The following is a 72089-nucleotide window of genomic DNA, read 5'->3' on the forward strand; positions in this document are numbered from 1 at the left end:
TGAGTTTTAGTTTATTTACAGATTAGTACTGGTCCCACTTGTTAGTGACTGCTCGAGTTGTTAATACATCCCTGGGAGTCTTTAAATTTCAAAAGCCATGCCCTTGCTCTGGACAGAGCAGAGCAGCAGCACAGCCGCGAGCTTCACAGCGGCGATTCAGCTCAAGCTCCCAAAACGAAAAGTGTAGAGAACAACCGTGCAAACCTATTGGTGGCTTTCTTGCAAGCTTTTGTGCTCTATAGCGGCTGTTAGGTTGTTAGAGGCGGTGGCTAAGCTCGGCTTGCACATGCATGTGGCCATGTGGGTTTTGAGGCTCGATCTAATCGTGCATGCGTATGATAAGGACTCTAGGGACTACTATGAGGCTCACCAAGAAGCAAACGCGGCTCGGCGAAGTCTTGGCGACGGTGTACTGGTTCGGCGATGGCGCAACTGCTACGTCGTCGTCGACGGTGTACTCCCGGGCTTCTACTGCATAGAGAGGGTGCATGCTTCGGTTTAGTTCAGCACAAGGTAGCTCTAGGAGAAAAAGATTGCGCCGAAGCTCACCAGAGAAGGAGAAAGAAAGGAATGGCGTCGGCGGCCGGAGTTGGGGAAGAAGAAGAGGATCTCTCACCGTGGTCCACCTCGCGTCGATTCCTTCGGGATTCTTGATCTGCAGAGGTTGATGAAGCTTGTGGCAAAGTGGATCAGCTTGTCACGAACTATGGAAGCCGGGCGACGAGCAAAGGCGAAACAGCGGCGTCCAGAGCGCGACGGTGTTCCGAGTTGACGCGGTCGCGTTCCCGGAGATTGCCTGCACCAAATGAGGCGTTCTTGGTGGTGTTAGAGATGGCATTGAGAGGGGATTACAGAACGCATATTGAACGGAAATGGAGCTCACCGGATTGCGACGGCGTCGAGGACTTCTCTCGCCGGCGCTGGAGTTGGCACCTCTGTTCCTGGCGAATCCGAGGCGGGGTACCTCAGTTCTTCCGCGAAACGAGACAAGGGCGAGAGAGAGAGAGAATGTTGGTCGGCCGGTCGGGTTAAGTACGGTCGCCGGCGGAGATGGAGAGGAGGAGCTCGCCCTCTTCCGCGCTCGACGCGTGCTCACACGCGTGGCGCGCGGGTTCTGAGCTGTGGGCCCGTGTGGAGAGGGATGCGAGGCTGACAATGGGGTCCCACCATGCAAGAGAGAAGTGTCGGAGGAGTAGACTAGAAGCTCTAAATTTTCTGTGTGTTGGCACTTTCATTTTACTAGATTACTCTCATCCTCTCATCCATTTAAGTTTAGAATTAAGGGGAGACAAGGTTGCTGCAAGGTGGACAAAGATTTGATGGTTCAATTTGCCAAGTTCTAAGATTTAATTACTTTTTGAGTTACTATGGTAATTTAGTAAAGTTGACTAGTTAATATATTGACTGCAGTCAAAATACTGTTTATCTAACTTGTGGCTCTCATTTCTTATGGTTTCTTTTCGAATTAAATTAGGCTATTGCACCAGGTGGTAGAGTAATGTGTGTTTAACATTTTGACCAAGGGGATTTGATAGATGAGTTATGGTTAAATTTTGGTGATGGTGCAAATTAGGCTAATTGGTATGCTGTTTTCAGATTTATAGCTGAGTTGAAGAATTTATTTGTGGTATCAATTGATGTGATGAACTCAAACTAAAATTACTGGGAGATTAGGGTGTTGTGTAATATTTATGAGAATTTTGGTGCAATTTATTGTTGCTTAATTTATTTTTAGGAATTTTCTTTCTACATGACATGCATATGAAACCTATTACGAGATGCACCAAAAATATCCAAAAACAAATCTAGAATAATAAAATGCACATACAACCAAGTGTATTTATTTCCATTTATGTTTTGCTTATTTTAAAACTTATAGTTCCATCTATTTGCTTTTAGTTCAAATATTTTGATTAGGTTAAAATGCGAAACCAAAAGGGTTAAATTTCTATTTTAAGATTAAACCAACTTATTTGAATTGAAGTTTATTAACTCAAGATTTTATAAAATCAAATTTTGGATTAGCTATAATCTTTGTCCCAACAAAACTTTGTGTTTTATTTTATTTATAGGATTTTAACTCTAAGTTCAAATTTTTCTGAAAAAATTTTGCTAGGTGAAATTCCTAGTATGCTACACACGGTGAATCCGGTCAATTGCCCATAACTGTGGCCACGGCTATTCGAATAGTTTTACTCTGGCCAGAGGTGCGGAACTGTACCCACAAGACACAATCCACCGACATGTTACAGCGCCCGGCTGGACACGTCACCATGTCGAGTGATTGTGACAAGCCCCTTCATATAACCCCCTCTGACCGCAGGTTTCGTCCCCGCCCCCAGCAGGCAGCGGGCACCCCCTCCCCCCCTCATGCCATGGTAAATCCGGAAGCAGCAAAGGCCATCGCAGGGCCCATCCATACTCCATTACGCCCACCCTAGACTAAGAACGTTAGCCAGGGGAAAGCTATACTTCAAGTCAGGCAGCTACCCATTCCCGCTTGTGGCAAGCGTTGTATGTCTTCTAGGGTTTTCTACGAACCGGCCCTTAATTGCCATGGGCAAGACCTGCAAAACAATGCACCCACTACCCACCATTCAGTCGTGTTATAGTTTGGTAATTACTACCAATGCAACATGGTCGGATGTCTCGAGCACGCAGCTCGTTATGATACTAAAATGGTCTAATACTGCAATTATCCCATCAACTGAGCTAGTGGTAATTAAGCATGGCTAAGCATATAGTTCTAGCTAGATCAACGTGACACAAGCTAGTTGAATTATCACCCAAGGTTGACAAGGGACAGACATCAAGTAATATGGCACAAGCAAGCAGATAGGTAAACCCTGATCCCATGTAATTCGCAAAACGTGCATATTTATTTGCAAACGATAAAACATTTGTAAATTAGGATCAAAATGCTCAAGGGTAATGTATGACTTTCCTTGCTTCTTCAAACAATCTTCCGAACACTTTTCCTCACGACCTCCAAAACGGCGGAATCTACGTGCTGGCACGCAAAACGAGGAAAAAATCTCTAATAAAAACCAAGGAAGAGTACATAAAATTAAACAAACATGTAGAGCTCAATTTTAGATGAATTTTTCAAGTTGAATGGCTTAATTTGGAGTTCGTATGAATTAGATATGAATTTTATACGCTTTTGAGCCATTAAATAAATTTCTATAATTAAACCGAATTATTACGCAATTAAAATTATTTATGACGCCCGAAAATTCACTAGTAATTTCCGAACTAATTTGTGCATAAAATCCTCGTCCAAGAATCAGCCGAGGTACACAAACTGACAATTTAATATACAGATTCATCAAAATAACTAAAACGATAAATACTTACATAAGAGGCACTTAGTCCTCACCATGAAGAAAACTGCAGCGGAAAATAAAATCTAGCGAAGCCTCAGCTCCACTCCCACTGGCAGCTCAACTGGGATCTAAGCCAAAGGTCTTCTCCTTCTAGATCCTTTTTCTTCAACTGAGGTTTGATGATTATTGCAAGAATAAGCATATGACATACTCAACAAGCCACACAACAAATATGCAAGTGTACAAGGATACCAAAGGATGGCATAATATAGGCTCATTTGCAAAAGCAGCATTTAGCAAAGATTTAAGAATAGTAAAACAGTAGAGTAATTTATCATCCATATTAATCAACACTGAACAGCACCCCAATGCTGCACAACCCCAACCAAACCTGAACAACCAACCCCGGTCGTACAGATCAAACCTCCAAACCAGGAATTAACCATTTCAAACCAGGAGTCAAATTAATTATCACATTACTACCATTAATGAGTAGTGTGGGACTAATCACGAAAAACATTGCTCAACCCGCCCATAACCGCGGCACGGCTATTCGAATAGTTTTACTCTAGCTAGAGATGTACCACTGTACCCACAAGACACGATTCCACACATGTTGCCATGCCCCGAAGTACTACCACGGCACTGCAAAGGGGGAAATCGTGACAATACCCTTCGCACAAAACAACTCACCACAGTGCACCATTCCTGGATCATAATCACCCCCTCAAAAACCAGAGGCATGGACTCCCCAGCGACCCCCACGGACTTCTCGCCGCTTCTCAGTCTGGTGCCCCGTAATGAATCATGCTATACAAAAGGTAAAGCCGTTGCCCACGCTGGCTTGTGGTTGGCATGGTTATTGTCTCACAACAGTAGCTCGCGAACCAGTCCTTATTTGTCATGAGCACGACCTTCAAAACCCTGTGCTCACAACCCACCATTGACAAGTTTTAATTATCAATCAATTATAATAACACGATTAACCATCGTGAGCTACCATTAAATATAACCATAAATAATAATGTAGTATGATTCATCCCATTTGTGAGCTAATGTTTCTAAGCATGGCTAAGCAACTATAAATAACATCTAGCTGAACCAATCCAATATATAAGGTCCATGCTAGTCAAATTATAACCCATAGGAAAATAAAGTCATCTTTGGCCATAATTAAATGGGAAAGGCTCACCACCCGATGACATTCTAAAATAATGCATAAGTTGAAATAAAACAATAGCTTTAAACAGGTTCAACATGCTCAAAGGGTTGTTCGGGATCTGTGTGACTTGCCTTGCAAACAAGCGTCTTCAATTCGTCTTCAGGAACTTCTCCAACGAACGAACGATCCTCCGAAACAACGGAAAACTAAACCTAGAACGCAAAACAAGAAAAACACTAATAAAAACCAAATAAACAGTACAATTAAAGTTCATAAATAGATAGAGCTTGAATTATGAGACTTGAACGACCTCATTCCGAGTTCGTATGAATTAGATATGTATTTTACAAGATTTAATTCCAATTAAACCTATTAAAGAAAAGACTATTCCAAATTGATTAAACAATTTACAAATGATTTATAGCTGAGACAAAAGATTAAAACATTCTCCGGAAAAGAGTAGATCATATTTGGTAGATGACATATATTAAAAAGGAATAATATGTCATTGAAAAGAGATGAAAAATTTATATTAATTTTGGATGGCCAAGATGGCGCTGATGTCAGCGATGACATGGCTGCCATGCAGGATCGACGCCGGCGAGCACGGGAACGGCGGTTACCAGAGAACCACGATACAATGACGCAGACGGAGGGCACCGGGAGAGAGAGGAGATCAAGGCGACCCTTACCATCACTTACGCGACGACAGACGGCGAGGGAGATGGCCGGCGACGAGCTCCAAAGGGCGGCAACCTTGGGTTGACAATGGCGACGCTTTCCGGCGACGGGCGGCGGCAACGGAGGGGTGGACGAGCTTCTCCTCACAGCTACGAATCCAATGGAAGCAACGGCGACCGAAGGCGACGATAGACAATGACGAACAGCGCGGCCGGAGATAGATTAGATCGGCTTCACGGTGACGACGACGCTCCGATGACTTGCGGCTTCGTGGAGGTGGCTACCGGGCTTGCTCTTATCGCTGCGATGCCAACGGAGGAGACGGCGGGGTTCGGCGACCACGGAGTCGACGGCAAAGCTTCGCCGGAGATCAAAACATGGCGATGGTTCGGCCTTCACGGTGACGGCGAATTCCGGCGGGGTTTGGCACAAAGGAACGGGTGGCTGGGGTAGCTCTCAACCTTGCGAAGCCGAGGGAAGCGACGGCGCAGGTCGGGGACGACCGAAGAGGCGGCGCGACGTGGCTGGAGCGGCAGCCGGCAAAGGAGAGAGAAGCCGAGCGTGGCGGCGGCTCTAGGGCTAGGGAAAAATTCGGGAAAAAGGAGGAAACGGAAGAGGAGACACGGGGCATGCTATTTATAGCCAAAGGAGGAGGAGGTCGGCTGGGATACAAGGGGAAACGGCGGCGGATTAGTTAGGGTTCGCCGGAAAAACGGAGCTCGAAACCGCGTCGAATTCACGCAATATACCACGGGATTGAAGGGGGTTTCTTGGGGATAAGATAGAGGAGATCGAGGGGAATCCGTTCCCACAACTAATTTGAGAAGAGGAGCAACGGAGAGGACGAATTTGGTGGGGAGGTGGCGCTGCACACGGGCATGGCAAGGAGGAGATCGACCTGCTGGAGGTTAGGGGCGACACTGTAGCAGAGGGAGGCAAAACACACCCTAAAAATCCTAAATATATAAATTGTTGTTTAATTGGAATTATTAGAAATGATTTTAAAAGCCTAGAAGAGAAGATCTAATTTTAAATAATAAATTCCAATATAAAATGGGGCCAGATAAAATTTCATTAAATACTTTGCTTAATTCTATAATTCCTAGATTTTTCTAGGATTTATTTGAGCTAAGGAAGTATTTTTAATAAATGCAATTGCATTTCATGAATAATTTAAATTGGAAAAAGTTTTAAAAAGTCTCTTTTGGCTTTGGGCCGAAAGTCGGCCCAAAACCTTCTCTCTCTCTAGCCCAAGCCGGCCCAGTCCGCAGCCGAGCCGCCGCTCGCGCGCGCGCTCCCGCTTGCTGACAGGTGGGGCCCACCTGTCAGACTCTTCGTCTTCCTCGCGCCGCCGCCGCCCGAAACCCTAGCGCCGCGCTGCCCCCGTCTCCTTCCAAATCCGGCCGATCCTTTCTGTTTCCGATGAAATCGATACAGGGGAAATGATCTTCTCGATCTCCTCTATCTTTTCTCTTTTGGAATCATCGGTTAAAATCGTTTGGAAATTCGTGGATTTGAGGTCGAATCGGATCGGTCTCTCTCCTCCGAACCCTAGACTTTCCTTCTCGTCGCCGGCCGCCATGGGCCTTCGCCGCCGTGTCCTTGCCCCTATAAAAGGATCCCCGGTGTCTCCGCTACCCGTCGCCACCCTCGCCTTCGCCTCTCGTCGCCGGTAGAGCTCTAGCACCGTGTAGCTTAGCACCGCCGTCGCCGCCGTCGCTCCAGCCGTGCGCCGCCGTCGCTCCGATCGTCGCCGTCGCTCGGGAAGGCCGCCGTCGTGGTCGCCGTCGCGTCGCCGTCCTCGTCTGCCCCTCCGCCGTCGCTGTCGACCGCCGGAACATCGTCGTCGTCGTCAAGCCGGAGGTCGCCGCCGCTTCTTCTTCGCCGCTGTCGCCGTCCGTTGTTCTTCCGCCGCTTCTTTGGTCACCGGTGAGTTCGCCGTGCCGTCCGCTACCTGTAGGTGCTCTCCGTTCGCGCCGCCGCGCCGTCGTTCGCCGGCGAGCTCGCGCGGTTCGGTCGCCGCCAGAGGTGACGTCACCGCTGACGCCATCGGTGCCGACCGCCGTGGTCTGGCTGTGGACCGATCGATCTCGGCCGTTCGTTTTGGATGGATCGATCTCGGCCGTCCGTTCTCGTGAACCGTCGCCGTGCACCCGGTCCACCGCAAACCCTAGCCGCTGACGCAATAAATCCTGTTTTCCTTTTCAAAAATAATTCATTATTGCGTCATAATTCAATTAAAATCCATATAAGGGTTTTAATCCGATTTAATCTTTAAAAATTCATAACTAATTCATCTTAGCTCGGATTTAGTTGGTTCAAGTCTCTAAATTTTTCTAAAATTGAGATCTACATGTTAAAAATATCCACATGTACTGGTCATGCTTGTTTATGTGCTGTTTTGGTGTTTTGCTCTTTTCTGTTTAGATTCCGATGTATCCGGAGAGTCCGTTTTCGCAGGAGAAGAATTTGAGGAGTTCCGAGGCCAGCAAGGCAAGTCACACAGATCCCAAATAACCCTTTGAACATGTTGATCCCGTTTAAAGCTATTGTTTCTATTCAACTATTGCATTTATTTTCGAATGTCATTGGGTGGAATTAACCTATTGTTTGTTATAGCCCTTTTGTTCTTGATTACTTTATTCCTTGGTACCTTGGGTTATTACAACTTGACTAGTTGAGCTTTATATATCGGTTCAGCTAGATATTAGATGTGATTGCTTAGCCATGCTTAAGAAACTTTAGCACATTATTGGGATAACTTATGACTCCCTATTATTTAATGATGGCTTAATGATAGTTCATGATGGTTAATCATAATTGGTTAATTAATTAATTTGCCAACTAAAACCTGATAATGGTGGGTTGTGAGCACATGGTTTTGATGGTCATGCTCATGACAATTAAGGACCGGTTCACGAGTTTCGGTTGTGAAACATTAACCGTGCCAACCACAAGCCAGCGTGGGCAACGGCTTTACCTTTTGTGTAGCATGGTTCATTGCGGGGCACCAGACTGAGAAGTGGCGGAGATAAGCCCATGGGGGTCGCTGGGGAGTCCATGCCTTGTTTATAAGGGGGTGATTATGATCCAGGAACGGTGCGCTGTGGTGGATTGTGTTGTGCGAGGGGTACTGTCACAGCTCCTTTCTGAGGTACCGTGGTGGTATCAAGGCGCATGGTAACATGTCGTGGGGCTGTGTCTTGTGGGTACAGTGGTACACCTCTGGCCAGAGTAAAACTATTCGAATAGCCGTGCCCGCGGTTATGGGCAGGTCTAACAATGTCTTTCGTGATTAGTCTCACACCTCTCATCATAATAAAAGATACTATGACTGGTAATAATTTGATTAGCTCCTGGTTTGGAATGGTATATTCCTGGTTTGGAGATAGAACTGTGCAACCGGGATTGGTTGTTCAGAATGGTTGGGCCTATGCAACAGGGTATGTTGTATAGCGTTGGATTAATATTGTTTAATTATTACTCAACTGTTTTATTAAATTCTGAAATGTTTATTAAATGTTGTTTATGCAAATGAAACCCTACTATGCCATCCTTTGTTATCCTGTGCACTTGCATATTTGCTGCGTGGCTTGCTGAGTATGTCATATACTCACCTTACAATCATTCATCAGAGGAGGAGTTCTACAGTGATGCTGATGGTGTGGAGGATTAGGTGTAGCCCTGGTCAAGCTGCCTGTGGAGTGGAATCGTCTGCGCCGTTTATCTTTTTTTTTCCGCTGCTTAGATCTTTATTGGTTGAGAGGAACTATCTACCTCTGTAATGACATTTTATTCGCTTATTAATTAGAGTAATAATTGTACTCTATTATCAATTTGTTATTGTGTGCCTCGGCTGATTCCTGGACGAGGGTTCACACACATGTAAGCGTTTGGAATTTTGGATAGAAATTCCGGGCGTGACAGTTTGGCACAAAGGAACGGGTGGCTGGGGTAGCTCTCAACCTTGCGAAGCCGAGGGAAGCGACGGCGCAGGTCGGGGACGACCGAAGAGGCGGCGCGACGTGGCTGGAGCGGCAGCCGGCAAAGGAGAGAGAAGCCGAGCGTGGCGGCGGCTCTAGGGCTAGGGAAAAATTCGGGAAAAAGGAGGAAACGGAAGAGGAGACACGGGGCATGCTATTTATAGCCAAAGGAGGAGGAGATCGGCTGGGATACGAGGGGAAACGGCGGCGGATTAGTTAGGGTTCGCCGGAAAAACGGAGCTCGAAACCGCGTCGAATTCACGCAATATACCACGGGATTCAAGGGGGTTTCTTGGGGATAAGATAGAGGACATCGAGGGGAATCCGTTCCCACAACTAATTTGAGAAGAGGAGCAACGGAGAGGACGAATTTGGTGGGGAGGTGGCGCTGCACACGGGCACGGCAGGGAGGAGATCGACCTGCTGGAGGTTAGGGGCGACACTGTAGCAAAGGGAGGCAAAACAGACTTCTTGCCGGGCTTCATTTCCTCGGCCCGATTGAAGGAGGGAGGCAAATAGAACTTCGACAGAGAGAGAAAGAGAGGATGCAGGCTCGGGCGAAGGAAGGGAGAGAGGAGAGGAGTGGGCCGGATTCAGCCCAAAACAAGAGAGGGAATTTAATTAACTTTTTAATTTAAATAATTGCTGAGATGATCTCTCATTTATTAAAAAATACTTCCAATGCTCAAATAATTCTGGGAAATATCCAGAAAATACTTGGGCATACAAAGTATTTAATAAAATTTTATCTAGCTCAAGTTTATGTTCAAATTTTTCATAGATTTTATTCACACACTTGCTTTAATTATTAAATAAATTCTAAAAATTCCTTTTTCACAACAATTTATAATTTAGTGATTTTCAGGGTGTGACAAATCCACCCCCCTTGCAGAAATCTCGTCCCGAGATTTGGAATAGCTAGCAAGAAATCGGGTAGGGCAATCCTTCACTGACCTCTCTGTTGAACTGATTAGCCAATCTGACATACCTTTATCTGACCCCTTTTTTTTTTGTCCTTCTTCCAATAGAACTAACACCTAACATAATCCTCTTGTAGACATTGTCAGGTCTGCCTTTCGTAAACATTATTCCTGCAACCTTGAGAATGTTGATTACAAGATCTCCAAACATTGTTGTATTCGACCAAAGGTCCGCTTTAGCTTTTCCTTGGAATACTTTGAAGTGTATCAAGTCCATAGAAATTTTGCCTATAACTGGAGTCAAATTGATTCCCATGATTCCACTTTAGTCCAATCGCACCTTCCATGGTAAAATGATTTCCTATTTCCTTATGGGAAAAAAAAATTTCTTATCCATAAAGTATATTAAGGAAATATTTGTGCCTTCTCAATCCGGGCTTACAAATACTTTAACTAACAGCTGATCTTGAAGTATCTTCTTTGATCCGCCGTTCATCTTTTTGCAGTGAAAACAATTATTGTTTCTATCTCAAATATTATTGAATTATTTCCTGTAACGGTGACCCCTTAACCTTTCTGATTTTAGTTTCCAATGTAGCCTCTTGAATAGCTTGACTATCAACCATCTAGACAGACTACCAAGACTTTACTTCCGACATTGATGTAAACCACTTTGCAACCGTGTTTTATGGCCTCTGCAGTTCCAAAATACCTTGAATTAGAGAACTCCACACTTGATCTGACTATCCTAGTGATTATTGTTCCATTTCAATTGACTCTTTATTTATCACCTTTCTATGTATCCTTGTCCTTATTATCATCTCCATACTTCAGATTGACGTAGTGGTGATGTCCATTGTCCTCTTTTTACCATAGGTGTACGTGTAACTGATAGAACGATCCATCTACCGTCTCATAGAAACTTTGTAGTGATTCGTCAAAACTTGTACTTAGTGATGTGTCGGCAAGCAAACCATTCTTGTCCTTGTACCATATTAGTAGAGTATAAACTTTCTTAAGTGCTTCCAAGTAGACTCTAGTGTAGGTTCCACTACAACTTTATATATCCTTGATTAGTCCTAACTTCGTCTTTATTCTCATTTTCCTGAGTTGCCATAAACATCTGTTTGACATGAGTATACCTCTGACCATCGATAAATATTAAGGTTCATGCATCAACTATATTATCCCAATACAACACCATAGAATCCATAGTCTCACTTTCTTCGATTACATACTTATTCAACACAGTGATGATTCTATTTAGTTGAATCCATAACCTTTAGACAGACTGGCATTCCTTAAAACGACTTTGAATCTCATATATATCTTTGACAAACTGGAATACATGAATAAATTGATTGCTTGGTTCCACATCTTATCCTCTGTCTAATTATTATTGCACCTGCCGGAGCCATATATTTTTTACTCATGAAAACACGAACCATTTAACTCTCTTTAACTATTATAGATTCTTTGCAATATAGACATTGGCTAGCCTTTCATTCATTTGGGTAATAGTAACGTAGTTAACTCGTCCTTTTAGTTATAACCAGACAAAGATGCAATAGAGAATATTGTTGTTACTGACATCTTGCATCAATTATTATTGCACTTCAAACTTGCTCCAGTTCTCATGGCATTTACTGCAACCATCCAGATAGAATCATATGTGCAACCATCTATTGATAATATCCACCTTACTTGATTGACTATTAATGCTAGAACTTCAACTATCGACCTTTAGAAATTGTCTCACATTGAATAGACCGTCATGAACACATTTTCCATATATATCTCTCTAGAACTGTTGATTCTTAGCGGCGATTAGCATAGTTTCTACAAAAATATCTTGACTCAAACAATTATCACATACCAATCCCTCAACATGCAAGGGGCATTCCTTTTCATTCGTTACCTTCCTACTCAAACCAAAACATATACAAACTTGAACCTTTGTTGATGATACTTTTGCTGATCACATATGACGATATTATTTGGTTACTATTAACAGAAATAATGTCATGATTACCGCCATTCTTCATGATCCTGACTATCACTGATTTGAGCTAGCAATCATTTTCCACTAATCCATTCCTTTAATCGAGAGGCAAATCTTTTATGATCAATGCCTTCACTTGCTATTCCTTTAGCATAGTAATATGAAAAATGGGTCCAGTTAATGTGTTTTGCTTTTCCAGAATAATGCAGGCTTCAACTTCCATTGACTTCTCCTTGAAGGCAATAATATTGCAATCCTCATGCCATTTTTTCTTCTAAATCAACATCTCTTTATATTTCTCATTGTTGAGTGTCTTGGTCTTACTGACACTATTTTCTTGACTTAAAAATAGTACAAAAAGAATTGTCCTTTTAGACACCTTGATATAATCGCCCCTTCTTTAAACCACATTGTAGTGATAATGATCATCTTGATGACATAGATGTAAGCTTTTATCTTTCTTATTCCATAACTGTGGGCACGGCTATTCGAATAGATTTACTCTAGCCAGAGGTGCGGAACTGTACCCACAAGACACAATCCACCGACATGTTACAGCGCCCGGCCAGACACGTCACCATGTCGAGTGATTGTGACAAGACCCTTCATATAACCCCCTCTGACCAATCGCACAACACCGCAGGTTTCGTCCCCGCCCCCAGCAGGCAGTGGGCAGCCCCTTCCCCCCTCGTGCCATGGTAAATCCAGAAGCAGCAAAGGCCATCGCAGGGCCCATCCATACTCCATTACGCCCACCCTAGACTAAGAACGTTAGCCAGGGGAAAGCTATACTTCAAGTCAGGCAGCTACCTATTCCCGCTTGTGGCAAGCGTTGTATGTCTTCTAGGGTTTCCTACGAACCGGCCCTTAATTGCCATGGCCGAGACCTGCAAAACAATGCACCCACTACCCACCATTCAGTCGTGTTATAGTTTGGTAATTACGACCAATGCAACATGGTCGGATGTCTCGAGCACGTAGCTCGTTATGATACTAAAATGGTCTAATACTGCAATTATCCCATCAACTGAGCTAGTGGTAATTAAGCATGGCTAAGCATACAGTTCTAGCTAGATCAACGTGACACAAGCTAGTCGAATTATCACCCAAGGTTGACAAGGGATAGACATCAAGTAATATGGCACAAGCAAGCAGATAGGTAAACCCTGATCCCATGTAATTCGCAAAACGTGCATATTTATTTGCAAACGATAAAACATTTGTAAATTAGGATCAAAATGCTCAAGGGTAATGTATGACTTTCCTTGCTTCTTCAAACAATCTTCCGAACACTTTTCCTCGCGACCTCCAAAACGGCGGAATCTACGTGCTGGCACGCAAAACGAGGAAAAAATCTCTAATAAAAACCAAGGAAAAGTACATAAAAGTAAACAAACATGTAGAGCTCAATTTTAGATGAATTTTTCAAGTTGAATGGCTTAATTTGGAGTTCGTATGAATTAGATATGAATTTTAGACGCTTTTGAGCCATTAAATACATTTCTATAATTAAACCGAATTATTACGCAATTAAAATTATTTATGACGTCATCCGACGGGGGAAAGGTGGCGCCGACAAGTGGGCCCCACCTGTCGGTGACTCAAGGGAGACGGATGTACGGTGGACCGGGTCCACGCGTGCACTGGCCCTCGGGCGCACCATGTGGCAGACACGTGGCGGCCATGGCGGATGGGCAAGCGGAGGTGGCGCCGATGTGGCGCCACAGGGGCACCGATGCAGGCGGCATTAGAAAGGCCATGTGGACAGCCCAGATCGCCCAGAAAAGGGATCGGGCAGCCACGGGCGAGCAGGAGCCGGCTCACCAACCGGCCGGCCGGGGAGCGGCAGCGCACGGCCCGATGGTCACCGGCGACGACCACCGGCGCGGTGCCACGCGCGGGAGGTAGCGGAGAGAGGGGAAAGGGAGAGGAGACAAAGGGAGTACTCACCGAGGGGCGACGGGATGACGATCGGAGGCGGCTGGCGGAGCTCAGGCGGAGGGAGGCGGCGCTCGGGAAGACGAGGACGAGGGCGGCCATGAGTTGGGGAACCAGATGAGTGGTTAGGGAGAAGGGGAGGTCCACGGTGAGCGGGGACATGGGCCGAGGGCGGCAGTAATGGAGATACTCACCGACGCGCGAGGGAAATCTTGTTCCGCTGACGATTGGAGAAGGAGGAGGGGTGGCCGGGCTGCGGACGACGGCTGCGGTGTCGAGAAAGCCGACGACGCAGTGCGGGGCCGACCGGACAGGTGGCTCGGTGCGGCTGGAGCGCGATGGAGGAGGTGGTGGTTCGGGTTGGCGGTGGGATGGTGGAGGCGGCGCAGCACGGCGCCAGCGGAAGCGGTGGTGGCGCGCTACTGGAGGTGGTAGAGGCGGCGGTAGCTCAGCCTCGTGATGGGAATGGTACTGCGGGGGTAGAACGGGACAACGGAGTAGATGCCGGGGCGCGGCACGATGTGGTGCAGCTTTTGGTGGCGGCGATGCCGCACGGCAGTGGCAGGAGCGGCGATGGCAGGTGGCCGGAGCTCACCGGAGGGCGGCTGAAATGGCGGACGGCGTGGGGAGAGCGGTAGGGAGTGCGGCGGGCTTGGAAAAATTGTGGAAAAGGGAGAGGATGGCACGGGGATCATTTTTATAGCTTGAGGGAGCGAGGAGCGGGCCGGGAAGTGGCGGATTTGGAGGGGGAGTGGGGCGGCGGCGTGGGTGGTGGCGACCAGGCCGGTGCTGAATAGCGCGGGGCGAGTGGGGGAGGAGGTAAAGGCAATGGGTGGCGTGGTCCGGGCCTGCACGGGCGAGGGTGCGGGGAAGCCGGGGGAGGCGGCGACGTGGGCGGCTCGGGTGGCCATGGCGGTTCTCGGCCCGGGCTGGAGGTTGAAGGAGAGGCCGACAGGTGGGGCCCACCTGTCGGCGGCTCGGAGAGAGGAGGGGGCAAAGCAGACTTCGCAAGCGGGCTGAGGGAGAGAGACAAGGGAGGCCAGCCTGAGGGGAGGGAAGACTGGCCGAGCCCACAAAGGGAGGGGAGGGAGAGATTTTATTTGTTTTTCTTTTTATCTAGATTGAGTTAATGAACTTTGTGCTATTTAAAATATTTCTTGAGCTCCAAAAATTCACAGGAAAAATTCTTAGCCATGATTTTTAAAGGAAATTTTTAATTCCCTCACTAATTCAATTGATTAAATTGCTTCAACTTTTAATATAATTTCTAGAAATGATTTATTAATTGATTTATCGTCACTGGGTTCGTTTAGGTTATAAGAAATTAAACTAATTTCAAATAACTCTGCAACATTTATATATTCCAAATGAAAAATATAAACATTCATAGGCTATTGTTAAGTGGTGCGCCAAAGGCGCGTCCATTTTCTAGTTAAGGAACGGTTCTCAGGAAACCCTGGAAGAATTACCTGTACTTACAATAATCCAGCATGGGCAACGAATGGGCTTATAGTGTAGCTTTACCTAGCAGACGTACCCGGGATAGGCTGGGCGTGATGGAGTATGGATGGGCCATGTGACAGTCTATGCTGCTTCCAGATTCACCTTGGCATAAGAAGGGGCTGCCCACTGCCGGTTTAGGGGTAGGGGCGAAACCTGAAGTGTGGTGCGATTGGTTAGGGAGGACTATGCAAAGGGTCCTATCACAGTTTCTTTTCAGTATGTTGTGTTGGTACGTTGGCGCACGGCAACATGTTTTGAGATTGTGTCCTGTGGATACAGTTGTACACCTCTGATCAGAGTAAAACTATTAGAATAGCCATGCCCGCAGTTATGGGCGGTCGACGAAATTCACCGTGATTAGTCTCACTATAATAATTGGACTTAATGATCTGGGTTAGTTCAGGTGGTTTGGTTAGGCCTTTTCCAACATGGTTTAGCGTTGAGGAGTGATGTTTAATATTGCTTAATTTCTATCTACTATTTTACTATATTCAATTTGTGATTTGTAAATGCTGCCTTATGCAAATAGTAGATAGCTCTCCTTTGGAATTATCCTGCATCATATTTTCCTTTGGTATGGCTTGTTGAGTACAGTGGGTAGTACTTAGTCTTGCTTTATTTTATCCCCCAACCTCTCAGAAGCATAGTACTATTCGGATGGATATTATTCAGAGGAATAGGCTTGTTGCTGCCGTTGAGGTTACCCGTGGACTTGGGAAGACGCTACGCTTAATCGAGAAGATCAGTGTTATAGATAGTTTGATTATTTAATTACGCTGCATGTGTAAACTTAATTATATTTTTGTAAGACGTGGATCCATGTATCAACTTTATTGTTTGCGTACCCTGGCTGGTCCTGGATAGAGATTTAATATACACATTTTGCTTGAAATTCGAATTAGTGAATTTCTGGGCGTGACAGTTACCAACTAAGTATATAGTGCTGCCACATATGTTAGTATGGGATGACCTTAGCTTAACAAGTTGTAGTAGAGATAGCGGTCACGGTTTAACCTTGCATTCAGGAGGCTGTTGTAGTAGAGATAGCGGTCACTGTTTATGGAGCTATCTTTAGGAACTACCCATGTATGTGTGTTTGTTTGTAGGACAATTAATTCCATATGTGTGTGTGTTCTGCGAGGGGACGGATGTTAAGCCTCACAGTTTGGATGTCTAAGTCTATCCAATACAACGATAACGTGCCTTGTGGGGGAACAGTTGTGTTCACCGCCACGACGTTAGGTTAAGCGTGGGCCCGCCACCTAACGGCTCTAGGACATAAGCCTAGGGTGGATTTACACTTATCTTTCTCATGCAAGCTTAAACAATAAGCAATGTAACGACTACATAACCTCTATACCACAGTCAACATGAAGAGTGGTGGAGCCTTGCAAACTCAAAACAAATTAGAGAGTTCATATCATGTGGATTTGTATGAACTCTAGAGAGTTAAAACTAATCGGTTATCCGTGCTCACGGTCATGAGCAACTTGGGGAATTAGCATTAGTATAATTTTATTCTTTCCAAAAACAGTTCATAAAAATGGTTGGGAATGGAAGCTTGATGATGATTTTGATTTATGACGATGACTTGTTACCATGGAAGGTGCAAGTGTGATGTTTTATGATTTATGATGAAGTTAATGAGAAGAAAAATATGATTTTGTTTGCTTTATGTTACATACATGTTCTACAAATGCTTTACAAAGTTACCGTTTGTGAAATATTGTGAAACAACTTAGCTTTGTACAAATTAACCTACAAATAGCTTTTCTTTGATATTTAGAGCTTGCATGTTTGTGAAATATTGTGACACTTGTCTCTTTGTGGTATATTTAAATTGTTTTGTAGGATTAGTTGTGTTTTTGTTGTTCTTCTCAGGATGGTTCAATAAGGGTCTACCCTTAGTCGGATTGCTTAAGGGTCTTGGGTAGTTAAGCTTCTATGCGAACCTCTGTTTATTTGGCTGATTGGTCTACGTATATCTAATTTAGGTTGTAATATATAGTTAAATATTTGAGTGCCTTATTACTGTATGCCGATTCTTTGATGAAAGTGTTTTGTTATTCTTTTGTTATGGACTAGCTAGACATGAGTATGGGTGTTGAACAAATGAGATGTTGTAGAGCTTAGCAATTTATCAAGTCTCATAGAATGTGTAGCACGTTTGATCGCCACCTTCATGTGGTTTGACGGGCATGTCTTACACTAAAGTTGACTGGCACGCTAAGTCCCAAAATATCTCTTTTGTTCCCCATGATCATCTGCCATCAAAATTAGGTATGACAAAGTGAGAAGGCTCTTACAGAACAACCCGCATTAACATAGCTGTTGCTGGTTTGCAAACAATGATCGAGGATACAACACTTCATCTCGGTGAGTTCGCATCCTTGCCCATTCAATTTTGAGTCTCCTACGGTTCGACGCACAAGGCGAGTCCTCTACGATTCGATGCAGAAGGCATGAGAGTGATCGCAATTGTGCCGACGCCGCCACACACCGTGCCTCATGTGGCTACGCTGATGGCCTATGCCACACCACCACACGTCCATACTGGTCAGCCGTCTATCATTTCCTTTTGTTGGAGCCCGTGTTGTGGCCTGTTGTCTGCTTGATCAGCTCCGGTTGGTCAGCTGCTGCAGCTGATAGCCGGCTAGGGCTAAGGCTAGGCGAGGTGCAAGAAAGGCGAGGCCCTTATCAGGTCCCCGTGACTTTGGCCCTGTCCACTCTTTGTGAACTTTGGCCTTGTCCACTCCCCGTGACGCTGTTGCTGTTGGGTTTCTCATTTGAATTTTAATTTTGTGGATTTAGGCATCTTCTAAACTATCTTTCGTAAATTGACAAGTTTAGTATTATCTTTTGATGTATTATGAATAATATGTGGTGCAAAGATTATTGCTTTAATTGGAAATAGTATGCACAATCTAAAATGTTTTTTTTCCTTATGTACTGTAGTTTTTATACGATAGCACTATAAATACGGTATGTGTTACATTTGGTTGTCCTTATTGAACAAACATCTATCTTTGCCCCGTCTGCATTTTAAATCTGCATCCATTACTGCTGACCAGGGCGACTTGTCAAATCTAATACAGTACACAGCTTCACACGCAGCATAGGGTAGCAGCTAGAGCATGTAGTTGGGCACTTTGAGTGCAGTTTATATGCAGCAGAAGCTTGAACATGCAAAGACTGAGTCACAGAGTTCTATTCCGAGAAATACTCCAATAAAAGCTGGCCCAAAAGTTTAGGATTTTTCTGTTTTGCGTGGTTCCTACCGGATCAGCTACTGTATGTTGTCAAGGTGTTCGATCTAATGTTTGTTGCTAGCATACTTTCCCAGATCGACATTGCCTTTCTATCTCGAACACCTCTACAGCTAAACAATCTATAGAGATTTAGTTAAAAAATCACCTATTGTTCCATATGCCATACAATTGCATCGCTCTCCCCATTTAGTCACTCTATCCCTTTAAATAAGTGTATCGGTTCTTTATACCTCTCAACATCATATGCGGTAAGGATGCACACAACCATTATATCACCATGTACAGTACGTGCAATTATTACAAGGTAAACAATAACACAAAACCAAAAGAAATATAACAAAACAAATTCTCAATGTAAATCTCACTGTATTCTATGAAACGACTGAAAGGTGGATGTCAACAAACTAACATTGAGATTCACGAACATGCGACATATATGTATACATGAATATAACCTGATATTTATACAACATATATAATTATAGATGGGTCAAGAGTTCATATGCATAAAAGGAATACACTTGATTATTATCTATATTCTTGCCGCTAATAAACTATGTTATACATGCAGGACCTACCAGCTTGCGTGACTTAATACTGAAGGCTTTGGTTTCCAGTGACATCAATGGCGATAAGTGCCATAGTAGTCACCACAGTGAACACAATTATGTTGAATATGTAAAAAACTATTAGAGGATACTGCCGCCTGATGCGTCTCTTCTCGCGGCGTTCTTGTTCCAGGCATCCCCGCATCAGAAACATTAGAATGCCTTTAACTGATCCAGGCATTGCAGCCTTTGTTAGCATCATCATCAAGATATACAATCCTTGATACATCTCACGTGTCAGTCCAATCCTTATAGAATTATTCTTGTCCATCACTGCGATTATACTTATGAAGAAGGCTAGCAACATACAAATCAGTGACAGCCAAAGTGAGTACATTGCAATTATAAAGCTTGGCCATGAGCGATGCGACTGTGCAGTTTTTCCATACACCAAAAGTATTGTTGCAACTACAGAAGTGGTGACTGCAATAGCGTCTAGCATCACGAAGGCGTTGTACAAACGGTCACCATTCAAATTTGCCTTTCCATCTGATCTATATGATCCAGGCATATTGAATGTAGCCGAGAATGCGATTGTTGCCACAAGAGTAGAAACAATTGCAAGATACTTTGATGAAGTCACTTGCCATTTGATGATGTCCTGACCGTTCCATTCCACTATATGGTCTTGCCTTTGTGGTCGGAATTGCGCTCCAGATACATATAATTTCAGAATTATCCTTACCTGCATTAGATAAATATACAGATGACATTTTATATTCACCTATTTGAAAATACATCTTCAAATTCAGGAATAGTGAAATGAAGATGGAAGATTGAGATGCAACTACCATTGTGTAGAAACCTGTGGACTTTTCTGCCAGGTCAGATGGAGTGTGCCCTGCATTGTTCATGATGTGGTTCTGTACCTTTCCACTATATAACAGCTTAGATATAACTTTATATTCCCCTGCAACAACAGCTAAGTGAAGTGGTGTATTCCCTTCGTTGTCTTGTTCATTTAAAATGTGCACAAGCATCCTGTTTTTTATAGCATATGAGATAACCGAAACTTGGCCTCGCATAGCTGCAACATGCAGAAAGGTTCTTCCATGGTTGTCACGAATGTCCGCGGAAGCTGGGGAGAACTTCAGCAACAAGCGTACTGCAGCTGCATGACCCATCAACGCTGCCACATGCAAGGCGGAGAGGCCCTCACTGTCTTGTAACTGCGTAGCACTGGGTGGAGTGTGTTTGAGGATTTCTTGGATGATAGAACAATCTCCGTCGGATGAGGCATAATGGAGTGGGGTGCTCTGGCTGCTGTCAAGTTGGGTTGCAAGCTCTTCTCGCCATTGCAATAGCAAAGAAACCATTTCTGGAGATAACAATAGAGACATTTACAAATTATGTCGCTCTCATTAGAATTAACAAAGCATGGCGCAGTATAAAATGAATAAGGAATAAGTTAATTACCTAATTTATACACATCATTTTGACTGCATGTAAATTTCTCAAAACAAACACAAAATGTTGCTTGATACTACTTTATAAGGACTTTTTAGAACGATTTGGGAATAAGTTGAATATTTGATCTGACAAAAGAATTCAAACTTTAAGATCATAGGTGCCAAAAGTAAAATTTTTATTTTACTAAGTATCTATAGATGGTCAAATACTCACATGTATATGGGATTATAAGTCACACAATTGTTCGGTCGTGTGCAGTATATGGCATTCAAACCCACGACCTATTTGACACTCTAAATTACTTTTAAAGTTCTAACAAAATAAGTTGAAATTAATGTAAGGTGTTTTCTATTTTTAATTGCATTTTCATTGTTTACTTTTTCCATAAGAAATCTTGAGAAACTTTTATTACTCATAAATTTATTTTTTTTACAATCCTGCTAGCTCTCAAATATACATATCTTAGATAGCGATTGTCTATAATATGTGAGACCCTACGGTATTTTTAAGAAAATACCTACTCAACATGAATCTTAAAATAATATTTTTTAAAAAAAATATAATTTTTAATCATACTATTATAAGAAAGGCTATTGATTTTGTATTGCCACCATCGAGGCTTATAGAAACCCATGAAGCTACTTTAAAGGAAATGAATTTACTAAGTTCGTTGATTTATCATTGACGTTTCTCTCTAGGTGTGTGTGATATGACTTGTATGAAGATAAATATAATTTTTTTAAAAAAGAATAAAATATCGCAGGACGCAATTAAAATGAGCTTTATTTTTTTATAACGAAAGGGAATAGATTGATTCAATACTACCTCAAGTGCTAAGTGCTCCACTAAAATAGATCTATATGCAAAAGTCTTAAAGCTACATTGCGGGTTAAACACTTCACTAAAATAGTTTTGTGTAAAAGGATTGCAAAAGTTATTTTCAAAGATGGCGAGTCTAAGGCAAGAGGCCCGTCACACAGGAGGCTGCATATGTGAGCCACATGTGGAAAGAATGCTCGCAAAGATCATGTGTAGTAGTGTGATGAAAATAATTATTTATATGATTAAAAAGATGGAAATCGCTATGTGAAAATAATGGTACTTGTGCCCATATTATTGTTTTCCAAAAATCAATAGAACTTGATAGTTCTTTTTAGTATGTAGGAATTATTAACTATTAATTTAACATATACCACTGATAGTTTGCGATCCATCGGTAATTTATTTGTTCTATCGGAAAGTATAGAATCTGTTACGGAGGGTATAATTGAGATCTATTAAACCCCTAGTGGGCTTACAGTGGTGATGTCCCATAGGAATGTGATGGTCAACACTACATTGGATCACTGTTGGTAAGTTGACATATCCCCAGTAAACTCATTCTCGATGGATCATTTCTAACCATAAACTATCGGCTACAACATTTCCAACAGTTTGGAATCATCAACGGTAATTTTACCATCGGGAAAGGTTGCATGTCTCTATAAGAACAGCTAGTGATGGCTAGTTCGGATGGTGATTTCATAGGTTGCCTTTGGTCTAAAACATGGATCATCTGTAGAAAAAAGAACATATAGAAATAAAATATTCATACCATCATCCATCTATTCTGTGTTGACTAAAGGTGCAACTGTTAGAGCAAACGGGTTAGCACATCCTGTGTACAGAAGGCATAGTTTTGTCTTCATTAATGCACCTTGTTACCTTTGGCTTTAATATATACTCCCTCCGTTTCAAAATGTTTGACACCGTTGATTTTTTAAGACGTGATTCACCATTCGTCTTATTCAAAAAATTTAAGTAATTATTTATTCTTTTCATATCATCTGATTCATTGTTAAATATACTTTCATGTACACATATAGTTTTACATATTTTATAATTTTTTTAATAAGGCGAACGGTCAAACATATGCTAAAAAGTTAACGGTGTCAAATATTTTGAAACGGAGGGAGTATTACTGCAAGTTTCGTTGGCCGAGTAGATATCTCAACACCTGTTTTTAATTTGCTTTGACGGTTTACAGGTTGTGTCACATAAAAAAATGGATATAAAGATTATATAATAATCACAATTCACGTCTTTAGCAAATTTGCCCCGCATTTGACGACCTTAAAATGCATCCTTCCTGGTTTGTTGAGTCAACTGTTCTTCTGGTTCAGTTGGAAAGACTGACTTTATAGTTGGTATAAATAGGAGTATAAAGAACCCTGTTTCACTACAAATTACTCTGTGTATATGTAGTTGCAGACTTGCAGTCTTGCCGAGCGGATAACCAGCTAGACTTCCAGTTATAGCGCTGCCGCCGGGCGTCCCACAGGGAGAAAAAAAATCAGGCTGCGAATGCATGAGCAACAGCATCTCGCGCATGCAGCGGGTGAGGTGCCAGGTAGTGCGGTACCCTTACATGAGCAGCCTGGTATACTAATCAGCCTAGGGTCTCTCTATTCTATATGGGAGCATATTATATACACACAAGTTTCTCGTGCACACTCCGTACACACCAACTAGCAAGTGTTATTGTCACACCCCAACCGGGTACCGCCGTACAACGGCACCTGACAGGAGCGTGTCGTAGGAAAAACGGCGCGAACCGCTTCTTACGAAACCGCGATCTCAGTACCAGTCCCAGGACATAGCGCTGGTACCCACGGTGACAAATATGAATCATTGCAATCCTAAATAAATAGAGGACTTATTTACCTTAACTTAGATTGCAGCTCGGACAGCCCGAGAATGCAACCGACGACACGGACGAGGAAACACCAACAACAACAGCAGCAGCGGAACCAACGAACTAACACCCAACACCACAGGCGACGGCTGGGAACCAGGACGAAACCCTAATCTTCACTTCACTTCATCTTCACTTCACGACGGAGGAACTATATATATTTATATAGAGCAAGGGTGAGTACTTTCGTACTCAGCAAGTCACGGGAATTTAGGTGTTTAATGCAAGCTTGGAAGAGAGGCAAGGTTGTTTTGCAAATCCTTTGTTTGAAATCATTTTGAAATCACTAAGTGATTTATTTCTTTTTAACTTTGGGTCGAAAGGAGACTTGCGCTCGATTCGACTTAACAGATGCTTTTCATCAACTCAAATGGTAATGTACCGACCTCCCGGGTCAGATCATTTCTTATCGGCTCCCAGAGCCATTTCACTTGATTAGGCGGCTCTCAGAGCCTTTTTCATTTTTGCGGACTCCTAGAGTCCAGCTGCCCAGCAGCAAAGCAATCCGCTTCCACTCGGGAAGCCTAGTCTATGATGCCCGCAGATATCCCGAATCACACAGATTCGTTTCTGACCACTCAGGTCATCCATCTGCCACATAGGCTGATTCTGGTTACGATTCTCATTCCACAAGAACTTTTCACAAAGCACAGGCAAACAAATCTACGCAACGGGAACCACCTCACATCCGCTCGAACAGTTAGTTAGTTAACCTCTGCAGAGGGGTACACTTTACCCACAAGACACGAACTTGCTCCCATTGCCTGACCCGTGTTCATGACGCACGGCGGAAAAAGGGAGATTCGCTACAAGGCCTTTCCGAAGCCAACCCAAGGATACCTCATGCCACATAGAAGGATCAAATACTCACATAAATATAGGCCATTTAAGTTTTCACAAATCAAACTCCAACCACCTCGATCGATAAGTTAGCAAGCTTCTCTTCCTTGCCTTACCAAGAACCCGGTTTGGCTCCAACCGACCCCGCCCCGGCGTTCCCAACTATTGGCATGCGAGATTTCCCCGAACCGACTAGTTACTTAGCCAAGGTGTCCCATTCCACCTTGTGGTTGCACTTTGATTATGCTCGATGAGTTTCCCACAGGAATCGGTTCTTATATGTGAATACGGGACAACACGACGTAGGCACGGCACCCGCATCGCGAATTTTCACAATTCATTTTATTTTCAAACACACCGACACCACATGTCGGGTTTTCAAAGCTTCCCAAACCCATTTCCCAAGTTTTCGACAAACAACGGTGTATGTGGGATACTTGATATACGCGCTCAGAGAGTACGGATACCAAGGTACCACAAGGGTAGAGCGACAAGGAATCAGGGTAGTACAGCCTATAGGAATTTGTGCAACTACTGGGTAGGTCCGTCGGTTTGGCACGCAAACCGAGGCCAAGCAAATTAAGTGTGTGATTCTAATAATGCAAGTTGCAAACAAAATAATAATGATTTTCCAATTATAGAAGCAATTGGTCAAAGGGTGACTTGCCTTGCTCAAGGTCTTCGCAATGCTTCACGAATCTTCGAGAAAACCTTGATTGATGAAATCCGCAACCCGCAACTATACGCAAACAATCAAAACCTAAACAAAAGACCAAATAAAGATCCTATTTAGACTAATAAATAGTGCCATTAAATAGATCTCAATTTTACGGAATCACTAGAGGTTAAACGGGGGCGACCGGATGAACGGTTGAGAAGATATGAATTTCGGAAGCTTAATTGGAATTTCTGGGATAGGAGAAATGGTTTATGGAATTTATAGAAATAATATTCTCAACAATATTATTGGCAGTCACTGACGTGCGGGACCAAGTGAAATGGTTTATGGAATTTTGAAATAAGGAATTGATTTATGGAACAAAGGAAAAAGGATTTATCAAATCCCTTGGAAGAGAAAAGGAAGGAGGGATGTCATTTAGACTTCCTCAGGCGGCTAGGGCGCGGCCCGAGGGCTATTAGGGGCAGCGCGTGCGGGAGGAGGCGGCCCATTAGGGGCGCGCGGGAGAGAGGGAGCGGTCCGGTGGACCGAGTGCACCTCGCGGGGTACCGGGTGGGACCCGCTTGTCGGTGACGCGGCTCACGGAGGGATGGGCGCACACAAGGCGGCGCTAGGGTTTGGGGGGGGAGAATGGCGCACGGGCGGTGCGCCGGTGTGGATGGGAGTGCGGCGGGCCCACTTGCAGTCGCTCGGCTTGCTGTGGACCGCATGCACGGGAGGGAGGACAGAGGGAGGGGCCGACCGGGTCGGTTGACTCGGTCGTGCCGAGGTGGCGCCGACGTGGCGCCTTTGTGGCATGCCACGCGGGCCGGCGGAAGGAGGAAGAAGGGGGAGGCCGAGATGGACGGCAGACAGCGGCGACATTCGGCGGGGCGGCGCGAGGCACGGCGGGAGGAGGGGATTCCACCAGAGCGACAAGCGGAGCGAGGAGGAGTGAGCCTACGGGACGGATTAGGATGGGAAGGACCGACGATGACGAATCGTAGCGGTGGACACCGCCGGTGAGGGAGAGAGGGGAACTCGCCAGAAGGGGAGAGGGATCGATTCACGGCGGTGCGAGCATCTCCGGGGTTTAGGGAACTCATTCCCGGGGTCGGATGGGTCGGAGGGGCCCCGAGGAAGGCCGGCGACGAGCGGCGGCTTCCCGGAACGGGCGGCAATGGCGGCGAGGCCATGCCGGGCGACGGCGGGGCTTGGGGGCTTCGTCTACGTGTGTTCGGGACGGCTACCGAGCTACCGAGCTACCGAGCGAGCTAAAGGAGGGAAAGGGCAAGCGCGAAGGGGAAACGGAGGGAGGCACTACCGAGCCGAGACGGGCGCTGTGACGAGCGGCCGACGGCGCGGGAGCGAGCTCTCCGGCCTCGGGCCGGGAAAGGGGAAGATGACGGCGCCCGGAGTCCTCTTCTCGCGTTCTACGCACGCACCGGTCTCCCTGGTGCTTCGGCGACGGACGACGAGGGTGACTGCAGGGCAGGGACGACAATGGTGCGGCAGCGTGGAGAGTGAAGCGGGAGGGGTTGAGAGGAGGGGCTCGGCTGCGGTTTTATAGGCACGGGAAAGGCGGTTTGGGGAAGGAACCAACCTCGGGCGAGGCGGTCAAGGAGAGGCGGTGGATTACGGTCTCCGGTGCTAGCGGTCAAGGCGGCGACAGAGCGTCGGTCCTGGTAGGGAAAAAGGAAAAGGGGAGGGTGGAAAGGGGAGCTCGCCCCATGCCGTTTTGGGAGGAGGAGGGATGAGAGAGCGAGCTTGGCCTCCGAGTTTTGGAAGCACGCATGCTGGATGGCGGGACCGGGTGGTGACGGCAACGATGACAGTGGCGGTTGGTTTGGCATGGAGCGGGGGCAAGGCAGCCACGCGCGGCCGGTGGCGCCAGGGCTGACGGCGACGGGCAGCCAGGCGGTCGACCACCAGGGGCGCGCGCGCAGGAAGGGCGAAGGCGGCGCGGTTTGAACGGCAATGGCGGTGGCGGTGACGCGGCAAGGAGCAACCGAGCGAGAGCGAGGGAGCGAGCGAGTGAGAGAGAGAGAGAGAGAGCCGCTCTCTCTCGGCTCGGCTGGGGCGCGTGCAACGCACGTGCGAAGAGGAGGGGGACACGGCTGAGAGGAGGGATGGGTCGAGGGAGAGGAATTCAGCCCACAAAAATATAGGGAGGCAAAACGGACTTTGACAGAGTAGTTGAATTGGAGGAAATTTGAATTTGGAATTTGACTTGGACTTCGGATGAGAGGGAGGAGTCGACGAAGGGATTCAAAATGGGCTCGGATATTTTTGGATTCGGACAAGTATTTGGCGAGGATTCAGAGGAGGCGATTGAATTTTGGAATTTGAATTCGGAGACTCGAATCGGAATTGGAATCTTGAGGTGGAGGATTTTAATTTTGATGAGATGGAACAACGGGAATTTGAATTGAGATCCTCGGCACGACTTAGACTCACACATAAAGAACGAAAATTTTCGCAATTAGGATTTTCTCAAACTAGTTTTTAACGTCTCACGAAAAGCGGAGCGTTACAGTTATGAAAAATTTTACAAAAAAAATTGGATATTTACTTCTAATAGTATTACACAAATCTGTAAATTCTCATATTCAAATTCATTATATTTTAGCCGTAATAAAAAAGTAAAAATTCTGATAGTTTTAAGGGTAAAATTCTGTCAGAATTTTGTCTTTTTTTGTACGGCTAAAATATAATGAATTTGAAGATAAGATTTCACATGTAAGTGTAATACTATTGAAAGTATGTGTCAAATTTTTTTCTAAAATTTCGGTGATATTTGCTAGTTGGTGTGTACAGAGTATTCACGGAAAGCTTATGTGCATAGGATATGTTTCCATTCTATTATGCATGCAAGTGGTATATTCTTGTAGTTAATTGTTGATTTTTATTCTCCTAAACTACTTATCATAATATTTGATGCAATTAAAGCTCTCCAACGAAATCTCATATGATTATATTCTGACAACAAAAATTTTGTTTCAATGCATTACTAGTGTTGCATGCAGTTTTATTTGGATGTTTCAATAATTATCTTGTGATGTTTCACTAATTTATTTGCAAATGTTGCACATATCTAGATGTTTCAGTAAATATTTTTATAATGTTTCAATAGTTATAACTTAATATTTCATACGTGTATAAAAATCTTTTAGCAAAATCAAGTATATGCTAATATATGGAATATTTCGTATAATATTCCAGTAAATATTCCATGTTTCCCTCATTGAGGCTCAGGGTTTCTTCTAGAACCTGTTGGTGTTGCAATTCGTATTTTTCTTATGTCTCCATGAAACAATCCATGTTGTGAGTTTAAACATATTTGACCAATATAGTGAAACAATTTTATATACGTGGGGAACGTCTAAACTTTTGGAACTTTTGGTATAAATATTTAATTACAACGAATTCAATGATATAATTGGATATATAATACATCGAATATATAATTTAGAAGATAAAATTGTTTAGATTTTAATGAGATAATTAATGCATAGAAAGCAGCGCGAGAGAGGAGAGAGAGTCCATACATGTACTACAACATATATAGGCTGAGCAAGGGCACCATTGATGCAAAGGAGGGTGTAAAAGCATGGTGTGGTCAGGCTGACAAAAGAGTCACAGATGCCTGATTCTTTTGCTACGGATCGGGCGTCCGATCCGTAGTTGCCTCCGTATCGTATTGGATAGGCGGATAAGCTAGGATGTAAATCATTTCTATTATGTAAAATAAGATCAACTTTCTAACCTGGATTTTGCAGCACGGCGGCGTGCAACGCGTTCTGTGAGTCGGGGCCTGCTGCCGATGCATCCCCACATGACAGCACCGCTCTAACAGCAGCCACTGACCTGCTCATCACCGCCAGGTAGAGCGGCGACATCCCAGAGCCATTCAGCTCCGAAGCCATGGCGGGGGCTATCGCGACCAGCTCCGAAGCCGCTTTGCCATGGCCGTGCCTCGCGGCGAGGTGCAGCGCGGTGTCCCCCGCCGCATTCTTGCCACGCAGGATCTCCCTCAGCCTGTCCTCCTCCACGTTGTCCCGAGCGAACCGTGCGATCGCCAGGATCGCTCCGGTGTGCCCCGCCCTCGCCACACAGTGCAGCGGTGTGTCCCCTGTCGAGTTCGCCGCGGAGAGGAGGTTGCTGTCCCGGCGGCACAGCTCGGCGATCAGATCGCAGTGCCCTTGTGCCGCGGCGACGTGGAGGACCGTGCTCCGCTCTGCAGTCACCTCATGAATGTTGCAGGCCGCATGTTGATTGGCTGTAAAACATGTGAATATCTGTAGGCTTCATCTTTCATGAAACTCCTCACGGAAAAAATCACTTTTCCATGGAGAAATCTGCGTGTGAAATTCGTAAAAACAGTATGTACAGGAGAGAACTTGCATAGTGGAAGTACCAGCTGCTTGCGCGGCCGGAGATGCCCGGCTAGTCGGTGACTGGACGGCAACGCCACTGCTTTCTCCTAAGAGCCTGACGACCTCATCTGTTTGCCCGTCATATGCTGCGATGTAAAGTTCAGAGCACATGAATAGGTGGTCAGGAATCTTCTTCTTACAACCAGCATGTGTGAACTCCATTAGCTTTGTCTTGATAGTTGATACACATCCTAGTCCCTGTTAGGGTTTATAAACGAGTTAGGATGATACCTCCCCTGATTAGAATACATATATTATGAGCAGCATGTATTCTCGGTCAATGGTGATTTTCTTTAGACCGTCTGTATCATGGCATGTCATTTGTTGAATTGAATATAGAGGTGCAAGCTGGTCAAATAACCTAGACTCCCACAGTAATTAACCTCAAAGGTGGTGGGGGATAAGGCTGCGGAGAACAAACTGACATTAAGAGCTCTATATCTCCGTCGGACCGTGATGATGTCATTCCCCATACTTCCACTAGTGAGCTACACCCTGAACCATTTGTAGGATTGAACTTAAGAAGCAAGCTTATCATACGGGAGGGCAAATGGTAAAAACACCAAAAACCGAAATCTTTTCACGGAATAAAAAGAAACCTTCAAACCTGATGGTATCCGGCATGACAGGTGTGTATATGCCGATCTGACTGTGTTAATACAAACCGAAGAATTCTTGAAAGTAAATCAGTTTTATTGCTTCCAACTGTGTTTATACAAATGCAACAACAACACTCTCCTCTTAATTTTTGAACTCAAATTAAAACCTAAGCCAAAAGCATATTTTTTTCAAAAATATATCCACTACTTATTCAACTTTACTTTTTATTTCTGGTGATAAAGAAGAGTTGTGTAGTGCTTCACTTATATCTATGCCACAACTAGTGAATGAACATACTAATTCTATAATTGAATCACCATGTATTGAGTTTAAACATGCTATTCACATTGCTAGCGAGAATGAAAATCTTAGAATGTTAACTTCTTTAAATATTTGGGGCTGTATTTTCAATTTGATGATCTTTGTCTACTCAACTGTTTAGAGAAAAAATATTATTTGCTAGATTTGAATTGCCATGTCCTTCTCATGTAGAATTTCATGTGATTGGCAATTATGATAATAAAGGATAGTATAATGTGCATAAAGGATTGCCTGTGTATATCTAATTCTCTATCTAGTTTCTCTAGTTGTTTAAGTGAGTTACAGGTTGGTTTGCAAGAACGGGATTGTTGTGGTTTTCCAAGTTTTATAATTTCAGAATCCAACCATATGATCAACAAGAAGACTACCTAACCCTATATTGTGATAGACAAAAATAAGTTCAATAGGCTCAATGACAAGGTGAAACCAAGGACGGTTTCGAATCGAGAAGGGGAGGATGATGAGGATATCACTAACTCGGATATATGCATGCTTATGTTACAAATCAACAAACTAAATGTGCATATGTTCTATATTATATTTGTTTATTATATGTTTGAACAAACGTTACTGCACCAAGAATTTTGTTTTTTTTTTGTTTGTGGTAATACTTGTGAGGATGAAGGAAAGGAGTGTGGGCTCACAAAGTGTTTGGATGATCCATCAAGTTGATTGGGACCAATACAATACATTCCCCAAGTTTACTCCAACATCACCACGCCTTCTTTTCTCTAGGGATGAAAACGGAGCAGATACAAACGGATAATGCTCATACCATATTCGTTTTCATATTTTTTTACCGGATACGAAAACGAATACGGATAGCTCGAATACGGAAACAAATACGGATTATCTCGAATACGAATAAGAATCGAATATGATCGGGCATGAATACAGAAACATTTTTTCTCGGAAGACGAAAACAAACTCAACTTCTAATAGAAACAAATATCAACATATATAATTAGTTCATTTTATATAAAATGAAGTATAATTTATAAATATTTTTTAAATTTTAAATAATATTAATAGTATGGACTAGTGTTAAGAGATAAACTACTATTAAAATCTATAAAGGTATATTGAAGGTTATAGAGTTAGAAAGAAATGGGGTATGTCTCATAGCTTCTGCGGATATCCGAATAGCACTGTTCACCGGATATCCGAATTATTATCCGTATCCGACGGAAACCCCGATACCATATCCGTATTCGTATCCATATCCGAACTATCAGAGAATTATCCGATCCGAAAGGTATCAGTATCCGTTTTTGTCCGGAGCGGACAGAAACTATCCGCTCCGTTTTCATCCCTACTGCCCATGCGCTGCGTCAGAGCTACCCGCGGGCTGCCCATAACCTCTGTTGTGGCCTTCCCACACACTGGTCCCGGAACTGCTCCTTAGCTATGGCCCTGCGCCGGAGACGGCAGAATGAGCTAGATGGGGTTGGAGACTTGGAGGTGGGTAAGTTATTCTGCCACGGGTACAATAGTCCCTTTGTATTTTGTAAATACTTTTTTCTTTTGTTTAATCTCATAAATTTGGGTTCACCTAACTGCCATCTAAAATATGGGCAAACTAAAGTTTCGTTTGAAAAAAGTAAGGAAAAAACACAAACCCTAAAAAACGAAGGGTAAAATCACAATTGCAACATAAAGTAGAGGTAAGAACACAATTGCTCTCCTTGCATAATTCATAAGAAATGTATACATTACCAAATTGGATCATCTGGCCATAAATGATAAAAACAATATATACCTTCCACATTGACCCTTGCATTATATCGGTCATTTACGTCAAAAAAAAATTATATTGATCACAAGCAACTACTCCCTCCGTTTCGAAATGTTTGACACCGTTGACTTTTTAGCACATGTTTGACCGTTCGTTTTATTCAAAAACTTTTGTGAAATATGTAAAATTATATACCTACATAAAAATATATTTAACAATGAATCAAATGATAGCAACTACTCCCTCCGTTTCGAAATGTTTGACACCGTTGACTTTTTAGCACATGTTTGACCGTTCGTTTTATTCAAAAACTTTTGTGAAGTATGTAAAATTATATACCTACATAAAAATATATTTAACAATGAATCAAATGATAGGAAAAGAATTAGTATTACTTAAATTTTTTGAATAAGACGAACAGTCAAACATGTGCTAAAAAGTCAACGGCGTCAAACATTTCAAAACGGAGGGAGTACTTTTTAAGAACTATCAACCATCTCAAACCATTGGAAATTTTAAAGCTCAAAACCCTGAAACTCTATCTAAAATAGCGCAAGGGGGATAAAATGGTATGTAAGGTTGCAAGTTTCCTTACTGAAAGGCGTAATTTTTTGCACTGTTGCTCCCCTTTGACAATAACCATGACGGGTCCCCGATAGCAACCGCCCACCATGGTGTTTTCCTCGAGGGCCCCCTCCAGCCTTGCGGCAGCAGGTTTGTGCATTCTGCAGGTGCTACCCATCCTCAACATAGCATCTATGCCATTCTCTTCAATGTTGGCGGCGGCAAGGCAGCTTTTTCTGTTGCTGCTCCCTTGATCTGGAGGAGCAGTGAGCCAGTGACACAGGATGAAAACTAAAAGATGCGTAAGTATTAGAGCAAATAGCAGAGACAATAAAGATTACATACACAGGAGAATTACTGTAGTACACTAACTTCACCCACTCACTTGCTCGACTTCAGCCCACAGCTCATTGACTTGCTGCGACATAGCACATAGGCATGCAGTTGTTGCCCCCCTAGCTAACTCCTCGCTTTGCTCATACAAGTATTGCTTCTGGAGAAAATTTTGTGAGGTCTTAAAGATACAGTGTATTACCTACAGATCTACAACAAGCTACCTTTAAACGCTGCTCAATCTATAACTTTAGTGAAACTAAGGTTTCACTTATTGGCATCAAATTTAAACTTAGCCCGAGGAAAAACCCAGCGAAGTGGGCTCGACCTCCATTCCTTGGTAACTAACAAAGCAATCTTGACAAAAAAAAATCTATAATTTTAATCCCTCTAAATTCCAACCCTCTTAGCTACACTGTAATTATTATATACATGCTTAAAACATCATAGGAAATGAAACATAAATATCAATTCTGCTTGTCCTGCAAATTATTAGTAGTAGATCTTCCTAGTCACTCTCATAGTCTCCTTATCCTGAAAATTAGGAGCATATCACTACTTCATTAGCAGTTAAGGACATCATTTCAGATTCATAAATGAATAAGAACATGTTAGCAGGGAATAGTTAATATTATCAACAGAGTATATAGCCACATATAAATTACTAATATTAGTACATCTCAAAAGCAAATATATATGTTAGTGACATCAATATCCAATGAAGTAAAATTCATAACCAATTTTCAGATAAGTGATGCACTGCCTACGAACCTTTTCATTCTCTCTGACAAGGCTGCACAAAAGCTCAGCCCTAATTGCACTCAGCAGAAAAGGGCAGGGTAACCGAACCTAGAACCACTAACAAACAATATCCTTATTTGTTAAAAGATCAGAAAGTAAATTATACTCACAATAATAGTTCAGTTCTTTAGTAATTTACCTCCAAGATTCAATCCAACTGCATTTCACAATGTTGTTAAGGTTTAATTTCTCCCGGCCCTTAGATCTTAGATCTAAGTATAACTAATTACTTAGATCTTACCAAGTAGTACCATGTAGGTTCCACATGTGATTGTCACGCAAAAATAAGATTACAAAATCGGCCAACATTGATTATATTTGAGTACAAGGAAATAAAATATCCAATGTTCTACAGTTATATTATATATAGCCTATAGGGGCAGGCATGGCATAGTTAATTAATGTCTTTTCCTATTAAGTTATCAGAAAATTTAACAAAAGAATAATGGATTATGCATCAATTAAAAAGAACTCAAAGTCAGCTGTTACCTTACCTGAAATCTGAATTGGAAAGCAAATCAAGCACTTCTTCTTGTTGGTTACCTGTAAAATATAGGCTTCTGTCAATTATTCAACCGATGTGTCATGTGCTCTCACAACAAGCACGAGCTGAACTCAAATCTTACAGATCATCGATCCAAAATACTTACCGCATCTTATAGGCACATCGATAGATATGTTGATCTGTTGATTTCAATTGGCGAGATTATTGCCTGCTTGCTCTAAAATCAGGTTGGAAGTTGAAAGCTGAATCAAGCATTTGTGCAGCTGGCTCGTGGTAGACTGAACAACGATGGCCATTGTCTTCACTCTGCAACTCTGCATGCAAGCCGCATCCATGTCCATGGTGTTCACTCTGCAACATGCGCCTGCGAACAAAAATAGGCCGATAATGCTTGCTGCAGTGCTGTTTAGCCCTAAACACTCAACTAAAACCTGGGGAAATTCCACCTAGAAAGTAAAGTAGATTTGAAACAGCACGAGGAAAAAGGCCTGAACACCGATCAAGCAACAGGAAAAAAGAAAATCAAACAAAATAAAGGGAGTACTCTTAGATCAGATTGGCATGGCGAGTGGAGGCGGCTGCAATCGCACATACGGATCTCGGGGTAGTGACGCACTTGCGTGTGATGCAATGCATATGGCGCCAACCCTCCTCTCTCAAGGACTGCACGACCACATCTGGCCGGCCCTCCAAGTAGGCAGCGACCTCAGAGAAAGTGGGACCAACGCAAGGGTTACCAGCGGTGGGTCAGTGAAGCGCGGCGACGCGGGGGAGCAGGAGGAAGGGCGGAAGCGGCAGTGGGCCAGTGGCAGACATTTTGGCAGGTCAAAATGTACAAGCACATCATGTTAGTTTGTTCTTCTTTCTGTTCGATTTCAGATTATGCGAAGGAAGAAATGGACTGGGAGCGGAAGGCTTTACCGGCGTGATCTAACACGATGCCTCGATAGAGGAATTCTTTGATTCCAGCTGGCTGCTGCAATAAAATCAGAGCATGAGATGCGCAAGAAGTGGCGATAGAAATGAAGACCTGGGTGGTTATTCAGATAAAGAATAGGAAGCCGAAAGCAATGGAGGAGGCCGCCTTAGCCGGCGAAGTGAAGAATGTGCAGCACCGCGTGCCCGCCGATCCGGACGTGATGGAGGAGCGGGAGGCCTCGCCCGCGGCCGTCTTGGCAAACGTTCTGCGGCGGCGGGGTGACCGACTGTTGCTCATCCTGCAACCTTCTATTATATTGCTGCTTTGGTCGCCGGATTTTTGCCGAGAAGACGAACGGCGGCGAGGGGGTGGCACCACCCGTGAGCGATAACTGCTTGGCCGCCGCGGACCGCGGAGAACCTGCATGCCAAACGTGGATGCGGGCGGAGGCGGGGGTGCAGCGAGGGGGAGGAGGGAATGGCGACGCTGTGGGGAGGGAGGCAGGGGGGTTCGGTGGGTGGAGGAAGAAGGGGGTAGGGCCCCCAGGGAGGGAGGCGGTGCGGTGGATGCGGGCGAGCAGGGGCGACGGGGCGGCGATGACGATGGAGAGGCGGTGCGGCATGTGGAGGAGGAAGGGATGGGAGCGCCGGGGAGGACGATGGCGACGGTAGGGAAGGAGGAGATGGGGAGGCGACGATGCGGAGCGCAGGGATGTCTGCGGTGGAGGCGGAGGACGGCAGGACGCCATCCGCAGGGATGTCGGCGGTTGCGAGGAGTGGATGGTGGCGCCGTGATGCGAGCGAGCAGAAGCGCGGAGCGCAGGGGGCGGTGGAGGCGGAGGACGCCGTGCGAAGGTACGGGAAAAGGGCAGTTTGGCAGAGCGCGTGGGAGGATCGTCCGATGAAGTTCGTTCGTTGTATCTCAAAGTTGAGTTTTTTTTTTTCCATAACGAAATCTCTTTTGAGCAGGACTAGCCGGGGCCGTTTAGGCCGCATCCATCGATCTCATCTAATGCCTGGCTGCCCTATTAATCTTCAGTACACGGATTCGGCACAGGCAAAATCGAATCAAGTAAATATTTCGTGTCCATGGCGTCGTCGTCGAGCCATGGCCTGGTTCTGCCGTGCCTCAAGGTAGAGTGCAGCTGTTGCTTACCCAACACCACGTTCATCAGCGCCGCGGAGAAGATCAGAAGAAGCCCGTCGCTGCAGCTGCCGTCTTCCCGTCGGAACTGCTTGACGTCAAGGCCACCGTCTGCCCGGCTCCGCTGGGGTGGATCCTCGTCCGCGAATCCGCGAGCGGTAGCACCTACCTTCTCGATCCTCAGTCTCGTCAGGACAAGATCCCGCTGCCGCCTCTCACCGGGATCGGCGACGACGTGCTCATGGACAGCAACTGTCTCCTCTCCGACCAGCCCACCGCTCAGGCCGCCGCCGGCTGCGTCGCGCTTCTAGTGGAGCCCCAGGACACCGTCATCTGGTACCACCACATCGGCGGCGACGAGTGGACGAGGCATGAATACGACATTGGAATCCAGGGTGACAAGTATGGCTTCACCGAAAAGAAACATATTGTCCCGATCGCAGCATGCCGTGGCAAGTTCTACTTCAACAGCTTCTTCACCGAGATCAGCGTGCTCGAGTTCAGCGGCCCAGCTGGGCCGCCGCAGTTCAGCTCCATCAAACTGGCGGGCGACGTTCCAGGCGACTGGGGAAGAGGAGCCTGCCATGTTTTCTTGGTGGAATCCGACGGGCAGCTCTACATGGTCTGCCTGAAGACGCCTGCATCATCATCGTCGTCGTCGTCTCTGCAGGTCGGTGTTTACAAGATGGATTTCTCAAAGCGGAGATGGTGCCGAGCTGATGATCTTGGTGACCGCGCATTCTTCGTTGCTCCTTTCTATTTTGGCGCATCGTGCTTGGCCGGCGGCAAGTACGGGATTCAAAAGAACTGCGTCTACTCTGTTCGCTACTTGGGTGACAAATCTTTCACCGTCTCCAGCATAGAGGATGGAACCTCGCACGTGCATAGCATCCATGGTGCTGACGCTTCTCCGGATAGTATTTGCAGAACATTATGGATGCTCCCAACCGACCAAAAACCGTAGCATATTTAGCTTAGACTAGAAAAATAATCGTGCTTCGCTATGGATAAAAGATAAGTTATTTATTAGGCTAAGTATTGATCAGAATTTCAATGATAATTAGGATGGATAAAAACTGCTATTGCATATTGATATACTCATATTCTCATAATACTCGCTCTTTCTCAACTCTCGTGTAGCATAATGTCCGATCTCCTTTCTAAAACTGTACGTGAACTCACATGTAGACCAATCGTGTCAGACGCAGACGGCGGATAGGCGATCAAGGGAGGGGACTAGCAGGCGCCATTACCCACCCATCACTGATGAGAGAGATGGGAGAAACAGAGAAGGGACAAGGGAGGAGCAGGTGCGTGCGTGGGGAATGATTGGATCGAATGGGTAAGTGGATGGCAAGGCACGTTAATTCCTTCTAACTTTCGGGGTCCTTACCGAAGCGAGCTAAACCGTTGGACGACTCAATCGGGCGATTCAGCACGGTCCACATAGGCGACGAACGAAATAAAGCGTGACGATTGAAAAAATCGATATTTTTAAAGTAGGACAGGATAGAAGTTCGTGTATCAGTAATCCATATTTTTAAAGTAGGGAGAGATAGAAGTTCGTGTAGCAGTGCTTGGCCAGAACATCCTTAAATGAAGAACCATCGACCATACTAGATTCCTTAGGCCTAGTAAGGCTGAGTTCTTATCTCCACTTTCCCAACTCACATCCCTCGTTTTCCTGCACGCGCTTTTTAAACTGCTAAACAGTACTTTTTTAAAAAAATCTATATGAAAGTTACTTTAAAAAATCATATTTATCTATTTTTCAAATTTATTTTTAGCTAATACTTAATTAATCATGTGCTAAACACTGCTTTGTTTTGTGTGCTAGCTCCCGAACACAGCCTCTTTGTGTTGTCCTAACAAATCTGCAATTTTCTAAGTAATGGATTAGATTTTCATCTATTAGCTAAAATAAGTTTTTTTAAAAAATTTCTAGCAGATTTCAGTTTTTTTTCATTTACAGTATTAGTTTTAGCACTATTTGATTCATTCAAAATTATTGTAACCTATAATTTCCCTTTGTATTGAATTATTTATAGTTAAACCAAAAAAATGGGGATTTAGTTATATGAATTTCCTTATATTGAATTACTGTCACTACTAGAAAACTCATTTTCGGCGTCGTAGGGGATCGATTTTCGCAGGCGGACATGTAATTCGGAGACAAAACCCCGCCGGCAAAAAAAGTATCTGGGGTGGAGGGGGCGGTCCGCCTGCGAAGACTGATCTTTGCAGGCGCATCATATAAGCGTCGCCCGCGAAGATCGATCTTCGCAAGCGGCAGACGTCGTGCGCCTGCGAAGATCGATCTTCGCAGGCGACGCTTATATGGTCCGCCTGCGAAGATCGATCTTCGCAGGCGCCGCTTATATGGCCCGCCTGAAAAGATGCCCCTATATAGTCTTCTTCCTCCCCGAGCCCTGATCATTCTCCCCGAAGTTTCTCTCTCCTAAAGTGACTTAAATATAGGGGGGAGGTTTTGAACTTCAAATCTTCAGGGGATTTTTCTACGGTACTTAGATCTACTCATTTCCACACTAGGTATGCAATTTTTTAAGCTTTCAAGTACGGGCATTATACTTTCATGTTGTTAGTTTTATAATTATATTTCCTTCATCATTTATGTCAAATTGTGATTTATGGTTAAGGATTTTAATTTATGTCACTAATTATTATTTAGAATCCATCGCAAAGTACGGGCATTACCCTAGTATTGTTTAGATTTGACGAATAAACTTTTCGAAACTGTCGTACGAAATATTCGATACATTTTCGAGTTCGGTATCCCCGGTTGTATTTGAGCACGAGTAGCGCTGTTGTGCCTGCAAAGATTTAATTCTAGTCCTATCCCTCTCTGCTTCCATAATAGAATACGAGGCATATATTTAATCTTCAGTAGACGGCCTCGGTGCAAATCTGATCGAATCGAGTGCATCCGATCGAGTGAAATTTCGTCCATGGCGGCATCGTCGTCGTCGAGCCATCGCCCGGTGCTGCCGTGCCTCGCGGTACAGTGCAGCTGTTGCAAACCCAACACGACGTTCATCAGCGCCGCCGAGAAGAAGCCCGTCGCCCACGGCTTGCCGGAACTGCTTAACGTCAAGGCCACCGTCTGCCCGACTCCGCTGGGGTGGATCCTCGTCCGCGAATCCGCGAGCGGTAGCACCTACCTTCTCGATCCACAGTCTCGTCAGGACGACAAGATCCCGCTGCCGCCTCTCACCGGGATCGATGACGACGTGCTCATGGACTGCAACTGTCTCCACTCCGACCAGCCTACCGCTCAGGCCGCCGCCGGCTGCGTCGTGCTTCTACTTCTAGTGGAGCCCCAGGACACCGTCATCTGGTACCACCACATCGGCGCCAGCGCCGGCGAGTGGACGAAGCATGAATACGACATCGGAATCCAGGGTGACAAGTATGGCTTCACTGAAAAGATACATATTGTCCCGATCGCAGCATGCGGTGGCAAGTTCTACTTCAACAGCTTCTTCACCGGGATCAGCGTGCTCGAGTTCTGCGGCCCAGCTGGGCCGCCGCGTTTCAGCTCCATCGGACTGGTCGGCGGCGCACCGGACGACTGGGGAAGAGGAGCCTTCCACGTTTTCTTGCTGGAATCCGACGGGGAGCTCTACAAGGTCCGCCTAAAGGCAATCTTGGGATCCCAGTCGTCGCCTGCATCATCGTCGTCGTCGTCGCCGCCCCCGCTGCAGGTGGGTATCTACAAGATGGATTTCTCCGAGCGGAGATGGTGCCGAGCTGATGATCTCGGTGACCGCGCATTCTTCGTAGCTCCTTTCTATTTTGGCGCGTCGTGCTTGGCCGGCGGCATGTACGGGATTCAGAAGAACTGCGTCTACTCTGTTTGCTACTTGGGTGACAAATCTTTCACCGTTTTGAATGTAGAGGATGGAACCTCACATGTGCATAGCATCCATGGTGCTGAAGCTTCTCCTGTTAGTATCTTGAGAACATTATGGATGCTCCCAATCGACCAAAAACCGTAGCCTATTTAGCTTTAGATATGCTGAAGGATTTTGTTATTGATTAGATTTTGGGCTGTTTCTAAAACATATATTATTAGTTTCGTTCCAGTACTTCTATTTCTCCATTTTTATTTTTCTAGTACTCCATCTGTTATGAAAGGAATGCAGTTTTAGAGTGGTTCACTGACCCTCTTTAATACCGCTTCATAACTTTTTTCTAGTTTTTAGCCATCTATATGTACCTACTTAAAAGTTTCGTAATAATTTTATCGTCCAACCTAACATAGCGACCCTGAAAATATGAAGGGGAAATCAAAAATATAATCTAACTTGCCACCAATATTTTCAGACCCATCCCTCACCAGATCGCTCCCTCCCCATATCTAGTCTGAATCCTTCTCCCTCCCTAGATCCGACACGGAAAATAGGAAATAGGTAATAAAAATAAAATCCGAGACCTAGCGACCAATTTTTTCAGACTGAATCCCTCACAAATCGCTCCCTCCCCAGATTAGTTGAGGCCCACACTAGTACAGATCCTTCCATCTGTGACGGTCCATAACAAGACTGGAATTTGCGGGCCGTCACAAGGAAGAAATCTCAATCGGGCTGAAGTTTCGCCCGATTGAGATATGGTCGTACAGCCATGGTATATCGGCATAAAACTAAAGCCCGTCACGGATGACACTTATATGTGACGGGCTATAGTTGAGGCCCGATTGAGATGAGGATTCCATATCTCAATCGGGCCCTAAAAGAAGCCCGTCACAGATGAGGGTCATCTATGACAGGCTCCAACTAGAAGCCCGATTGAGATAAGTTTAGTGCCCGTCACAGATGACACTCTTTTTTAACGGCCTTTTATTAAGGCCCGATAGAGATTACTTGTATGCCCGTCACGGTTGATTGTTTTAGGGCCGTTACAGATATTTGTTGCACAGTATAAATACCCCCCACCACCTAGTATAACTGTATCCCACTGTTCACTATTTTGGTGGGAGGCTGTAGGGGCGATTTTTTGTCCTTTTTCCAAGGAAAACAGAAATTAAATTCCTGTAGGTGATCAAAATGGATCAATAGGTGATCAAAATGGATCAATCAAGTGAGTAATATTAATCATTAATTGAGCAATTTCATCACGTCTTACTTTTGCAATACTGATCTTATAATATGTGCCTCTAATTTGTTTTTTTTTATTTTGTAGCAATTGATCGAAGTTGGATGTATGCGAAAAATTTGAAACGTCATTCTACGGAGTACAGAAAGTGCGTAATAAATTTTATGAACGCCGCGGAGGAGGATCGGATAAGAAGAAACAGTGATTACATGTGTTGTCCATGTGCAGATTGCAAGAATGAGAATATGTTTGATAGCGGAGAGGACGTACACGGTCATCTGATACAACGAGGATTCATGGAGGGCTATACATGTTGGGTGAAGCATGGAGAGCAAGAATCAGGAAGTGGAGCAGCAGCAGACAGAAGTGGTGCGATAATCAGGAAGATCGATAAACCCTCCCGCCATGGTTATGCTTTAAACGGAAATATATTATGTTGTGCTTGTTAATCCAAGGTCCAAGGCAACCCGGCAATGATATCGATGTATTCCTGGAGCCTGTTATCGATGATCTGGAGATTCTTTGGAAAGAAGGAGTGGAAACTTGGGATGCATATGGTCAGGAGAACTTCAAGCTAAGAGTTCTATTGTTCTGTACCATTAATGACTACCCTGCACTCGGTAATCTTTCCAGACAAACTATAAAAGGAAAGAAGGCATGCTCCGATTGCAAGGAACATACATGAAGCCGGTGGCTGAAGAAATCACGAAAGATGGTATACATGGGTCATCGGAGGTGGCTCTCGCTACGTCACGTATTTAGAAGAAAGAAGAAAATTTTTAATGGTAAGAGAGAACTTCAGCCTGCTCCCAAAGATTTGTCCGGAGATGAGGTCCACAATATGGTCAAGGACATAAGCAATGAGTTTGGGAAGAAAAGAAAACGTAGCAAGACAAAGGAGAAGGGTATGTGGAAGAAAAAATCCATATTTTGGCGGCTACCTTACTGGAAAGATCTTGATGTCCGTCATTGCATTGATCTCATGCATGTAGAAAAGAATGTGTGTGAGAGTTTGGTTGGCCTGATGTTGAATATTCCCGGGAAGACAAAGGACGGGTTGAACGCGCGCCTTGATCTACAGGACATGAATATTCGCAGTGAACTCCAGCCCATACGAGATGCAGAGACAGGTAAAGAGTACCTCCCTCCAGCCTGCCACACACTGTCGAAGGATGAGAAGATCGCAATGTTATCATGCTTGAAGGATATTAAAGTTCCATCGGGCTATTCAGCGAGGATAAGTAAGTATGTTAAATTGCACGATCTAAAACTTAATGGAATGAAGTCTCACGATTGCCACGTGCTAATCACACAAATCTTGCCAGTTGCTATCAGAGGCATTCTACCACCGAAAGTGCGTCACACGATCCAACGTCTGTGCGCCTTCTTCAATGCAATTGGACAGAAGGTTATAGATCCAGAAGATCTAGATGGGCTGCATACCGATATTGTGAATACCCTCTGTCACCTGGAGATGTTTTTCCCACTGTCTTTCTTTGATATAATGGTTCATCTCCCTGTTCATCTGGTGAAGCAAACAAAACTATGTGGCATGGCTTTTCTAAGGGACATGTGGCTGTTTGAAAGGTACATGGGAGTTCTGAAGTCGTACGTTCGTAACAGAGCTAAACACGAGGGGAGCATCATTGAAGGTTACACGACCGAGGAGGCTATTGAGTTCTGTGTCAATTACATGTCCGATGCCGATCCTATCGGAGTTCCTGCGTCTCGTCACGAGGGAAGGTTGTCAGGTGTTGGCACAATCGGAAGGAAAAGTATTAGGCCCGATCAAGCATCGTACGTGCAGGCTCATTACGCTGTGCTCCAACATATGGCAGAAGTTGGCCCATACTTTGAGGAGCACTTAGCGAAAATCCGAGATGAGAACTTGGGGCGATCTGATGCATGGATTAACAGAGAACATAATTCTCGGTTCAACGAATGGTTCAAGAATCGTGTGACAATGTTCACGGATGTCCCAAATGAGACAGTACAGTTGTTGGGGATAGGACCGTCTTGGACCATAGACACATGGCAAGGATATGATATAAAATGGATACACATTTTACACCATCAAACAAGATGACAAAAGCACAGTGCAAAACAGCGGCGTCCGTATAGATGCATTCCAGGATCAAGTTGGGTCAAACACATACTACGGCCGCATTAAGGAGATCTGGGAGCTAAACTACGTCAAGTTCAAGGTTCTTTTGTTCCGCTGCCATTGGGTGAATCTACGCACTGGTGTCAAAGCTGACAAGGAAGGTTTCACTTTAGTAGATCTATCTAAGGTGGGATACGCCGATGAACCATTTGTACTTGCGAAACAGGTCGAGCAGATATTCTACATAAAAGACCCTTCAAACAAGAAGATGCACATCGTGAGGGATGGAAAGCGCCGAATTGTAGGAGTTGACAACGTTGTCGATGAAGAAAAATACAACCATAATCTTCATGTAAGACTTCACATTGACCTTGACGATGATCTCCAAGAGCCTGTGGCATATGCTCGTTCAGATCATACGGAAGGCATAACCTTGTGACTGATGAGAGGATCAACTTTGTTTTTGACCATATTTCCATTTGAAATCATTTAGTATTTACAAATGCTATTTAGATTTGTCATATTGTCAAAATCAATTTCAAGCTGTTGGAAACAAAGTTATATAGACAAATGACCAAAATAAAAGTTGTAGATCTTGATAACCTCTATAATTTTGTTGTTGACCATATTTCGATTTGAAATCATTTACTATCCGAAAATGTATTATGACTAATAAAATGAATTATTATACAACAGCTATATATTTTGTACTTACAAATATAAAGACTTATCTGGAAAAATAGAAAAATAGTCATCGGTGACGGGCCTTAGTTTAGGCCCGATAGAGATTAATCTATCTCTATCGGGCATTATCTTAGGGCCCGTCACAGATGACTCATCCGTGACGGGCCTGAATGTCATCTCAATCGGGCATTAGTATGGAGCCCGTCACCGATGAGTCATCTGTGACGGGCCCTACGGCAAAGTCCGATTGAGATGACTCATCACTCTACAATATCTAGGGTTTCTCAGATCGGATCGAAAATTTTTCTAAGTCCCGCTACAGTTTCCCGCCTCCTTAGAACCCTAGCGCCACCGCCAACTCCTACTTCGCCGCCGTCGTCCTCCCTCGCCGCCACCGCCACCGAGACCACCACCACCACCACCGAGCCCACCGCCGCCGCCACCAAGCCCGGCGCCGCCGCCACCGAGCCCGGCACCGCCTCCACCGACCGGCGACGCCCTCCACCGAGCCCGGCGCCGCCGCCACCGAGCCCGCCGCCACCGCCGTCATCCTCCCTCGCCAAGCCTGCCGCCGTCGCCACCGACGCTGAGCCCGCGGCCGCCGACACCGAGCCTCCTCGGCCCTCCATTCGGACCACCGCCACCTCCTCACCGACGACCCCCACCGAGCCCGCCGCCGCCGCCACCAAGCCTCTACACCGACTGGACCGGTGTCGGCCTTCCTCGTCGTCGCCGCCCGCGTCCTCACCGACGCACGTCGCCGACCCCCACCGAGCCCGACGCCGCCCGCCCGGCGCCGACCTACCCGACCGGCATCTCCACCGACCGGCGCCGCCCTCCACCGAGCCCGGCGCTGCCGCCGCAAACTCCTCCTTTGCCGAGCCCGCCGCCGCCGCCACCGAGACCGCTGCCTCCACCAAGCCCAACGCCGCCTCCACCGACCGGCGACGCCCTCCACCGAGCCCGGCGCCGCCGCCACCGAGCCCCACCGACCATCCTTAGGTGAGTCCTCCATCGCGCCGCCCTCTGCTAACTGTGAATGACATGTCATTCAAATGTGGATGTGGATGATATGTGATTGAACTGTGAGTGAGACATGTCGATGTTGGGATGAAATGTGGTGCATTTATGAATTTTGTGATAGATGATTGTAGTGATTGATGAAATGTGGTTCATTTAACTTTATTTATATGCAATGCGGTTCATATTGGGATGAAATGTGGTTTATTTATGTTGGGATGAAATGTGGTTTTTTATGTTGGGATGAAATGTGGTTTATTTATGTTGGGATGAAATGTGGTGCATTAATGAAACTATTGTGAAATGTGGTTAATTTTATTACTGTGAGATGTGCAATTTCGTTTATTTATACATGGTGCATTAATGAATTTAGTAAATAGATGAAATGTGGTTCGTTTTATTACTGTGAGATGCGCAATTTAGTTTATTTATATGTTTCATTTATTTTTATAAGTGACATTCAGTTCATTGTAATAGATTGTAGCACTCAATTGTGTATTTTTGTTATTTAGAAAAAAAGTAGACGATGTCTTAGCAAGGCGAACCAATGTCGACGACAGCTAGTGGGTCCTCAAGGGCACGTACTCCTAGGACAGGGAACAAAATCCCTAAGGAACGGTTCCGCATAACAGCGGTGGACACCGTAGGGTTGCCGACATCTCCAAGGAAAATATTGAGCTGATTTAGGTCTATCTGCGGGGTCATAGGGAGGCAGAAATTCAGTATTTTGCAATATGACATCAAGCTCGTGCCGGCCGCAGAGAAGGACATTGCTTGGCTAACGTTCAAGGAGAGCTTTGATTATCCTGCGGAGCATGAGGACCGTCTCAGGCGGGCTGCTTTCAAGGTTATGGGCAATGCTTGGAAGAACTTCAAGACTAAGCAAGTCGGCGAGTTCGTCTACAACCCGGCGAATCCAGATCCAAGGGAGAAATTTCCTTGGATCACGGAACAGGTCTGGGAGGAATTCCATGCGAAGAAGTCGACCCCCGAACCCAGAGCTAGAAGCGAGGCATATCGCTTGCTCCAGACCAGGAACCAGCATCCGCACCGGCTTGGCACCGCCGGATATGCCGGTAAGGAAGAGGAATGGCAGCGTGAGGATGAAGAAGCGGAGGAATCGTGCACACCGCTCGTGTTTGGCGATATCCCACACCCTCGGGCTAGGAACTGGGCCAGGGCCAGGTACCAGAAGAATGATGATGGCACAATCTTCATGCCAAATGTAGAAGATCAACGAGTATACGAAGCTATAGTAAGTGTCTAGTCAAACTAGATGTTCGCATTGTTTCCCATCGTGTAGTTTATTTAACCCCACTAAATTGTAATACAAAAGGAGTTGGTTGCCGAGCAACAAGCCTCGCAAGAGGCTTGCTCTCAAAGACGCGAGGACGACCTCCTCACGAAAGCGTTGGGCAACAAGGAACACCGTGGACGGACACGGGGCGTTGGGTCTTCTGTTCCCTGGAAGTATGGATTTCCAGACTACGTGTGGCAGTACAAGAAGCGGACTTTCAACAAGGCGGAGAAAGATGCACGCCTTGAAGCCAAGATCCGGGCGTCGATAAGAGCTGAGCTGACATCTGAATTCGACGAAAAGCTCGAGTCGATGAGGGCCAAGATTAGGCAAGAGATCCGAGAAGAGCAACAGAACCCCCAGGCCGCCGCGGCTGCTGCGCACTAAGAGTTAGGAAGTCCCACCCAAAAACGTAGCAGTTGCGCATCAACTGAGTTGGCGGAAAATCCAACATCGGTCGACAGCGCCGTCGACCACATAATGGTAACCATGAACTTACTCAATACATGAAAGACTTAACGAATCCATATGATATATAATATGCTAAAAAAATTGATTAATCTATCGTAGGAACCAACGAGCTGCACCCTCACAGTTAGGGTGATGCCGACCTTCACGGTTCCAGCAGCCGAGGGACTTGCGTACAAGCCGACCCCAGAGACAAGAGTGCATGGAGCGCAACTCAGGGCCGACTATGCAAAAGTTCAAGTCGACTCGGTGAAGCCCGAATACGAGCTGTTCCCTCTGAAGTATCCACCGAATGACGAGGTCCTCTCACTAGGAAATGCCCGTGGTACCTTCATCTAATGGCCCAAGGACCTCATTGAGATCAGGGTTACAGCGAGGCCAACCACTGCACCAGGCGGTCGTCCACCAAAGAGACCCACCTCTGCTCCTTCAGCCCCTCCTGCTCAAGATCGTCATGCACAATCTTATGATGTGCAGTTGCAGTACGACACGGATTTTGGGGAGGACCGAACGGAGGCCGACAACAAGGCGATTCATGAACCCCCATCAATGAAGAAGAGCAGGAAGGCACACTCTTCCCCTCAGAGAATTACTCTCGATAAACCCGAAGCAAAGGGGAGAGGAAGGGGAGGAAAGGTGCAGGCCTCGCTTCTAGCTTCAAGGAAGCTAGATCTGGGCAAGTGCCAGGAAGAGACTAAGGGCAAAGAGGTCAAGAAGAAATACGTCGCTCCACAGGAGTTCCAACTAGGCATGCCATTGGTTGGAGATGACGTGCTTGCCGCAATGGGCACCGCTTGCAAGGACCTTCACTTATACTACATGGAGAAATCTAACGCTAGGAAGCCAAGTAAAGTTACCGATATCCTTGGAGAGCACGATGGAAAGCCATTCCTTGGTCCAATAAATTATATCGTGGTCGACTTCAAGGATCTTTTTGACCTCTATAGGCTCCGAGCGGTGGACACAAGCCTCCTTAAGTGCTACTCCTTGTAAGTATTGTCGCCCAACTCAATCTGGTAATAACAATCGGTTTAACTTGCTTACAAGATCGTTTATCCTATGTGTAGGTTAAGTTGGCAATGGTGTCAGAAGCATGCACCGGAAGTTGCCTTCCTTGATCCACAAGTGGTCACTGTCACAAATCTCCAGAATGACCGTCAAGGAATGGTCAACTACATCTACGACACCTTGTGGTCCTGCCGAGATAAGGAGTACATTATGTGCGCCTATAATAAATAGTAAGTGTGTTAACTAAATATACACAACAGCATGACACATTCCTTGAGTACTTAATTAAATTTCACTATATTAATGCCGCAGTGCCCATTGGATTCTTCTGGTCATAACACCTAAGTGGAGTACATGTCACTACCTGAACTCCAGAATTGATAAGAACGCATATGATTGGACTCCAATTCAACTAGCGATAGATGAAGCGTGGGCCCAATACGTGCAAAGAGGAGGCCTCAGGAAGATAGGACATGACACCCTCATCCACAAAAAAGACTTCCCGGTGAAGCAACAAATAGGTGACCAGTGCGGATTCCATGTGTGCCACAACATGCGCCTTCTGTATAGAGAAAAGGTGAAGACTTTAGCTGAGTTTGAGGTCGGTGGTCTCAATTGTGATAGACTAACTACATTTTAGTACTTATATATGATCGATCAACTAATCTGGAATTATGACAATGTAGGGCACAATAACCAAGTCTCTGCCTACCAGCTTTGAGGAGGTTCGCGAGGAGATAGCCAGCTTCATTCTCCGCGAAATAATTAACCCCAAAGGAATGTTTAAGCTTAAACTAAAATGATGAACAATGTTGAACTTTTATGTTTAGGCAATGATGAACACTTATTATGCAACTGTGATGATGTAACTGTGATGTTTATGTTTATGTATATTTTTCATATGTTTATGTTAAGACTTGCTAAATAAATATTTGATCCAATTAACTCGGTTTTGCAGGTGAAACATGATAAATATTTGAATGGATGTGAAATATGTGAATGGATGTGAAATATGAGATGGCTATGAATGTGTGGTTGTGTGAAATATGTTGATGTCTGTGTATGTGAATGCATATGTGTATGAATGGGTGATGCTGGGGAGCTGGAGATATTGGATATCTATGTTTGTTTCTGTCATTTTTGCATCGGGCATGGCTAGCAAAGGCCTGAGGCTAGCCAAAAAACAAAATTTATTTTTTTGTGTATTATAGTCATCTGTGACGGGCCATAACTAAATGCCCGATTGAGATGAGGTCATCTGTGACGGGCTCTAGATTAGGCCCGATTGAGATCAGTAGTCATCTGTGACGGGCTCTAGTTTAGGCCCGATTGAGGTCAGTAGTCATCTGTGACGGGCTCTATTTTAGGCCCGATTGAGGCCATCAGTCATCTGTGACGGGCTATAGTTTAGGCCCGATTGAGATGAGTATCATCTGTGACAGGCTCTAGTTTAGGCCCGATAAAGTTTAGTAGTCATCTGTGACGGGCGCTAGTTGTGGCCTGATAGAGATAGGTTATCTGTGACGGGCTATAGTTTGACTGGTCGTCTGGGTCAAAGCTATCTGTGACGGGCTTTACTTAGGGCCCGATTGAGATATATTCATTCGTGACGGCCGTTTGCCCGATTGAGATAACTCTTCACATCAGTGACTTCTAGACTGTGACGGACACTATGCCCGATTGAGATGGGGCTTACCGCCTGATTGAGATGAGGGTATCCGTTCTAGTGCCACTTTGTTCAGATCCTAATCCGAACACCCCAAAACATCCCATATTACATCCGAACACCTTAGCCCAAAGCTATTTCCTATTCCTATTTCTCCTATTTTTATGTCTAATCTCTTTCTTTACCTCTACTATTATAAAAAATTGAAGATGTCTTTGTCAAATCTTTTGCTATGTTGCCTGTATCCTATTCGGTTGATGTCGTTTGTGCCGCACGAAGCATACCGGTCTCCAATTCTGTTTTTCTCGCCCGCTTGTGTTTTATTTCATCTGTCCTCCGATAGGGAGCAGCGATGCCACGTGGGGGACACGCCGCGAGATGGGCAACACCGAAGCGCAATCGCCCCTTTTCCGCGTCATCCTCATGCGCTTTCATCTGTTGGCGTGACGGGTCATTTACTCATTTTAGCGCGCATGTATCCATTGCAAACTCTTGACGTGCATGGTCACCACACTTCGTCAGTCCTGATCGACATTAAATAGGATCGACTGTCTGATGGGGTGGTCTCTGTCCTGAAACCATTAATCGATTCCCTTCATTATTTTTATGGAGTAGGGTTCGACTAGAGGTTTTCAGAAAAGTGAATAGTCTAGATTCTCAGCAGGTGCTCTCGATGATCGGGATTCATTCGGAGTTCGATGACTTTGATCGCGATATGAGTTCAAGGTTGCATATACACGCCTGCCCATGGAATAGCGCGGTAGCGCCTCCATCTCTGCTGCCATGACTAGGTTTGTTCATGGCCCCAAATCACGACGCACGCCTAAGCACCACGGCGGGGTCAGCATGCGGCTCCATGACGGGCACCACCACGGCAGAGAAAATTGTGATTTTGCTATCACAAAAGAGTGCTTTCGCTGGAATGCTATTCCTTTAAAGTGATTCATTAAAATGCTATCTTAAACTGAGGGGTGTTCACCAAAATACTATTTTTGGTCTTTTTGGTTAATAGAAATGATTTTGCTCTATTTTAGCTTTTCTTCTTACCAAAATACCCTTCTCTCAGCAGAGACCAAATCGAGAGCCCCAAATCGAATTGAATCAAAGCCATTCTCTGCCTTCTCTTCTCGGCCTCTCGCCAGCGGCGAGCGCCATCGCCCTCCGCTCGGCTCCAGCTCCGGCGCCGGCGCTGGCCCCCGCCGCTCCCTCACCTGCTCCTCCCCTTCCCCCTCCCCTTTCTACTCGCGTCGTCGCCTCAGTCTGCACGCGCCACCGCCTGTCTGCTCGCGCTATCGCCCTCCGCATCGGCTCCGGCTCTAGCGCCGGCGCCGGCCCCCGACACTCCCCCACGTGCTCCTCCCCCCACCTCCCCCTTTCTGCTCGCGCCGCCGCTGCCTCAGTCATTAGCGCCCTATCCACAGCCGCCGGCGCCGCCCTCCGCCCGCTCTGCCACGGCGCGCCGCCGCCACCGTAGCCGTGGGCGCGGTCGCGGCATCCAACTCCCCTCCTTTTTCTCGCCGCCGCCGCCGCATCGCCGCCACCGAGAAGCAATCGGCGGTGGATTCGTCGTCCTCGGTGACGAGGTTAGCCCCGCGCCACCACGCCCACCCCACCCTCGCTGGCCCCGCGCCGGCACTCCCGCCCCACCCTCACCGCCCTCTTCTTCGGGGACGCGGCCGCCGGGGAGTTGGACGCCGCGGCCGCGCGCACGGCTACGGTGGCGGTGGCGCGCCGCGGCGGAGCAAAGGAGGCAACCGGGCGAGGCGAGCGGAGGACGGCGAGCAGAGAGGGGGAGAGCAGTGGCCGGTGGTAGGTGAGGTGGAGCGCTGGTGGCCGGAGGAGAGCAGTGGCCGGCGCTCCCTCATGACAGAGGAAGAGGAGGAAAGAGTGGAGAGAGTATGAAAGGCGGGCACGTATCAAGGGTATTTTGATCTAGGAAAAGTTAAAATTGAGGAAAAACATTTCTATTTACCCAAAAGAGCGAAAATAGCATTTTGGTGAACACCTCCAGGTTAGGATAGCATTTTAATAAATCAGTTTGAAGGGATAGCATTCCAGCAAAACCACTCTTTTGCGATAGCAAAATCACAATTTTCTCACCACGGCAAGGGTCAAAACCACGCCGGCGATGCCAACGGTCACCAAGTTGGCGATGGTGCCTGCGGCAGAGAACGCTGGCATCACCGTGTGAGAATCGAGGCCCAAGAGGTTGAATTCGATCGAAACAGCAGGAGAACACAACCAGATTGGCAGACAACATGGCGAACAAGCCGAACAGGCCGGTGCGTCACCACCATTGCCGTCCAGCCGTAGCTAGCATCGAGTTGCGCCTGGCGAGCATCTGAAACGTGAGCAGGAACACAGAACTTGTAGTGTTTCTCGTCTTTTGTACTAACCTAATGGTTGCTTTGTTGCTTCTGCTTCTATTTAAAGAGGTGATCACCTAAGTTTCTTTTCACTCTGGTAATATTTGTTTGGTTGACCAATTACTGTTATGGTCCTGTGCTTTTTGTTGACCAATTACTGTTATGGTCAAGACTGATCCGCCTACGCAAGAAGCCCCTCAAAGCAAAGGTATAATAATAACTAGGTGTTTCCTCGCACTTTGCTGCGGAAATTCCCAAGTAATTTTTAATATTTTTTAATAATCGAGCTAAAAGTAAAAAAATATATTAGTTATTAACAACAAATAAAACTGGTTTATCAAACTATGTTCAGAGAGAAATACATTTAGTAGACTCTGTATGAGATTATAGATGAAATATGATAAGGAAGATAATTGGATGTTGATTTGTAGAATTCAGTGAATTATAGATGAGGTTGCATGCTTGCATAAGTTTTGTATGTAATTATTGTCAGTGGATGATGAGGTGGCATGCTTGCATGTTGAACTTTAGAAATTAGTGGATTATAACTTTATAGTAAGATAGGATTGGATTCTATTTTGCCGGATGTGTTGCATGTTTATAGATGTCTTAGATCTTTTCCCACAAATTTTTACTGTTCAATTGATTCGATTAGATAATTCTCATCAATTTGCATCATTGTGTACTGTTGAAAATCGAAAACTGAACTGTTATATAAACTAACAAGCCTAAATGAAAAAGAAGTCTGATGGTAATTTCATCCTAAAAGATCAGTTCCGTGTTAGCAACCTCTTCTCTCAACTCAAGAACTTGAAAGATTAAATGCAAGAAAGCGAAATTGGGGTAATGTTGGTGGTGGAAGAAAGAAGAAGAAGAAGCGAGAGCATACATAACTCTAGAAAGTACTACAAGATTCTAGAAGAGATAACCAAGGCAAGAGTAGAAAATTGACAAAGAGCCAAGCCTGCTCCAATTCGCCGCCGCCGCCGATGCCGCCACCGTTCAATTCTGGCGTCCTCCAGCAAATGCATCATGTGTTGATTCATAGTATACTGCTTGGCTTTGCTTGGGCCAGGGCTTCTGTGGGCTACTGAACCAGCCTATATTGCAGCACACTTGAGTTCTTAACAATCCCCATTTCTTGAAATTTGGCTTGTCCTCAAGCCAACTAGAAGAGGGTGTGCAAAACTCAGCTCCGCCTAGTTCCCATGGCAGGTGTAAAAGTTTGGCTCTGCATATAGTTGAATTGTTATACATGCCTTGGCTGTCCTCTAATTAAAATTGTTCAGATTCCTCCTTGTTCTGTTGTAACAATCAAGTAGCTCCCAACCTCTCAAATATACCCCATTCAAGTGGAAACAAAGAACTGTTACCTTCCAACATAAAAGTCATGGTTGATGAAAATGTTGCATTACTTGGTGAATTGGCAGCTTGCACTAGCTTCAGACTAAAATTTTCTTATATAGCCTGCAACATGCCAACCAAAAATTGAAGAAGCTCTGAAAGCATCATCTTGGACTGAAAGCTTGCCTAATGCTTGACATGAACAATCTCATCTTGAATAATGTATTTCCATTGATTCAGAAGTGCAAGGTTGACACGACCTATGTCTAGGGCAGCTGCAATCTAAAAACTGTTGTTCACCATTGTTCCTAACTCAATCAAGTGATTTGAAAGATAGTCCACAATGAAATTGACCATAGAAAGGTTGATCTGCTTCCTCTATAATAAACTCATATATCTGTCCAAGCTGATAGCACCAAGGAATAAACTCAGGTTTGCATAGCAATTATTGAAACTCTGTCCAAATTCCATCTAACAATGACTGAATTCCTAAGAAACCCAAGCATCTCTTGTCCATGAGAAAACACCATTGACTAACTTTATCATCTGTCAGTGTTAATATCATGCATGAATTGCACCCATTATATGTTATATCTCAAGTATTCAATGGGCCAAAAAACATCAATTGTAACTGAAACATATAGCATGTATAAATCCTCCTTGGCACTATGCTCATCAATGCAACATTTTCCTGTAGTACTACCAATTCTAGGATTATCCCCATCGATAACAACACCGTCGGTGAGCTCATATGCACTCTTCTTAGAATTCTGTGCACTCGTACACGAAGTTGATTGATGTTTAGATTGCTGCAGGGAGCAATCATCTTTCCTACTAACTCGAGCAAATAGATAGCAATGTGAAAACCAATCACACCAGAGTTTCTTTTCTTTAGTACATGATACCTTGTTCTGCGCTATACCTGGTGCATGTGCAATAACCAATGACCTCATACCCAAACAAAAGTAACATGATCTAAGAGAAGGATCCAACATAATCATGTGCTGGGTAGCCTTATCATCACCTAGATGCTAGCCACTGTATATTTCATTCGCAATAAGCACAACACACAATTTGGATGAATCTGGTGGAGGGCATGGTTTGAACTCACCCTAGTGCAAGACATCAAGCATCAGCTCAGTGGAACATATTCCAATATTTTGACATGCCAATTCAAGATAACTTACTTCAGTGGATGGTGGCCAAGGTTGCAAACAATATACTCCAGGAGAATAGCAGCCGAAGATCAGGCTGGATGCTGCTCGCAACTGTCATCTGCTTGACTTTGGTGCCTTGTTGGCATGCCCAACTAGTCCAGGGTCATCGAACATCTATTGTCCATCTTCTTTTCCAAGATGAGCACAACATTTGGCTGCAACACCATGACTTGTGATGGCTCTGTGAGCCCTGTGATCATCTCCCAAGAAACTGCTATGATTAGAGGTGCAACCAAGACCTGAATAGCGATGTCACTGATGTTGATGACAACTGCCGAACACCTTGTTGGCGTCACCACGGAATAGTTTGAGGTGCCAATGCAAGGGACCGGGTCCTTGTCCTCGCCATCTACCAACTCTAGGAGGGCTATAGCATTGGAGGCGCACCTATCCACCAAGGTCACAGTGAGGTCAGCCATAGCATCTGAGCTAGAGCAATTCATCGAATACTTGGCGAGCATCGCCCTTGGTTGGTTGGGATTGTCAATGTAGGTTGATTCGATGGCATCATCAACAGCTACCAACTCCACAGAAGTCGTGTCAGTGGTGGCACATGTAACCACCAGCCACAGGAGGATCGGGCTCGACGGTGGGGCTAGAGCATGTCGTTGAACACATGGTTGGCGTCACCTTGGACTGCTTGTCTTTGCAAATCTTTAGTATTCTTTTGGACCTTGGGTATCCACGATTCTACCACCGCCTTAAGAGACAACAGATCATCGCTCCTTCTCTAATCTGCCTCCACCTGTCTCTGCTCGAACTCTGCGATCCGTCTCAAAAGCATATCGAACTTATCCTCCCTTGCCGTGGCTGCTTGCTTGGTAAGCTTGGTGGGAATTAGTGAGCTCTGATACCAAATTGTTAGCAACCAGCTTTTCTCTCAACTCAATAACATGTAAGATTAAATGCAAAAAAGCGAAATTGGGGTTGGAAGTTGCATGTTGTAATACATCTCGCAATGTTGGTGGCGGAAGAAAGAAGAAGAAGAAGAAGAAGAAGCGAGAGGAAACATAGCTCTAGAAAGTACTGGAAGATTCTAGAAGAGGTAACCAAGGCAAGAGTAGAAAATCGACAAGGAGCCAAGCCTGCTCCAAGTCGATGATACCGCCACCGTTCAATTCTTCCGTCCTCCTGCAAATACATCATGTGTTGTTTTATAGTATAATGCTTGGCTTTGCTTGGGCTAGGGCTTATGTGGGCTACTGAACCGGCCTATATTGCAGTACGCACGAGTTCTTAATATTCCATTCTATCCTAAACACTCGTGTTGTACTGGTCTTGTCAAAAATTTTGTTGAGAGAATTGTATCTTACTGTACCTGTCTACAATCAGCAGTTGCATACAAAGCAATCTTGGACCAGAATAGGTAAAAGCAAAAACATATTTTAACTAATTGATTATTGCAGAAAGCAATTGTAGCGTAATAGGGTCAGTCGTACGACAACCCCTCTCTCGGCCATGTTCCTTCTTTCCTTTTAACTTTCTCAATTTTTTCTCCCCGTTGTAATGCACGGGCAAGTTTGCTAGTTATTATATACTAGAAGTCAATTAAACTTCCTCCCAGCACTCCTATCATACTGAAAATTTGCTTGAATTATGTATTTTTCACTTGCTTAGGTTGCATCAATGCCAGATTTTATAAGGTAAATTTGTGGGTACGAGGCTTTGTGTCCAACTTAATAGTTCAGGACAACCATTGTACTTTGTTTCAAATTATGTCTGATCTTTAATATTTTTAAGATTAGCCTCGGATAACTGTTTTTGCATGCTGTTCAAGTTCCTATTCAGAACTACAAGTGCCTACATCTCACTGACTTGAAGGTGACTTTGTTTTCAGTTTTCTCCGAGATCAACTATATATGTTACCATATAGTGGTAATTAATCATTCTGAGGATCACAAAGATAAGGTATGATTATTTATTACTACTACCCCCTGTTGACCCATTCAACGCCAAGAAATTTCATTATCGCATCAACGTCCTAGGAGACATTTTAATCAACTTTTTAAGATGATCGTACTAGTTCTAGTTTTAATAATCGTCTGTCCACTATAATTGTACAGCTAGCATGATTGGGGTCAAGCTAGCAATGACATGGACGCCACAAAATATTGTTGATATTTTTCAGATACTACATATATAATTCGGGAATGCTACCTATATAAAAAAGAACTTCGTGTCCTAGGATTATTATACCGACATTTTCCAAACTGAGATTCTTTCTCCAACTTAATTCTCATTACACAAGCACTACAAATATTTCCAAACTGATGATTATTACGCCAAATTAATTGTCATTACACAGGCACTAGGAAATTGTAATCCTCATATTTACTATAGATATTAATCATTGTGTCCAGCTCTGGGTAACTATTGCATGTGTCCTTTCGATAGTATATTGGCTGGTGTCCTTCTGGTACTGGAAAGTTCAAACATTCCCATTTTTGGCCCACCAGTTAGGCTGCGTTCTTTCAGGCCAGATAGGGGAGATTATGTCTCGTTTTCCACGCGCACGCTTTTCAAACTACTAAACGGTGTGTTTTTCGCAAAAATTTTCTATAGGAAAGTTGCTTTAAAAAATCATACTAATCCATTTTTGAAGTTTAAAATAGTTAATACTTAATTAATCATACGCTAATAGCTCACCTCGTTTTGCGTATCTTTTCAATCTTCTCTATTTCCTTCTCCTCAAACACATCCTTAGTATATAACGTAGCATATCCTATCTTGATCCCCTTTTACTTCGATTGATTGCTTGATCGAAGCATATACATGCACACGATTTAGTGATTAGTAGCTGTACTATGTATGTATAAAAATTTAGCAACATCCACAATATCAAATTAGATTCATTACATCTAGCATTGAATTATTTTGGTACTATGTTTGTTTTATATTGAAAACGTTGTTATATTTTTTTTTATAAATTTAGTCCAATTTGACTTATAGATAAGAAGCTACTATAATCCAGAGGGAGTACACAGCACAGTATCCCAACTTGTGGTTTATCTTGGTATTTAATTACCAAAACCTCGTAAAACAAACGTCCAAACTTGCTTGAGGATTCACACATACTTTTATTTGACGGCTAATATGCATGCACGATTACGGCAGCACTATTATTCTTGTACCAATCGAAAATGACCTTACTAATTACTATACATTTTGCATAATTTTCTTACTCCTACTTTATTACGTCCTATGCCATCCCATCATGAATTATCCTACTACTCGCACAGGGAAAATTCTATTCGTCTCACAAGTCACAAGAGCATGTACCCTCGTTTTTTATGCTGCATTGCTGCCTAAATTGTCACTAAATCTTTTTTAAAAATAAACAAAATTGATTAATACGTAATGTATCACTATACCAACATCAACATAAAATTCAGTCAAATATTTGCATGTTTGTTGAGTAATACTATCACGTATCGACCTATCTTATTAATTTTTTAAAAGTCTTTTTACAACTATTTAAATGATAGGTAAAAAAAATAAAGAATTTCCTTTTCGAGCGACAAAAATCCCATCTCCCAACTCGCATGCATATATAGTTGCATCAACCCATTCAAAAACACTTACAGTTCCACAGATAATTCTGTCTAAATTTCCGTGTCTTCTGTGATTAACAAACACTAGTCTGTACTACTAGTAAACACTGCAAGTCTCTCTTCTCCGATCAGGTCAGGGATGAGTTATGACGCGATTCAATGGTCTCCTATTCAAGATTTCCTTGATGTAGAATGCAGCAGCATGAAGAACGACGACGGTGATCGCGGCGGCGACGATCTCAGCTCAGCGTCGCCGCCGGCCTGCACGGTGGATGCTGCAGCTATGGCCAGCAAGGTCAGGACGGCCGCCCGGCAGCTCCGAGCTCTGCTGGATCGCGACGGCATGGCGGACGATCCGTTCCGGTTCACGCTGGCCGTCGACGTCACGAGAGCGGCGGAGGAAATGGCCGCGCTCCGACGAGCCCGGCCGGCGTTCCGACGGGCGGTGGCGTCTCGCCTCAGGGAGGCCGGCTACGACGCAGCCGTGTGCCGGACAAGGTGGCTCGCGGCGCGCGACGTGGCCGCGGGGAACTACGAGTACATCGATGTGGTGGTGACCGCGGTCACCGCCGCCGGCGCCGGCGCAGCGAAATCCGCCGCGCACGGCGCGGAGCGGCGGTACATCGTCGACGTCGGGTTCGCGGCGGAGTTCGCCGTGGCGCGTCCGACGGTGGGCTACGACGAGCTGGTGCTGTCCGCCCTCCCGGCCATCCTGGTCGCTCCACCGACGGTGGCGCGGGAGGCGGTGACGCTGGCGGCCAAAGCGGCGCGGCGGTCGCTCAAGAGCCAGGGGCTCGCCGTGCCGCCGTGGCGGAAGAAGCGGTTCGTGGCGGCCAAGTGGCTCGGCCCGTACCGCCGGACGCCGCCTCACGACGCAGCGTCCGCCGTCGTCGCCCCTCGTGCCACCGCCGGTGCTGGAAGCGCCGGAGAAGCGGCGTGCCGCACGGTGGGGTTCATGCTTGGACCACCTATACAGCCATGGGCCATGGCTAGTAGTACGACGCAGTGTTGTTTTGTAAGCATGCGAGCAGCCAATCAGCCATGCACGTATGACATAATGGTGTGGGAATGATTAATCGGCGGAATATGTGGAGGCATCCGCATCGGCATCGGGGACGGAATGTGCGCGCGGCGGGCGGTTCACGGTGGGATCGATCGTTTCGCGGAGGCGCCGTCACAATCCGTACCTGCGGCCGTGCGTTTGTCAATTATTGTCGGTTGTCACTGAAATACTTCATGGTGACGGTGATGACGATGTCCTCTCTCCGTTCTAAAATAAGTTAACATAGTATTGAATGTATCACATCTTATTATTATAAATTTGGATAGACTTTTCTCCATATTCATAGCATTAGAGTGTGTTACATCCAGTAACTTATTTTAGTACGGAAGAGTAGCTAGCTAGCTTGCTCTATATATATTGATTTGCGAACTAAGTGAGATAAGCCACGCTTTCTTACTGAATTTATCAATATATGTTAAACATTATAGAAAGTACTTTAGGTGTTCAATTATTTTAGGAAGTGAAACCTTCTCTATGTCTGATTCACAATTAAAAATTAAGCACTTGATTACTACACAACTAAAATGCACTACATTCAGGTCCCTAAAGCTTGTCACCTTGTAGACCCCCGTTTTTATAACAGGAATCATTCGTGTCAACAGTACCATTTCCCTGGATCAAGTAGTCTGGTACACACGAGTTCATAGCTGAAATACCAAAAGCACATACACGAGAGTCTAGTGCTAATTATTACATCATAAGCCCGCAGGCATTGTCTTAAATCATCGGACCGAGCGGTCCGGAATACATCCAAAAGCAGAAATAGATAAGGCAGCGGAATTCAGGCAGCGGCATGCCATTGCCATAGGCAACGACCGTACTAAGACCTACTGAGCGCCATCGTCTTCATCTCCCTCCTGGTAGTAGGCATAGGGATCCTCCGAAGCTTCATCTCCCACTTCTGATTAATTTTATATTTGCAAGGGTGAGTACCAACCGTACTCAGCAAGCCACCCCAGCAAGAAATGCACATGATAGGGGTATTCAAAGGATAGCTATGGTTCCTTTGCGCAAAGCCAGTTTTGTAATTCTTTTCACAAGCCTAAGACCTAGCACAGACTAATCAAATTTTAGTACCAGTGTTCATATTAAACAATGACGGTTCTGTCCACCATCCATTGTGATCCCAAGGATAGCTTCCCGCCATCGAGTCGTTATGGTTTTCTGAGGACGTCCACATTCCCACCTCTCAGGAAGTGGCTCCATCAGCATAAAAATCATCATGCAATATCCCATCCCACACAAGTTAAGAATTTAGAGTCTAGCCAAGTGTAATACATGTCCCGGTGCTCAATAACCGCGAGCACGGCTATTCGAATAGATTTGGTTTACTCACACTGCAGTGGATGTACACTTTACCCGCACTCCGCAACTGCCCAACACATGAGCCTCGTCCCAACACATGAGACGCGTCACGGCAAAGCTTTTCGATAACCTCGCATTGGCAGTACCCGCTCCATGAACTTAAATCCTCATGCACTCTAGGTGTCCATGTTTCTAGCAGTGAGAGGAGTTCTGGCGCTCCCGGGAAAGAGAAGTCTCACACACATATTAAATTATAGTTCAAGTTAAGTTCTCTCTCTCACACACTCATGGCAGTCCTACCAATGGCGACACCGATGTAGGGCACGCCTCTCGGCCCTACCTCAACGGTTGTCCCATCGTAGCGCACCTGCCTCACTCAGGGGTGAACCATCTATGCAGGGATACTGCCTCCGCTCGGTTATCTAATCCGCTAGGTCTATACCCATTCGAGAAGTACGGTTGTACGGGGGTCGTTTCATGCTTAACTTCATGGCTCGGTCCTTAATTGACCGGGGACGGTACTAGCCTTTTCCAGATACCACCCAAATCCTCCGTCCGCCCCAGTCGAAAATAGTTGTTTAGTTTTTATTTTTTTTCCTTTCACAAATCATGTCATCAATATCATGGCAATGTGGCGCTCATGTCTCCACATGCCGCATCTCAATTACCTTCCCAAAGGTAATTGCCCAAGCATATAGCATTTGATAAATATGAGTATGCATAATTCTAGAATAGCATTTCTAAGCAATTGTCGTAATTGACTAGGGACTCATACGTAAACATGGTTACGAAGGAATAAGGGCAAACAATAATCAAGGCAAGGCATAATCACAAGTAGGATGTTCATCATTGCATGCAATTTTATTTGTAAACAAAATAATTTCGCAATTGGGATCAACATGTTCAAGGAATAGTGATGACTTGCCTTGCTCAAAGTCTTGCGGGTCTTGGTCCTCGCTTGGATCCGCAACTCCCTCGGGCTCTAAAATTACGTGCGAAGAAACAATTTGAATTCGGTTAGAATTCAAATAAAAATCCAAATAAATCCAAATGGAAATCGAATGCGAAAGTTGATTCTTTTATATTAACTTTACTACTCGCAAACTAGGGCAAACCCAATTTCGATTTTTAATATCCTAAACTATTTGCGGGTATAAATATTTTGTTATCGTAAGTTTTTAACTTAATTTATCCGAGCATTATATCCATATAATAGGTTAGAAATTTCTATCGTGAGCTAAATGTCGGACGGAACCCTAAAATTATCTTATAATATTATACGTTTTAATTTAGTCTATGACTAACGATTAAATATAATATACGTCTAAAAATTCCTAGCGATTAAATCCGAATTTCTACCGTGAATCGATTACTTATAGAGATTATCCAAAAATGATCCATAATAGTCTATAAAAATTCATCTATTTGCTTAGTTATTAATTACATCTAAATTACTACCGCGAATTGATTTCTTATAGAAATTACCAAGAATAATCCATATTTTATATCAAATTTCACAATCCTATGACTATAACTAATCTATAACTAAATTCTAATTATTTTAGATTTTCTAAACTTCCCTAATCTCCCTCTAATTTCCTATTTATTTCCTTTTATTTTTCTCCCTTTTATTTTTCTTTTTCTTTCCTTTCTTTTTCTTTTCTTTTTCTCTTCTTCTCTCTTTTCCTTCCTTCTTCCTCTCTCTTTTCCTTCCTTCTTCCTCTCTCTTCTCTCTTTTCTTTTCTTCTTCCTCCTCCCGGCTCCTCCCTGCCTCTCTCCCTCTCGGCTCCCTCTCTCCCTACCCGAGCGGCGACGGCGGTGGACGCTAAGGGGGAAAGGCGGCTCACCGGCAGTGGCGGCGACGATGACGACGGCGGCGGCGACGCGGACGACGGCGGCGCGGGCGGCGCGGTGGCTCAAAGCGGTGGCGCGGCGGCCTAATGCGGCGGCGCGGTGGCGTGGCGACGGCGGCGTGTGGAGGAGGGGAAGAGGGAGAGGAGGAGGGAATGGAGTGGGGGAGAATGGAGAGGGAGGGGGGGTATTTGTAGAGAGGGGAGGAGGAGAGGGGGAGGGCGGCGGCTTATGGCGACGCGACGGCCAGCGCGCGGCGCGGCAGGCGGCGATGGCGACGGGCGGGCGGCGCGGCGCGGGACGCGAGGCGGCGATGCGACGGGCGAGCGGCGCGGCAGGGTGCGGGGCGCGAGGCGACGACGCGACGGTCGAGCGACGCGTGGGCGCGGGGCGCAAGGCGGCGATGGCGATGGGCGGGTGGTGCGGCGCGGGACGGCGACGGCGAAAGGACGATGGCGCGGCGACGGGACGAGCGCGCGGCGCGGCGACGGGATGGGCGCGCGGCGGCAGGCGGGCGCGCGGCGCGGGGCGCGAGGCGGCGGTACAGGGCTCGAGGCGGCGGCACGCGGCGCGAGGCCGACGGCGACGCGACGGCGATGATGGCGACGGCGGCGCGGCGGGCGAGCGGCGCGCGGGCGGGCGGCGCGCGGTGAGCGGCGCGCGCGGCAGGGGAGGGGGGCGGGGCTAGGGGGACCGTGTCGAGCACCTGGAGTGCAATGAACAGTGACTTTTCTATTTTATCCCAATTTTAGCCCATTTTCTTATTTAAATATAGCCCTATAAATTCCAATTTTAGCATAATTGGAGTTTACTCCATATTTGTGTTATCCTAATTAAAAATTTACCCTAATTTAATATCACCCATATTTCATTTATATAATTTATTTGAATTTTTAATTAGGGTTAATTCTTATTTCATCGTACCAAAATTTGATTATTGCTAATATGGTCGCGACAATATTTTATTTGTTTCCAATCTCACCTCGACCTTATTTTAAATCAAATTCTAGTCATTTATTTTACTTATTTAATTTTGGGTTTTATTCCTAATCAATTGTTCTTTATTTGCGATTTATGAACTCCGAAATCCGAATCCAACAAAATAGTCGAACAAAATCGGCATGATGCAATTTATTTAAAAAGTTTTTAAAAATCCATATTTTTAGTGTTTTGATTTCATCGGTCGAATTTTCAGGGTGTTACACACCTACTCCCTCCGTTCCATAAAAAGCCAACCTAGGTTGTACTAGGAAACATCCAATCCGATCCTAGATTGATTTTTTGGGATGGAGGGAGTAACATCTAATAAAACATGACCACCCAGATTCACAACCTAGAGCATGTAGGACAATATACTAGTAGGCATCCACACCGAAATCCACAAAAGAAATAAATCTAGCACATTTTAGAACTTCCCCCAAATCAAAACAGTGGGCGCTCGCTTTATACGAAATGCCAAGCTCAGAACTAACTTACCGGGGGTTAGATCCACCCCGTGAATCGACAAGCACATCGCCCGTCACTACCAGCGCATCTTACTTGTTGCAACCTTCAATCCCGTCCTCACCTCCAAATCGCCTCCAGGTCGCCTCTATGCTACTGTTTGGACAGGGCAAGCACGGGAGGGAGAGGAGATGGAGTAGGTACATGCACACGCCTGTTTTAACATCGTGTAATAACGCCTCAATGGCGCACTGACTTGTGGGGTCCACCATATGGCATGTCAGCTAAACCGGGGAGAAATTGGGTCGATATTGCCGAGGCCTTTTTTGCACGGTTTGTGGATAGTTGAGAGGTAGAGATTTCTGGATTGGGGCAGCTCAGACAGACTCGACAAGAAGTTTAGGGATATCAGGTGAACTTATTCCAATAAAAGAAACGGCTTCGCCCTATGTGAAGGATGGTGGCTTGGGCTGGGCTCAGACCATGGCGATGTGGGGGATATGGGCTGCTGGTTTCGGCCTGTGTAGAGAGGAACAGAGATTGTGACAAAGAGAGATCGATAGGGGAGACACGGAGATAGACAGCAATAGATAGCAGAGAAAGAGATCAATAGACAGGGAGAGAGAGGAGAGGCATCGCCTGCAGTAGGGAGGGGAAAAAAGAAAAAGAAAGAGACGAATAAGTAAAAAGTATGAAAGAGAAAGGAAGGAAAAGAAAAGAGATTTTTCAGAAAGTTTGAAATTTGGAGATTTTTGGAATACTGGTGATTTCTTTGGATAGGGAACTTTGGGAAATTTCAGCTCCACTTCCAAACTCAAATAAAAACGAAATAACTCCAATTAACAAACGATAAAATAAAAAGGCAGCGTAATTAGTTTATTTAGTCACATTAAGCATCTTGGCAGCGTAATTAGTTTATTTAGTCACATTAAGCATCTTTCGATTTATGAAATTTTCATTAAGTTATTTTAGACGAATAGACACGAGTGTAAATTTTCAAAATCAGACAAATTAGAAAACACGAAAAACAAGACGTGACAACAATATACTATATTTAGGATACAAGCTCAGTATCATATACGTTTCTGCGTCGATAGGCACATGCAAATGAACAGACGCTGCATGGACGTACCTATACATGGCTTAGGTACATATATATTGCAGTGACTAATGAGTCCCTGGTGCATTGTACCTGGACACCTTCCATTATGTTCAATGAACCTAGACATAGGTCAGTCGTCGGTGTCGAGTATTGACAACCAACAAGGGCAAACGGCCAAAGGTAAGCACACAAAACATATATAGATCCTCCAATGGCAAGTGCAGTAGCTCGCAATGTTAATTTCTCAGCAATGAAGGAACGATTATTGGCATTCAAAAAAAAAGGAACGATTATTCAGATTAAGAGAGAAGCATCGAGGCCAGTAAACAAAATCTGACGAAGCTTGATCAATAATTATCAACGGATCTGAAGGCCGTACATTATAAGGTTAGTCCTGTGTTCTTTAATTTCATGATCTTGCTTCCGTTTATGTGCTTTTAATTTTTTTTCAAAAAAACAAAGAAAATGTAATTTCAAGTAATAAAAAGCATTTTGTTTATAGCTTAAGAGAACAGCATGATTAATTAAACAGCGTTCTGTTGGGTTGTATTTTTTTTTTCATTTAACTTGTTGGATTGGATAGATGTATTGTCAAGTATTTCATGGACCAAAGAATCTTTTTCAAAATCAAATAGACTAACTAGGAGCTTTTCCTTCAAATATGTACTGATATCATAAGGTTACAAAAGGAAATGCTAACACTGTTTGGACATTGTTTGGACGTACATTTCTGTACCACAAGGATCAAATTATTTATGCCCGGTACTTAGAAATTTCGAAAGAATTTACATTCCAGCAAGCATGAATCGATGGATGAGAGTCGCAGCACGCGTGTCCAATGCCATGTTCCAAATGGACATGTGTATTTTCGTTGAGCAAATTTTATTGAACACGAAATAGGGAAATCCTATTCTTTTGTAATTGAGAAGAAACTCCTGAATTATGAACAGTTGGAGAACTCAAGACATTAATTTTTGATATGTTTCACTTAACATATGCAACGATACTATTTATTCTCAAACTGCCATCACATGTGTGTGTTTGGGTTTTCAATAGATTCATGGATGCATTCATGTAAGTGTTTTGTATATGTGTCCAAATTAAATACGAATGTTAGTAAATCCAGATGAGAGATATGGAGAGACCAAAACGTTTTAAAACGTGAAATGGCTGGAATAATTAATATTAGAAATTTCACATGATATTTGATAAATAGGGTCAACTAATTTGTCTCCCATAATTACCTTGTTAATTAGCAGCCAATTATGGTGATGTTTCTGTTGCTAGTACATACATGAGCTAACATTTACGCCGAGTGTCGACACTCCACTGACATTTCAGTAGTCCACTGCCGTTTTCGCACAATATATGCGTTACCGAGCAGCCACGTCTCATGAACACCGCCTCTAAGTACAGCAACTTCCGATCTCTCTGCAGATGACGACGCCATGTGCGAGATCCAGGACGAAGCGCGCCACCGCGCCGCTGGACGCCGCCGCGATGGCCCGCCTCGCCGTCGTCCCGGGCAGCGCTGACAGTAGCGGCAGCGAGCACGAGGCCGCGCTGTCCAGCCTCGTCAACGAGTACCTCCTCGAGGCGGCCGACGACGCCACCGTCCCCTCCGCCGCCGTGCTCGCCGTTGGTGGAGGCTCCGACGCCGAGGAGGATGACGAGCACGAGGGCGGCGTCGGCGCGGCTGAGGAGGTCGACGAGATCGCACGCGTTCTGGACGCCGCCGGTGGGGGCGACGATGATGATCTGCGCCGCCGGATCTTCGCCGACGTGGTGGATTCCATGCGTGAGCTGGAGAACGTCCGCGCCCAACGGTCGGCGTTCCGGCGCGCGGTGATGTCCCTCCTGCGGGAGCGCGGCCACGACGCCGGCCTCTGCAAGGCGCGGTGGAATAAGACGAGCAGCATGGTCGCCGGAAGCTACGAGTACATCGATGTCGTCGTCGCCGCCGCCACCGCCGCCGCAGCAGCAGATGCTGCAGAGGCGACGAGATACATCGTCGACGTCGGCTTCGCCGGTGAGTTCGAGGTGGCGCGGCCGACGGAAGACTACGAGGCCGTGCGCTCCGCGCTGCCGGAGGTGCTCGTCGCGAGGCCCGACGACGTGAGGAAGGTCGTCAGGGCGGCGGCGTCGGCGGCGCGGCGTTCGCTGAAGCGCCGCCGCCTCAGCGTGCCGCCGTGGAGGAAGCGCAAGTTCATGCTTGCCAAATGGCTTGGCCCGTACAGGAGGACGGTGAACGCCGTGCCGACGTCTGCCGGCACGGCGATCGACGGCGGCAGCTCGTCGGCTGTCTGCCGGACTGTCCATGGTTTCGAGGCGCCGCCTCTGGTCATGACGACGCCGACCGGGCTCTGGGGTTGACAACTTGGCATGCATATGGTAGGGACTAGGGTGTTCATTGGTAGTTTGGAGTTGTATTCATGGTGATTGCTTGGATGATTGGAGAGTAATTGTTTTAGGGGTGATGTAAATATATATGATAGGAGAGTAAATAGCTTGCATTGTTTGTATGGGATTAGTCATCTCTGTTATATATAGGAGATTTATTTATTTGGGAATGGAAATTGTAAAAAGAAATGTAAGATAGTTGGAAATAGATTGCAAGGTGTTAATATTGTGGTGATAATGCGTATATCTTGTGGTCAACACATGGTATTTTGTTTTGATGTGATGATTTTTAACATTTTTATGCAGCAGTCGCACATGATGAAAATTGGCACATAGTTTATTGCCAATTTTAACCAACGTGCCCATATAATAGTCAGCTATAAACACAAATTACACCATTAATTCTATCGCCAGCTCTTGTGAGGCAGATGACTATCGTTTGTTATGACCTGCTTCTGTTATCTATCTATTCTCTCTCTCACTACCAGAGCTGGGAAAGCTCTCGTGTGCTCCCAACTGTTACCGACAAAGCTCTCGTGTGCTCCCAACTGTTACCGAGAGTTTAACATAACACGCGGTAACTTACCATGTGTATGAACAGGAACATGGTAACATCCCAAAAATACAGTGCGCCACCACCAAACAACCGTGGGACCACCTGGAGCAGGGTAACATGACTGAATTCCATACTTCAGTTTGCACTCTGTTGTCACGAACTTGGAATTTTGTTGGCACACACTTTGATTTTGTTGGCGCCAACGGAGCGGAATTTTCTCGTGTGCTTTTCTCGTTTGACAAACGGGTGTGTCTAATAATTGAAAATTACGGAAAAAGTTTAGAAAATCTAGAAAAAATGCATGAATGCTGCAAAAAGTATGGGAAAATTATTTATCCTAGCTATAATTTGGACACTCCCAAAGAGAGTAGAGTAGTAGACAGTACAACTCACAATAATACGGTATCTCTAATTCACAACTCACTACACAATATTTTTATGGATAACTGAAAATTACAAAAATGTTATAGAATCTAAAAAAAAACATAGGTTGGTTGTAGAAAGTATAGAAAGCAAGGAAAAATAGTGAAAATAAATTTGGCACGATGTGTGCTACAATTTAGACACTCCCAGTATAGTAGAAAATAAAATTCACATAATACAACCAATTTTGATTTATTGTTATTAAAGTGAATTTCACTTTACGCTATATTTTATCATCGATGCCTCTCTTTGGACCATCATTTAACTAATGTTTTTACCTTGGGGAAATCTTACCTCTATGGCCATTTGGACTACCCTCAACTCTTTTATCCATCCAATTTATCATGTGTCAAATAAATACTCTACATACACATATGAGAGTTCATTGACAAGTAGGAGCCAACATAGTCGAGATCGTTCATATGATTGAGAAGAGAGCCAGGTGGTTCAAAGTGCAACAACAGTAAACTTATCTGGTTGTAAGTGAAAACATTGGGTTTTTTCTAACGATATCAGTTGGTATTTCTCAGGAACTGATCATCTATAAAATCGTGAAAACCGAATTGAAGAACCTAATGTTAGGATAGAGTTAGAGATGAAGAACTCTATCCTAGCTAGGACTATCTTTTAAATAGAAAGGCAATGGCAGTTGTGATCGCACCTAGCCAGTCGAGATTAACACAACAAGATGAATTGTATCTCGCCATAATTCCCATGTTCTATTCCAACTCAACACAAATCTAAAGTTACGTTACATCAGCTTAATACTTGCTACATAAGTTTATTTTTCCAATTATAAAGGTTATAGGATCTTGAGAAATATTGTCTAAGAAGTATTCTAAGCTATTTATATATGTAATATATTTTTGGAAAAAAAATTGCACCACTTAGCACCTTGAGATCTAAAGTAGTGAAAGAAGCAAACTTTTCTTGTAAAGTTACAGCGGCCACGTCATCTACTAAATATGGACCGTCCGATTTTCGCTGCAGGCATCACATGTCGTTGGATCTTCTGCTAGGCAAAATATCTTCTTGACCCTTCAAGAAACTTCTATCTTTTTATAATTCTTCCATACCGCTGGTTAGTGGTTACTTACACCATTTTTCATTTTGCCCCTCTCCCCAATCCTACCATGTGCGGCACCACTGCCTCCCACATTCCTGTCGTCCCTCGCTGCCACCTACGCTTCCTCATCTGCGCCTTCTCCCTGTCCCCCTCCACCAGCGCTCTTGTGAGACATGCGCCACTCGCCTCCAGCTAGCCGCCTACTCCTCCATGGCGCTACCCACAATCCTAGCTCTTCTCCCTAACCGCGTTGTCAATGGCGAAGGTAGAAAATCTTCACGCGTAGGGCTGAATTAATGGAAGCTCAAATATTTTCACAAATTACATCATATTTTTCAAGACAATAATAGGGATTATGAAGCTAGGCATGAGGCTCAAGCCCTAACTTCCCCATGCCTATCTCCGCCCCTCCGCAGTGCCGTGGCATAGCTTCCTCCCGATCTCTGCCACCACCTCCTAGTCCCGGCGGCTAGGGAGAGGATAGGGGTAGGAGGAGGTCATCGGTCCTCTATCCAGCCACCAACCCCTAATCTTCGCGATCCATTCTGGCCGAAGCTTGACATATGGAGTTAAGAAGAGGAAGATGGTGAGTGACCACTGAAGGAGGATGAGATGAAGAGGGCATTTCTGAGGTGTCCCTTGGAGCCGGTCGTCAACACCGGAGGTAGCGATAGCGGCGAGGACATCAAGGAGGTACGATGGTATGATCGATTCATCCATTACTAGTTGTTTTTCATGGTAGCGTTGTATCCTGTCTTGTGAATGATAAGTGAAAAATGTTCAACTGATTTACAATGTCATGTTGGTTTGTCTGGTGTACTGCTCAATTTCATTTTCTGATTAGCACAATTGCTTTCCATGCTACTATATATATTGTGCCTCCCAAGCTCCACATATATACTTCTGATCAATATAGTTTCGACCCTTGCAATCGTCGAATCACGCCCTTCAAGGTGTCACAAACCAGCCACCGGTTATACCGTCCTTAGCATTGCTGGTAAGACACTTGTAAGAGCTTGGTAAGACGCTTTCATTTGCTAGCCTCCACTACAATCCATGTTCTGTAGTTAATATGGATAATATTGTTTTATTGTTCTCTGTTTTCTAGTAACAATGGCACGTTATATCACTTGTGGACATGAGATAAAGTTGGATGGGAGACAAACCATAGTTGCGACAACACCTTCCATAGATGGATGTGATGTAAGTACTTTCGTGCAACAAGTGTTAAGTTCTCAAATGGAGAAAGCGGAACAAAAGCAGTACCACTGTTTATTTGAAACAATGTTTGTGGTTAAGGATAGAGCATATCGTGTCATAATCAATAGTGGGAGTCGCAGTAACCTTGGGAGTTCATATTTGGTTGAGAAGCTTGAGTTGCCTACACAACCGCATCATCATCCATATTACATTAAATGGTTCAACTCTTGTGGTAAGTTCAAGGTAAATAGATTGTGTGAATAAAATTTTCGATTGGAAGTTACCGTGATACTGCAAATTTTGATCTTGTGCCTATGCAAGCATGTTCTTTATTGTTTGGTCAACCATGGATAAATGATAATAATGTTTTTCATAATGATATTGCTAATACATACACATTTAGACATAATGGTCAAAAATTAAAATTGGAACCAATGAGTGTTGCTGAAATTTTCAAAGGTAATCTTGAAAAGTTAAAAAATAGAATCAATAATATTGTGATGCCTTCAACTAAGTCTGAGTTATTACAAAATGAACGTATTGTTGTGCCTCTTGCTTTGGATACTAATATTTTGCAGGTATCTGAGAACAACCAAGGTAATGAGGAAGAGAAGAAAGACGGAGAGCAAAAAGATCTACCCATAGCTCCATGCATGCTTGAGGAATGTTTAATTGACCAAGCGCCTTTAATATCTGAAGATTAGAAAAAAGATAATGATAATGGTGCTACAACTTGTCACGACTGGAATTAACCCAACTGGCATTCCTTACGTGCGTGTATTATTCCTTGTCCCAGGAGGCAAGGTACACCAAAAGTTGATACAATTCAGAGTTTAACAAGCGGAAGCGTAAATAGTTAATTTATTACATGGGTGACGAAGGCCCAGCACACAAGAAGATAAACGGAAAACAGCGGAAGACTAGGGCAATGACCACAGGCACTTGACGGCTGGCACGAGCTAGACACCAAAGCCTTCATCTTCCAGGAACTCCTCTTCTGGGTTTGGGGAAAAATTGAGCAAGATTGAGTACAACCACCGTACTCAACAAGACACACCCACGAATGCAGAATAAATGCAAAGGAGTACAAGGGAGTTATAATAAAGGGGTTAGGGTTTGCAGTAAACAACATTAAAAAGACTTTTACTTGCTCAGGGCCATTTTGTAAACACGATCCTAGAGCTACACAATGTTATTAAACAAGGCCGTCAACCCACACGAACCTGCCTTAACCCAAGGCCTACAATGATTCAAACCGAACTGGCAACCAGACCCAGGTCCCAGCTCGTCCCAAGCCAACCCAGGCTAACCATTCCACATTTTAGTTGTTAAGCAGGTTTTAAGAATTTAAAACACTAACTTGGGTACATTGCTAGGCTTGCTCATAACCGAGGGCGCGTCTATTCGAATAGATTAAACTCTGATCAGAGGTGTACATCTTTACCCACAAGA

General features: G+C 44.9%; 3 protein-coding genes across 3 annotated transcripts; 2 read left to right on the top strand and 1 right to left on the bottom strand.

The window, feature by feature from the left end:
• Positions 1-19279: 19279 nt before the first annotated feature.
• LOC127755262 (ankyrin repeat-containing protein At5g02620-like) lies at positions 19280-34687 on the bottom strand. Its single transcript, XM_052280920.1, has 8 exons — positions 34475-34687; positions 34319-34367; positions 33076-33557; positions 32722-32981; positions 29452-29668; positions 28801-29313; positions 20184-20710; positions 19280-20077 (listed from the first exon to the last, which is right to left on the bottom strand). Exons 4-8 carry the CDS (start codon positions 32875-32877, stop codon positions 19376-19378), a joined length of 2115 nt encoding a protein of 704 aa, XP_052136880.1. The 5' UTR covers positions 32878-32981; positions 33076-33557; positions 34319-34367; positions 34475-34687; the 3' UTR covers positions 19280-19375.
• A 23680-nt stretch (positions 34688-58367) lies between these two features.
• LOC127753764 (uncharacterized) lies at positions 58368-59300 on the top strand. Its single transcript, XM_052279188.1, has one exon. It carries the CDS (start codon positions 58368-58370, stop codon positions 59298-59300), a length of 933 nt encoding a protein of 310 aa, XP_052135148.1.
• A 7107-nt stretch (positions 59301-66407) lies between these two features.
• LOC127755463 (uncharacterized) lies at positions 66408-67615 on the top strand. The gene has a single exon (XM_052281141.1). The coding sequence runs from the start codon at positions 66430-66432 to the stop codon at positions 67363-67365; it is 936 nt and encodes a 311-aa protein (XP_052137101.1). The 5' UTR covers positions 66408-66429; the 3' UTR covers positions 67366-67615.
• Positions 67616-72089: the final 4474 nt, after the last annotated feature.

This window comes from Oryza glaberrima, chromosome 11 (assembly GCF_000147395.1).
Source record: "Oryza glaberrima chromosome 11, OglaRS2, whole genome shotgun sequence".
NCBI lineage: Eukaryota > Viridiplantae > Streptophyta > Magnoliopsida > Poales > Poaceae > Oryza > Oryza glaberrima.

What these genes read in the sequence shown, in the direction of transcription:
- LOC127755262 (XM_052280920.1), bottom strand. Translation starts at nt 32,877, where the DNA reads ATGTTGAGGATGGGTAGCACCTGCAGAATGCACAAACCTGCTGCCGCA. An exon ending in GCAAAAAATTACGCCTTTCA is followed by an intron (nt 29,669 to 32,721) that starts GTAAGGAAACTT and finishes AAACCCTAACAG; the next exon opens with GGACTAGGATGTGTATCAAC. An exon ending in CCACAGGTTTCTACACAATG is followed by an intron (nt 20,078 to 20,183) that starts GTAGTTGCATCT and finishes TATCTAATGCAG; the next exon opens with GTAAGGATAATTCTGAAATT.
- LOC127753764 (XM_052279188.1), top strand. Translation starts at nt 58,368, where the DNA reads ATGAGTTATGACGCGATTCAATGGTCTCCTATTCAAGATTTCCTTGAT.
- LOC127755463 (XM_052281141.1), top strand. Translation starts at nt 66,430, where the DNA reads ATGACGACGCCATGTGCGAGATCCAGGACGAAGCGCGCCACCGCGCCG.